Genomic DNA, 72,089 nt, shown 5'->3' with positions numbered 1-72,089 from the left:
CTCTTATAGAGTTTTATATTGATGAAGAAGGAGTATGGACTGTAAGCAAACGCCAAAAAGAGTATAATCATGATCTATGTCCACCCAGTAAAATTCACCTTATCCGTTCTCATAGACAAATTACAAAAGACCAGCTTGATTATCCTAATGATTTAAAAAGAAGTGGAGTTGGAGTAGCTGATGGGATTAGATTGTTGAAAAACCAATAAGAGGATCACTATTAGTTGGATTTATAGCAGGGGATGCTTATAATCATTTGGCGTTGCAAAATATGAATAAATTGGATGATAATGATTCAAATACTTTGATTGAAATTTTCAGGAAAAAACAATCCAATGAAAAGGATTTTTTTTCTTTAATTTTGAAGTTGATAGTGAAACAAGATTATGCAACTTTGGAGGGATGAGCAAATGAAACAAGATTATGAGTTGTTTGAAGATCTGTTAGCGCATGATACTATATATCATACTAAACATATATGATATGATTTGTGGTCATTTTATAGGTATTAACCAACATTACTTGATTAATTTTACTTCATATTATGTTCATTCTAGTCTCTTATAATGTTCATGACTAATATCTCTAATGTTTATATGTTTAATATATACTTTATAGATATTCAATGTTCATTTTGATTGTTGTAATTATTATGAACATTTGATATTATTATAATAAAATATGTGATATTATTTTTTTGTAGGTATGAATCATCATTGTATAAATATTATGTTTAGATCTGGTTTTTTATTGAATGAGAGAATTGAGTCTTTCATTTGGCTTTTCAACGTTTTTTTAAGATCTATGGAAGAGAAGCATCCAGAAACGATAATGACAGACCAATTTTCTACTATAGCTGCTGTAATTGCTCAAGTATTTCCTAACTAATGCCATGGGCTTTGTATATGGCATATAGGAGAGAACTTAAAGAAAAATATTAAATCTTTAAGAAGTCAAAAAGGGTTTGTAGATTTGTTTAACTTTTTGTTGAAATGTACTGATACGGAGGTTGAGTTTGAGTTCTATTGGACCAAGTATATAATTTTTCATTATGTTCTTTCACATGAACTAAAATATTCATTTTAAAGATATATAATGTTCATTTAATTAAATATCATATATTAAATTCTCTTTTGCCTTAAATATTCATTATCTGTAAAATTAATATTCATTTCGATTAATGATTATGTTAATTTTATTTGTTTTATTTTTCATCAATGTTCATTCGATATTTTTCAATACTAGACAATGAACATTAAGATAAACATTAATGAAAAATAAAAGAAATAATATTAGCATGAACATCAATCGAAATGAATGTTAATTTTACAGATAATAAATATTTAAGATAAAAAGAGATTTAATATACGATATTTAATTAAATGAACATTATATATCTTTAAAATGAACATTTTAGTGCATATGAATAAACATAAAGAAAAATTATGTACTTGGTACAATAAAACTCAAACTCAACTTCTGTATCAGTATATTTCAATAAAAAGTTAAACAAATCTACAAACCCTTTCTGACTTCTTAACGATTTAATTTTTTCTTTGAATTCTCTCCTATATGCCATATTCAATGCCATAGTATATGCCATATTCAAAGCCTATGGCATGAGTTAGGAAATACTTGAGCAATTGCAGCAGCCATGGCAGGTGATTGGTCTGTCATTATTGTTTGTGGATGCTTCCCTTCTATAGATCTTAAAAAAACATTGAAAAGCCAAATGAAAGACTCGATTCTCTCATTCAATAAAAAACCACATCTAAACATAATATTCATACAATAATGATTCATCCCTGTAAAAAAATAATATCATATATTTTACTATAATAATATCAAGATATTCATAATGACTACAATAATCAAAATGAATATTAAATATCTATAAAATATATATTAAACATATGAATATTAGAGATATTAGTCATAAACATTATAAGAGACTAGAATGAACATAATATGAAGTAAAATTAATTAAGTAATGGTGGTTAATACCTATAAAAGGACCACAACTCATATCATATATGTTAGTACGATATGTAGTATTATGCACTAACAGATTTCCAAACAACTCATAATCTTGTTTCATTTGCCCGTCTCGCCAAAGCTACATAATCTTACTTCACTATCAATCTCAAAATCAAAGAAAAGATCTATTTCATTGGGTTTTTTTTTTTTTTGAAAATTTCAATCAAAGCATTTAAATCACTACCAACCAATTTGTTGAAATATACTGATACGGAGGCTATATGTAGAGCCAATTGGCTTTAAAGAGCAAAAAGTTCAAAAAATTTACATTTTATTCTCTAAACTTGCGGAAACTGCCATTTCATCTTTCAAATTTATTTTTTTTGACAATTGGATCCCAATTCTAAAAAAGTAATTTTAGTTCATTTATTTTCAAACTTAACTGATTTGTTCATCTTCGACCTTCCGAGACTCGAGAAAAATAGGAACTCTTAAATTATATCATTAGGTTTTCTGTAATTCTCTCGATATTTGAATTTGAAAAATATTATATCAGTAAATTAATAAAATAAATATTATTTTTAATTTTTTAATTCATTAAAATCTAAAAATTTAATATTATTTTATTTTAAAAAAAAAATAGATGTATTTGATCTTTGGATACAAATTTTAAAAATTATTTATTGAAAAAATTTAAATTAAATATATTTAACCTTTAATATAAATTTTATAAATTTATTTACTAAGAAATTTAAATTAAACATATTTATGTTTTACGCGTTAAATTACAAATTGACCATCTGATCATAAATTAAGTGGTTGACTACCTACCTAAGAATTTATTAAAATAATATAAATTTCCTTATTATCTTTTTCCTGCTCATTGATGTTCAATTACTAGAGCAGTGTTAGAGCTCGGATCTCGTGCAGGCACAGGTCAAAACATGAGCACAGCAGCGTAGCGTGTTATTCATCATTCCATTTTTAGTTTTAAATGATCAAATCATTAAATTCTTTTTTTCCTGTGGCCTACGTTACATCTGACAATCCACACAGCCGGACAAGTGGGCCCACCATATGCTTACCATGATAGTATCCAAGACGTGGCTCATTGGACTCTGGCACCAACTCTCGGTTCGGCCGGATGCCAAATCGTGAGGGAATGTGTAAAATGAGAGAAGAAAAATCATTCGTATCAGGGATGGCAAAACTCAGTACCCCTCGGAGGTATTATTTATCTAAAAGGTCTTACGGAGTATTTAATTTTATTATTTTTTAAATATTAGTTAATGATATTTAGAACTTAACAAAAAATATGTACAATATTTGTTAAAATATATAAACTAGTATTTATATTTTATATTCTTAAATTTATAAAAAAGATAACTCTTTCTCACTCTATTCAACTTTTACATCCACTCTAATAATTATTTATTTCAACTAAATCCTTTATGGGCATAGATGAGAATCTCAAAACCTCAAAATCCACTTTGCTCCGCTTGACATTCCTATTTCGAAATATAACAAAATGGAAGGAGAAAATTAAAGAGTTATAAATATTTAAATATTAAGTCTAATTAGAAATTATATTTTATATTTTATATTTTCTATAAATTTTATTTAATTATTTTAAAATTTTAAAATAAATATTTATTTTTGATTTATTTTTAAAAATAGTTTTCGATAATAATTTTAAAATTTTAAAATAAAAAAATTGATATAAAAAAATCGATTGTACTCCCTAAAAGAATAATAATTATAAATAAGTAAAAATAATTTATTTTAGACTTAATAGTATGACTATTAAAAATCTCATATATGTGTATTCTTTTATATATTTTACATTTAAATGTAACAAATTTTTTTTATTGGTTCACTAATTTTTATATTAGTAAGTAGAATTGACTTGTAACATCATTTTTTTATTATAAAATTTAAAAAATTATTATTAAAAATTATTTTTAAAAAATTAATTAAAGACATAGATATTTATTTTAAAATTAAAATAATTAAATAATACTACTAAAAAATAAAATTTATAATTTAATTAATAATTTCGTCTATTTTTTACCTTTCACAAATCTGATTCTTAAGATATGTGTTTGTAAAAATCCATTCACCGTAGATTATAAAAGAATTAATATTATTTTGAGAGTCCTCTAAATTTTAGCTTATAGGCTCATTCTAGTAATTTATGATTATTAGCTTCATTTAAATAAGACTGACATTATCTTAACACTTATATCTTTTTTATTTTATCATAAAAATTATACTAACTGAACTAAAAAGAAAATAGTTAGTCATACTTATAAATTTAGTTACAGTTTTGAAATTTAAAAATTGATGATTAACTTAATAGGAAAGGTAACCACTATTCTTAAATTAAAATTTGTATATACATTACCATATACTTTATATATAAAAAATTTCTAAACAAAATATTATTCTTATTTAGTTTCTTTTTATTTTCTTATATATCACAATATATTAAAATTAAAATATTTAATATGTCAGAAAATTAATATAAAAATAATGATATATAATTATATAACAAAGATAATAATAATAATAAATATAAATTGTAAAGATAAATTAAAAATTAAACTAATTAATAAATTATTTTCATCAAAATATTTAACCGTTTGATTGATTAACTGATATAAATATTTAGATTTACAACTACTTGATATAAATATTTAGATTCATAAATAACAAAAGATGGTAGATCTATAAAATTTGATTCTCTATTTAATTTTTAGTTGAGAAATATTAATAATTTTATATTTTTTTCCACTCTTTACTTTACCTGTTGTTGCATTTAATATTTCAATAAAATTATTTCTAATTATATAATATTAAAAGACAGTTTGACAAAATTATTAAATATCAAATTAAATAAATAAGAATTAAAAGAATATAAGAAAATGAACTGTGCAGCGTTACTATCTTCCTATCATCCCCTTCCACTCCCCCACGCTTTCCCAATTCCATCCATAGAATAAGCTTAACCCGGCAAACCACCGACACTAACAATTTTAGAATAAGAAAAAACAGTCAAGATCTCGCCACGTGTCACTCTTGCTAATGATGTTGACAAAATGCAAAAAGATCAAAACGATGATCCGCTATGAAACCGCGTTTTCTTGTCCTGATCTTCTACGTCCCGTTTCCATTGTACTCCTTTAATTCGGCTACCACTAGTTGTACCTTTCCACTCAAATTATTCTTTTCTCCTCATTAAAGTCAAACGTACAACTATAGTTTTTCAAACAAATGTGTTCATTTTTCCACTTCTTAGAAAGCTATGATCTTATAACAAAAATTCTAATCTCAATGTTGGTTAGGCCCCGTTTGACGTTGTGGCAGGCAAAAGCATTGTTTATCTTTTTGTCGGTATCCAAAATTATTTTCTTAAACAATATATATAAAAAAAAAATTTCCTAAAGGTAAAGTTTAACAGAATTAGTTTATAAAAATTAAAAATATTAATCTATTAACTAAAAAAATTTAAATTATTTTTAAACACTTAACTATAATCTTAAATCCACCCTTAATCAGTATCTATGAATAACTTACCTTCAATTTACATTTTTTAGTATATTTAATTTATAGACTCTAGATAATTTAGAGTATATTTTGGATTGCCGCTAAATGTTATAAAAGTTATAAAATTTTTGAATTTAATAATATTAATTGTTAAAATATTTTATAAACTGAATGTTATCGAAGTAGGTTTAATTTTTTTAATTTAATATATTAATTTAAAATATTTTATAAATTGTTTTTTAAATCTGATTTTGGAAGAAACGTCAATTTATATATTTTTTCAAAAAATAATTATAACTTAAAAATTAAGATAAAATAAAAAATTGAGGTTGAAAAATAATTTTCTAATTTTAATGTTGAACAATCCCTTAATGTGAAAGTGATCTTTTTTTTGTTATTGATCAAAATTAAATTTAAATCCTTGATTTTAGAGTAAACATATTTTATTTTCTGTGGTATATAACAATAAAGATTAGTTTGCAATATCATTGATTTTAAATTGGCTGAGAATTTTCACATTGAAAACAAAAGAGTTTAGCTTTTGATATTAATTGAAATCAGAAGAAAAATATATTGATAAAAGATTATTATAGAATTTAATCAAAACACCCATTGTTTAACTAATATTCTGATTTCCAAAGCTTATTAGTTTTTACACTATGAATTTGTGTATACCTGAATTTATTTTTAGTTAGGACTAATTTACAAAGTAATAAATAAAATTTTTCTCATCCTTTATTATATTGGGAAATTTTAATTTTAACAAAATCATTCATAGTTTTTACCATTAGTCATAATTTTAACAGAATTATTATTCAATCGTATGAAGCTTATTTGATTATTAAGCTATTCATTTAAATTAAAACTATGTATTTATCATCAAAATTAAATCTATGAGCGCCTAATTAATTCTACTTTAAAATAAAAAAGTAATTAAAGTAGCAAACACAAATAGTCACAAACGATTTATAAACTGTTTTTTTTTTTCTTTTATTCTATCAACTTCTAACTTAATAAAGTAATTTTAATATTTTACATAAGTGTTTGGCCTATAATTATTTTTGAGTCCAAATCTATTACAAATAGTAATAAAGGCCTAAAATGTAAGCTCATAAATAATTAATTAGTTAGTTAGATAATTATAGTTAAGTCAAACGGTTGATGAATTTAGCATATGAAAAAAATAGTGGAAGAAGTTATACATAATTATCTCCACTTTATATTTTAACTGAATAAATAAAGGAGATAATGGGGCTCTACAGTCTCTAAAAGCAAATCCTGGAAAAAAAGTTGAATTTGGAGATCCCTATAAAAAAGTAAAAGCAAATTAAAATCCAAGATCAACATTCAACAACAACAACAATGCAATATTCAAGACTACTCAAATACAAACTCACTACAAATACTTTTAGTTTCCAACAAACTATTTCTTCCAATCATTTATTTGTATTATTTCATACACCAGTTTGTTTAATGAAATTTCTAGCAAATTAAATACAAGTTTTTTAGCTTATTTGTTTCCAATTACCTACTATTATTTTATAACTAATTCTTGTGGTATTTTTGAGGAATCAAGCAAACTGTCAATGGAGCTTAGGTATTTACAAAATCTAATTAGGAAGTCAATTTAAGGTGTATTAATTACAATTGATTCGTGTACCTACGCATGTGACACTCTCAATATTATTTTTCTCCAAACATATTTTTTGTATGCCTGATGGGACCAAATCTCATGGCACCAAAAACTAGAATATTACTGAAAAAGACATTATAGGGTCTCAAGATGCCAAAGTCACTATTGATAAAGCAGGACAATAAGGTTTTTCATTCCTAGAGGAATAAACTGAAAGAAGCATGGTGTCTCAAGATGTTCGGCTACATGAGGTGTTAGTACCTCCAATGGGAAAGCTGTTTTGGGGGACTGTAGAATGATGTTTTACCTTTAGTTCAAATTTTTTATACTAATAATTCTATGATTAATACTTTTAAGGTGCAAGCTGCTCGCAAGCATATGGAAAAGGATCACAATAATCTTATGGAAAGCCAAAAGAAAGCAGTCAATGGCTTGATACAACAATTTAACACCACCATGGCTAACATTACTGAAAGAGTTACTTTAACTTTAGCTCAGTTAAATCCTAGGCCACGAGGTCAGATCGACAAACTATAGAGCAAGAAGGGCAATCTACCACTAGTTTTTAAGAGAAAAATGATGTTACAAGGTCCTAAGCTCCACTAATTCCAGATTAGAGATATGTTCCCCTCATAGGAAAGATGAAGGCTTACCAACAGGAGTTGTGCCTGCTAGCCACCCTCATAGTGGTAGGCCCATGCTACAAACACATAAGGTATATCAATGGGAGATACTTGAAGAAATATTTTTCCACCATGTGAGAATTGATGTAAAAAAGTGAAGTTAGAGTTTGAGGTCGACCTACGACCGTAAAAGTAATCTTAAGATAATATTTTCACTACTTTCATGATCTATGTATGACTAAAATGGCCATTTTCTTAAGATGTTTTATTTTTTATTTTATGTTTACTTTAATTTTCTTGTAAATTAGCTTTAGCGCCGCTGGTTGAAATATAATAAAAGCATGCCTTATGATTACTTTTTTCTATCCTTATGTGTTCTTATTTGTGATACAGCTAGCTAGCAGAAAAAATGCAAGATGAAGCAAGACACATGGTTGCATGATGCAAGTGGCTGTAAGTGTAAGGGTGCAGAGGTATAGTGGTGTTCTGCATGAATGAATGGTTGCATGATGCAAGTGATATGGATACGTGAAATGAAAAAATACTTAAAAGTCAATCTCTTAGTAAGAGCAGAGAACATATAACACATAAGAGAGGATGAAAAGTTCAATTCATTATGAAGAAAAATAAAAAAGAAATTCAAAAAGCAGTAAAAGTTCAACTCATCATCATGAAAGAGTCATAAAGTATATACTGATAAAAGAAAATTATAATTCTAGGTGACTTGGTAGGATAGAACTAAGCTCACTCTATCTCCGATAGAAGGAATGGGTAACCACAAGCTACATGTTGCAAGCTTGGATAGAAGGATAATATGCTTTCAACTTCAAGACCTCAAAGTCTGATGATCATCAAAGAAGCCCTTATAGGAAAAAGAAATATTGAGCAAGCAAATCAAAAGACCAAAAGAAGAAGAAAATCACATCTAAAGTAGTGGTCATATCAAAAGGAACTCCGTCCTCAAAATTAAGAACACTAGCAGTCTTGAAATAAGCATGGTGCATTATCCTGATCCACAGTTATAAAATAAACATACAGGTGCACACGTTTTAATTATTTGAATTGTTAGAAACTTTAAAAATAAAAGCCTGATTGTGTAGGTATATGAGAACTAAGCATGTTAGGATCTAAATATTTTATTGGTCCTAGAAATATATGGTTCTTCAAGAGATAAATCTATAGAAGATTAATAAAATATTTAAGGTGGAGCTCCAAGTAGTTCCCCAAGTTAGGAATATTCTTCGGGATCTAATAATACTTTAAAATTTGAGTCGAGAGCTTTAAGTAGTTCTCCAAGTTAAATGTCCTTGAGGAACTTATAGTATCTTAATATGAGATCTCCCAAGTAAAACTAGTTTTTAGCGCTTTAATTTTGTCTATCAAGTTTTTCAAGTTAAGATAATAATTTAATATAGGAGCTCCAAGTAAAACTAGTTCTCGATGCTCTAATTTTGTCTATCAGGTTCCAAGTTAATCAATAAAAAATATTTTTGGAGATCTATATAACATTTTAAAATATTTTAATTTGAGTGCCCTAGGTAAATTAGGTACTTGGAGATCTAGAGCCTCAAGTTGGAAATATTCTTGGGAATCCAGGTAATATTTTAAAATATCTCAGTTCGAGAGATCCAAGTAAATTGCATATTTGGGGATCCAGAGCCCCGAGTTAGAAATATTTTTGGAGATTCAGATAATATTTTAAAATATTTCAATTCGAGAGCCCCAAGTAAATTGTGTACTTGGGATCTAGAGTCCCAAGTTGAAAATATTCTTAGAGATCCAAGTAATATTTTAAAATATTTCCATTCAAGAGCCTCATATAAATTTGGTACTTGGGGATCCAAAACCCCAAGTTGAAAAAATTCTTGGGGATCCAGGTAATATTTTAAAATATTTCAGTTTGAGAGCCTTAAGTAAATTGGTACTTGAAGATCCAGAGCACCAAGTTGGAAATCTTCTTGGGGATCTAGATAATATTTTAAAATATTTCTGTTTGAGAGCTCCAAGTAAATTGGGTACTTGGGGATCCAGGGCCTCAAGTTGAAAATGTTCTTAGGGATCCAGGTAATTTTTTAAAAATATTTTAGTTGGAAAGCCCAAATAAATTGGATACTTAGAGATTCAGATTTCAAAGTTAGAAATGTTCTTAAGGATTTAGGTAATATTTTAAAATATTTTAGTTCGAGAGCCCCAAATAAATCGAGTATTTGGGGATCCATAGCCCCAAGTTAGAAATATTTTTGAGATTTAAAACAAATTGTTAGATCCTAAAACTAATTTTTCCTAAGGGCTCTTTAAGTTTTAAGTTCCTAAAGATGGTTTCTACTTTAGACTCCAAAATAAAATTTTATAGCTCCCAAAGTAAAAAATCAATCTTTTATACACAATTTCTTAATGCCTCAAAAGCAAATAATTTCTATATATATTAGGCTACAGTCCATAAATTTTCTAGTAATTTAGATCTAATTACCTAGCAAATAAACACACAAAATCAAATATTTTGGGTATTTTTGAATCTTTTTCTTTGTTAAATTTGGAATGACTATTTTTTACAAGAGGATATACTTCTCAGTACTAAGATTTAGTCATTATGGAAGATAATACTAGGAAAATGAGTTGAATGTTTAGTTTGAATAGAACCAAGCCAATATTGGTTCGATCTAAAAAGAAAAGCTGAGAGAGAGCGAAAATTTAGGAAAATCAATGATGTGGCTTGGGTAGCTGGCGCTGAGGCTCAAAGAGGAGACAAGCGGCAAAGTGTTGTTAGCAGAAGACGAGGATGATGACGCAGCAAAATTTTTCGGTAGAATTTCCGAGTCGAGATTAGTCAAAATTTCTTTAGTCAGTCTAATCTAGAAGTCTAAGCCTAGAAAAAATTATAAATATTTTATTAATTTAATTATTTTTATTAATAGATAATATGTTAGTCCAGCCAGCTCCTCCCAAGGCATAGCAGCAGACAAATGAACCCGATAGAACTGTGAATTAATGTCATATATTCTATCGCATATGCTAAACTTGAATCTAAATGCAATTATTAAATGAGTAATTAGTATGGTTATTGTTAATAGTATACGTAATATTAAATTTATTTTCTTTACTATCTGTAATAGTATACGTAATAATAAATTTATTATTGTTATCATTATTATTATTATTATTATTATTGTTCAACTATTATTATTATTATTATTGCATTATTAAATTATAACATTACATCTTTTGTGAATTAATCTTAGTACCACGTTATATATTATTATTAAGGCTAATGTAGATTGTGGCTCAGGATGAGACAATGGTGGAACGTGTCACCTGATGGGCTGTATCAGGATCCTGTGCACATCGGAGAAAATCTGAGTCGGGTAATAGAGAAATATATGATGATGTGCCATGGTCGAGCATAACTCTCTGGGTTTATAGGATTTTCATTTGCTAGAGGAAGATCTCTAATCGAGTGTTGCTCTCTAAGCGTCGGCTATATTAGAGATTAAGTGACTAAACTGTATTTAAGGACTCTGGTTGAGCTTCGTTCTTTGGGCGCCAGTCTTATTGGAATAAGAGAGCCGAAAGACTACTAAAATTGGGGGTTTAGAGTTCTGCTCAGGTACTCGTCCAGTACGTGCTAAAAATTGTAATTCTCAAAAATTATGATATGACATGTATTTATTATTTTATGATATTCTATACTATTAAATAATTTTTTTTTATATTTTTGGCTTTAATTTAGGATATATGATTTTAATCCATTTTCGAGACTAAAAGTCTCAATTTTAATTTTTCAGTTGATAACTAGGTTTTCCGCTAGCTTTCTCTTGGCAGTTCGACTTCCTTTTTCTTCGGGTTATTGTAATTAAATACTTTCTTTTATATTTTGAATTATTTGAAATTCTAGACTCTCCATAGCAGTGGACCTAAAGCTTTACATTTTATCTTGGTCTGTTAAAAAGTATAGAAAAATTATTAAGTGATCATACTGATAGATTAAATTAATTATGTTACGTTTACATGAATGAATTGTTAGTCTAACTGGGGTGTACATATATATGTGTGTGTCGTCTGAGTTATTGAATAGTTAGCCTTGCTATGGGTTTCGGTGGCCTTCAACCTACACATTTCCTAGCGCCGGTCACGGGCCTATAAAACAGGTCATGACATAGAAACACCTATGTAAATATATTTATTAAGATGATTTAAACTCATTTAGCTAAATAAGACATGAAAGTTTAGTAGACTTGATTTGAACTCGGCTCTATAAATAGATAAAGCAATCCTAAATGGAAAAAGGGTCAAAATCATCTCTGAATTTGTGTTGTTCAATTAGATAGGTCCAATTTTGTTTCTTCAAACATTTAAATTCATAACTTATATTTAAAGATAAAATCATTTCAAATTTTATCTCACTTTCCATTGATATATTAAAATAATATTAGAATATTTATTTTTTATTTTATTTTCTTTTTAAACAATAAATATTTTATTAAAAAATATAACAAAATAATTTTATATTTTTTGTTTAATTTCTCTTTAATCAATTACTTTTTTCCGCATAACATCGCCACTACCACCGCTCTACCTTCACCACCGTTGCATCTCTATATCCACCACCACGGCTCCACCATCTTTATCCTTTTTTTTAATAACATCTGCTCCACCATCTTTGTCTAACACATCAATAATTCAATGCTATCAATCATTAACATTCACTCTTCATAACCTTCGAATCCATCTGCTATCGAACTACCCACAATAAGCCATTGCACCTACAACAGATTACCATACTCACGATAAGCCAACACACAAAACCAGACCTATAAGAAAGCCACCACATCAAAATACCCATAATATTTCACATACACACATAAATATCAAACCCAATGATTTAAAATTAAAAAATAAAACTAATCTTTTAAAGCCTAGCACATAAATATCCCCCTTATCATTGTTGCTATTGTCAATGGCAAGTTCAGCTTCCTGATCGCAGTGCTGAGAGAACTACTAGTGGTGCTAGTCGATAACAGTAAAAAGCAGTCTCAATTGAACTAAAAGGAAGATAAACCAATAGTAGTATTGGCGATACAAGATGACTAGAAAAGATTTAAAAATAAATATTATACATTAACTTTTATTTGAATTTTTTTTGGTTTAATGGATTGGTGTAATGGTTGTGGTTATAGGAAAGAATGGAAGAAGAAAAAAAAAGAAATATGATTTAACCTTTTAATTAATTTCATTAACAAATACTTAATTTATACTCTTTGATTAATGCATGTAATAAAATTTGGATTTATTTAGCCCTGGAAAAAATAAAATTAGGTCTATTTGACCCCTTAACACAAATTCAAAGGAATAAATTAGCCCTTTGTCCAATCCCAAACTAGTCAAAACTAAAGTCAGGTTAGTTTGATCATGCCCTAGTTATAAGGATATCAATCAAAATGCTGCATTTTAGTTTAGTCTTCATATTGTTTTTAAATTAAGGTGGGTTTTGGTTCGTTTTATTCTTTATTAGGATAAGTAAAAAAAAAATTCAAATAAAAAAATATGTACTTAAAAATCATAATAAAAGAAGTATTTCACTATTAAGAGTATTGATTGGTAATGCTTTATTAATCTTCACTCCGACCAGCCATCATTATCATATTTTTTATATTTGATAATATAGGTTTAGACTTAACAACTCAAAATGTCATTATTTGACCGTTCATTTGATCTCATGGGATCAATAACTTTTTAAATCGCGATTTAACGATCAAATAATGGAATTAGAAATTGTTAAATTCCAAATTCATTTTAGCGAACACGTGTAATATGATAATGATGACTGATTGGAATTAAGGTGGCTGAATCCTTATAAATCAAACTTTGTAACAATGAAATACCTTTTCTTTTTTCACAATTTGTAACTATATAACTATTTTTGTTTAGAAAAAATCATATACTAAAATTTATAAACAGTAGAACTACATGGTATTTTTTTGTATTTATCATTTTCTTTAAATCTAAATTATTTTTATTAGAATTGAAGTACTTTCGTTGTTTTGTTACTAATGTAATAGATTGTGGCCAAATTTATGATAAATTAAAAGACATAAAATTTATGAATTATTTTATAATTAAATTTTATAATTTATATTAAATTGGAATTTTGATAAAATTAAAAATTCCAAATAAAATTGAGAAAAAGAGGTAAAGGGTATGAATCTTTTTATAATTAATTCTTTTAGTTAATTTACTTGCTTAAAAGTACTTTTACGCCTCTCATTTTTCTTTTTTCTTTTTCCATTCTTTATAAAAGTCTCATCTTTAGCCCACCAGTGATTTTTTTACATCGACGGTGGTTTTATTTGTCATTAGTTAGTTTTAATAAATAAATATTAGTGTTTCTCAAAGAGTTTTATGGTCCTTTATTATGAGAACGTTGAGTTCTCCCTCTATGAGAGTGGTGAAAAAAACAAAGAGATTTAATCTAGTATTCAAACTATCAGATTCATCAAGGCACCTATAAAGTCGATATTTGGCTTAGTACCACCGAATGGAGCGCTCTTCCTACAGAATTACAACTACTGTTTCGTCAACACGATTGATGATAATCATGAGTAAATTCTTTTATATGTATTTTTGGATGCTTGATATTTATTTTTATCTTTTATATCAAGATATACTTGTTAATTCTTATTAGTGAAATATCTATATTTTTTCTAAAAACAAGAAAGTAAAATCTAATACCCGACAATATTGACATGTGCTTTTTGGCAAATATTAATATATGAATTTGATTTAATTTGGATTTTTTTTTCTAAATTTAGCAAATTATATTTATTTTATTTGTTTTAGTTATGTACATATATATTAAATGTAGTTTTTAGTTTCCAATATCTTACTTTAGGTTTTACTAGAGTACCATTGTAGTACTCTACCATTATAAATATATATTTTTAATTATAAATAATTAATATTGCTATTATTTTAAATAATTTATCAGTTATATATATATCTTTTTATTAATTTAGATTGTCACTGAATTTATATATAATTTTTAATTATTTTTATAAGTCAGAAGAGGGTGCTTGATTCAGAGGTTTGATGTAGCTGATAGATGTTTCTCACTGACGTTTAGTAAAAACTTAAGAAATGACAGCTGATAGCTGATTTGATTGATTGATTTATTTATTTAGATACTATTATCCTTATTAAAATTTATTAATAATAACTTATTTTAAATTGATTTCATATAATTAAATTTTTATATTTTATAATAAATAATAATTATTAATAGTTAAATAATTATAAATACTATAATTATGGTATTTGAAATTAAAAAATTTTATTTGTAGAATTTAAATTTAAACTTTTACTTTTAAAATAACTTTTATAAATATTTATAATAATAAATATAATTGAGCTAAAAAAATTAATTATAATATTTTTAATTATTATAAGTCATTTTTATTAATTTGTATCATTGAATATAATATAATATATTTAATGATAAATTATACCCTCAACAATCTTTTGACATACTAATAATAACCGCTAATAAAATATTAAAAATAGTTTAATTTATTAGCTATCAGCCAACTGCTATCAGCTGCATTGATCAGTTGAATTAAATATGCATGAAATTATATCATAATTATAAAGTACCACTGATTAAATTCTAAAAATATGTAAAAATGTTTAATAAATAAAAATAACTTATTTAGTAATGATTACAATATATAAGTAATTAATATAGTATTTAATTATATTGATAAATTAAAAAAATTAAAATAAAATTAATTTTTAATAGATTTATATGGTACCATACATCTATAATACATTAAAATGACTTTTTAATTTAACACCATAAAATATTAAATTAGTAGTGAAGGCAAATAACAAATTAAAATATAATAAAAATTTGTTATCTATGCAATTTAAATACAAAATACCAATTTATATCATCCTCAACCTATTCATATGTTTGTGTCCCATTATTCATTACTTTTTTTTTACAATCTGAGAATACATTTTTAGTTTAAACTGAAAAAGAAAAAGATGAGGCTGTATAAGAAAAGAATTATGGATAGAATTATAGAAAACAGTATGTTCTATTTAAATTTCTTAATAAATAGTTTTGTTATAATTTCTCAGTTTATTATTTATACTCGTTGCTAATTAAACACTTTATCGTCTAAAAAGAAACTTGTATTTTCTGGTTTTATCAGATTTAGCTTATAGTATAAGCCACAAACTGAAATATTTATATGAGTTTTAATATTTCAGTGAATTTAGCACCTATACATGCAGACGTGGCATTTATAAAATTCAGATTTGGCTTGATTAAATTTCACCTTTGGACTTTCTTTTTAAATCTAACATTTCCTTTATGTTATCTATTTTAATTGTCTAATTACTAATTAAATAAAAAAGATTAATATTTTTTAATAATTTTATTTGACTATTATAAAATTTGAAAATAAATATTTATATTTTTAATTTATTTTTAAAAAATTTCAGATAATAATTTTTATAACTTTACGGTGAACAAGATGATGTGATAAGTCTATTGTATTTATTAAAAAAATAATTTATGAATCAATGTTTTAAATGCTCCATTTAAATGCAAGATGTGAAAAAAATCAATATATAAATTTTTTAATATTTAAAATATAAAATTTATAATAAAATATTTTATTGATTTATAAATTATTTTTCAACATATATAATTGACTTACCATGTTGTCATCGTAAATTTATAAAAACTGTCATTGAAGTATATTTTTAAAAATAAATTAAAAAATATGAATATCTATTTTTAAAATTTTAAATTAACTAGATAAAATTATTAAAAATATAAATTTAAAATTTTGATTAATAATTAGACTATTTTAATAATAAACTAGAGCATTTATTTTAAGTCAAATTTCTAGTTATTAGTATTTTAATTTATGGATAGTATAGTAAACGTAAAGGAGCTTTTAGTAATTCAGCTACAAAAATTTTGAAGACCCCATTCCAGTAACAACAATACTGAATCGGAAAGTAGGGGATAAAAACCCAGTGGCCTTGAAGCTGTGTATATATTTGTGTTCCTCTCTCTCTATATTACATGTAATGGAGAAGTGATAGAATCTTACTTTGGGGATGATACATTTTCTATAACTGATTTGTTCATCTCTGATCATTAATTGTATCTCAAAATCAAAATCTGAATAGCAAAAAGAGAGAGTGGTAAAAACAAGACCCAGTTAGAAAGGACAAAAATGGAGGTGTTTTTCTATATGGTGTTTGGAGGATTAGGAGCAGTGGTTGCAGCATTGGAATTGAGCAAAACGAACAAAGATCGAATCAACACTTCTCCTGCTTTTAATTCTTTCAAGAACAATTACCTCCTCGTTTATTCTCTTATGATGGGTAGATCTCTTTTACTTTTAACCTGGATCTGATCTTATTGTTGTTCGGTTCCTTTTGATTTTGGGTTGCTTTTCTGCAAGTGCAATTTTTGAGCTGGTTTTTCTATGCAATGTTGTTATATGTGTTAGATTTTTTATGCATCGGATCTTGATTAGTGATGTTATATGTAGATCTCTGCTTTAGTTCAAGTGGTTTTCAATTTACCTTTCTCATGTTTGCTTAATTATAAAAAAATGCATATTCTACAACTTATTGATCAGAGCTGTTACAATTCCCTGTCTGGCTAATAATGTTATTGTGGATTTGTCATTGCAATAGCTGGGGACTGGTTGCAGGGTCCATATGTGTACTTCCTCTACAGCACATATGGGTTTGGGAAAGGAGAGATTGGGCAGCTTTTTATTGCTGGTTTTGGGTCCTCCATGTTGTTTGGTACAATTGTTGGATCTTTAGCTGACAAACAGTGAGTTTATTTTTCTCCTAGTTGTTGCAGTGTTTCTTTTTTTATTTTTTTGTTTTTATTATGGGATAATAGGTAACTGATATGTTGCCTGAGTGTTTTATATGATGGTATTTGATGATTGTTACATGCCTCATTCGTTACAATCTGCTTTGAATTCAGGGGTCGAAAAAGGGCATGCATTACTTATTGCATAACCTATATACTGAGCTGTATTACCAAGCATTCTCCTCAATACAAAGTTTTGATGATAGGCCGTGTTTTGGGAGGCATTGCCACTTCTCTTCTATTTTCAGCATTTGAGTCGTGGCTGGTTGCGGAGCACAATAAGGTATAGGGGTCTAATTGTTCTGTAACTCATATTTGTTATGCAATTCTTGTTTCCACTCTCTCTATTTACCTATATGTAGCTACTATTTTGACCAGGATCTGAGCCTACATTTATGTGTGCACCAAATTTACATGATCAGAAAATTGTACGAAATTACCTCTAATGCTTCCTCATAATTATTATTTTTTCTAACTTGATCTATGTAGAGAGGCTTTGATCAACAATGGCTGTCTTTAACTTTCTCAAAGGCGATATTTCTGGGCAATGGCCTTATTGCTATTTTGTCTGGATTGTTTGGGAACCTTCTTGTGGATACATTTGCTCTTGGACCTGTGGCCCCCTTTGATGCTGCTGCATGCTTTCTTGCAATTGGAATGGCCATTATTTTTTCATCATGGACAGAAAATTTTGGGGACCATTCAGAGAGCAAGGACTTGCTTACCCAATTCAGGGGTGCTGCTATGGCCATTGCTTCTGGTAACTCATGTTCTTGATGTGGCACTTGGCTAGCTGATTTTACTTTCAATTATACTGTGGCTTGCTGTTTGTGTATCTAGCTAATTTCTTTTCTAATTATTTTTCTTTTGAAACTTTTCCCCCTAAAAGTGGTAATCCATGTTCATCAGATGAAAAAATTGCTTTGCTGGGTGCCATTCAGTCACTATTTGAAGGTTCTATGTATACCTTTGTGTTCCTGTGGACACCTGCTTTGAGCCCAAATGATGAGGAGATTCCCCATGGTTTTATTTTTGCAACATTCATGTTGGCTTCAATGTTGGGAAGCTCCCTTGCATCTCGGTTGATGGCCCACTCTTCACCAAGGGTGGAAAGCTACATGCAGATTGTTTTTGTTGTCTCCTCTATTTCTCTTATGCTTCCCATTGCAACCAATGTATATTTGATTCCATCTCTGCCTTGTGCCTTTACTATTCTTTTTTACCATCTCTTATTGATCTCTAACTTCTGTGTTATGGAACAGTTCTTAGTGGCACCTTCTAAAGCGAGAGGTGGAGGCATCTCGTTTTCAGGTTGTCTACAGCTTCTTGGTTTCTGCACCTTTGAGGCTTGCGTCGGAATTTTCTGGCCATCAATTATGAAAATGAGATCCCAATACATTCCTGAGGAGGCCAGAAGCACAATAATGAACTTCTTCCGCATTCCTCTCAATATCTTTGTCTGCATTGTGCTGTACAATGTAAGTCACAAGATTTACTTTGCATATCTACAAGCATCAGGACTAACATTGATGGAATTGTTAACAGTGCTCGGAAAGCTCTGGTTAATCACCAAGTTTCATATGTACTCTATTTTATTTATTCATACTACAAACTGCATCCACCCGAAATTCATTCTGCTGTTACTTTGGCCTCATTTGGATGACATATTCTGCCTGACTGATGAGGTTAAAATATTTCTCTGGCTCCACGCCATAAGGATATCTTCATAAAGCCAACCACCACCCATCCTACACTCAATCAGAAAGATAGCTTATTTGCAATGATTCTCTCACTCTTACTTACTGGTTCATTGGTTTCTCTTTGAAGGTTAATGCATTCCCTATAACTGTTATGTTCGGTATGTGCTCGATTTTCCTCTTCATGGCTTCTATCTTGCAGAGGCGGCTCATGGTGATATCGGACAAGCCAAGTACGATCCTTGAATTGCAATAATACCTGCTTTACTGTGTCATTAATCATTCAAAGATGCATCACTTGGCTATTTCAGGCATCTATTGTTTATATATTATGCAAGAAGTTCCCAATGTTTGACTCGCTTGTATATTGCAGAGGCAGAAGATTGGACAGCTCTGAAGGACAGAGACACGGAGGCAGAACCGCTGAACATTTGATGGATGTGAGCTGACTAAACATGGATTTTGGAAACGACCATATTCATTCTATACATCTGTTAGCTTATATTTGATTTTTTAATCCATTCAGAGAAGTTACAACAGAAAGTAGTGTGGTCTTCCTGCAAAGCAAAAAAATATGGGGACGATCACTTGGAGCTACTATGATATTCTTTTTTGTTTTCTTTTTGGCTGTCTCTAGGTTGACTCATTAGTGTATCGACGAGTCTTTCTCTTCTTGTTTTTTTTGTTTTTTCTTATTAGCTTTGCCCTACTATTGTTGTAGGAAATATCTACAGAGTAATTCATGTTATTCTTTTCTGAGGTGCGTCAATTGTTTGTACTGAAGATGAGCAATCTCAAGTTCAATTTCAATTTGTCTACTACAACTTTTGTCCATTAGCTTATTTGTTTAACTGATTCAGATGGTTTAGTAAAGGATTAAGTCAGTATATCATTAGTAAAGGATATAAGATTAATAAAATTTTAAAGTTAAAAAATAAAAAAATTAATTTTATATGATTAAATAATAATGGTTCAATAATTAAATGAGTTTAGCTCACCTCTTTTCTATCAGTGTTGGAATTCATGCAAGGGCAGTAAATTAAGCTGGCAATTTTACTGAAAACTAAAATTAAAATATTTAGCTAATAAATTTATTTGACATTTAAATCTGAAATTAATATTAAAATATAATGCTAAAAATTTAAAAATTACATACTAAATTTTTAATGATAAATATAAAATATATTATTTTTATTAGCAATTAAGCCTTTAAGAATAAAAATTTAGTTTTTAATTGTTTTTTTCTAATTTTCAAAAACTATTTTTGATTACATTTTTAATACTCAATTACAATATTAAATATACTCTAAGTATCAAGTAAATTCTTTGTTGAGACTTGTAATATAATAAGTGATCTATATTATGCGAGCTAACGGCTAAAAGAAATGAGAGAAAGAAAATAAATGAGAGGTAAAATTTAAGATTTTGATTCTTCTTTGTGCAAACAAGATAGATCGTGAACAAGAAACCAGTAACCAAAACCTCATTATCTTCCATCTCTAACCCTAGCTACCATATCCTTTCGCATGCAAAATTTGAAATGGGTTTTAAGTTTTCTGACAGTATCACTAAATCAAGCCTATAAAATAGGAATGTGAATTAGAACCAGGTGGGTACAAGAGTTGCTGAATTAATGGTGATAACCAAATACCATAAAGCCAGCTTGTCCCACCTGAGAAAGGCAAGATTGATCAGAGATTGATTTTCACTATAACTGGAACTCTAAGAGATCGTGTTTTAAGAGAACTCTAGTCATAAAGTCCGACCCGGCCTAGAACTCTGCTAATAAACAAGAGTACAAATCCTAATATGATTAGAATGACCTACAACAATTGAGTTTCTCTCCTAAATGGACTAGAATACCTTTAACATCTATATAAGGAATGGGGGCACCATATTTACAGGTACATGCAATCTTATACACTTGTGCAATTTAGCCACCCTTATATAAATTACTAACTTTATCATCGGAGTGAGTGGCCGGACAACCCTGTTCGACACTTTTTAACTTTTCCTTGTAGATACTCTGAAGATTAAGGTCAGCCTTGTAGATCTTTGTTGATAGCTCGCCCCAGTCGATCGAGTTATCAATTCGCCCTAGTCGATCGAGTTATTAATTGGCGTGGTTTGTAGGAAATTTCGAGCAAAAAGCTTTGTTTTCCTATCTAACCAAGTTAAATGGCAACCGATCAAAGTCAGAGTGGAGATGTTCGTCCACTAGGAACTGCGGATGGAGCCAGCGATTCCCCGATTGGACCTATCATCCCGTCCTCCCAACCTTGGAGGAGAAATCTTTTCAACAACTTCATGCCGGAACAAATCTTCAGTGGAAATTACACTTTCTTTTACCTGCTTGGCAGAGGTAGATGGAACAAAGACCGACAACACCTTCGTCTCAGGCTTCGACCTTTACTTCATCTGTCATGCCTCGTAGTCGACTTCCGGCCCTAGGTCTTCCTCAAAGTCCTCGGCAGCCATCGCCAGAGGACGTCGTCACTATGTATAATCGGTAGGTGGAAAAGATGAAAAGGTATTATAAAAGTGTTATGGCTCAAACACTTGCAAGGTAGCCTACGACAGTAAGCACCAGCTGAACTCCTGTAACAACCGAGCATACCATAGGCATTGGTCCACCGTCGACCATACAGATTCTAAGAATGAAAAATACCCAGACGGAGGATAACATATCTACTCAAAAGCGGAACAACTAAGCTAGGGATACGTAAGAGGAGAGTTATGGTTCTCAAACCCATGATTCTGCATGGATTGAGGATACTATCAATAAGAGAATCAATAATGCTCTGAAAAAGTATCGTGCGGGAAGTATAATGAGAGAAGAGGTCATCTCTAAGAGCAATTGTCACGTTCCCATTTAATTTAGTATTTGAATAAGTCTTAGTTAGTAAAGATTTATTTGTTATTTGCTTTGCTGTCATTATCTTCTAGTTGAATAAGCCACTTGTATTTCTCCTAAATTCTTGTTTGACAGTTGTAATATAGCTATATAAGCCATATCGAGATAGTAAGGAAAAACAGGTCTTATTTTCAAAACACTTATCCAATTCTTAAGGGAGGTTGGTTCCCTCGAAGAAACCATTTCTTGATCTTTTTCTTGTACTATCAGTTCAAAATAGGCAAAGGAAAAGAATCCGTTACTCAGTCCATACCAAAGTGGTATCAGAGCTTGGCTATGGACCAGTGAGTTGAGGCAACAGAGAAAATAATTGAGTCCCTTTCTCTTTTTCAAAAAGAGAAGGTGACTAACGTAACTGAAAAGTTGAATCAAATGGAAACTCGAATGGATCAATTGCAAGCACCACACCAAGCAGAAGCATGAGAAAATTCTTTCTCCCATAATAAATCCCTTAGTGGAGGTAATAGTGGATCACAGCGAGGCACCACTATTAGTAATTTTGCTCCCAAAACAGTGAAACTAGACTTTCCACGATTTGATGGAGAAGGGGATCCTACTAGCTAGCTTTGTAGAGCACAGCAATTCTTTGAGATCCATGATATTCCAATAGCTGAAAGAGTTCAATTAGCATCTTACCATCTTGAAGGTGATGCCCAATTGTGGTATCAGTTAAAGAAACAAGAGATGACGATCATGTCTTGGGAAGACTTCAAAGACGGACTATATGTCAGGTTTGGTCCTAACCAATTTTTAGATTTTTTTGGGGAACTCACTAAATTACAGCAAAAAGGAGATGTGCAAGAATATCAAGCTAAGTTTGAGAAGCTTCTTGCCCAAGCTAGTCCACTCCCGCAAGCGCAACAAATGAGCTGTTTCATTAGCAGATTACGAGATCCAATTCGTACAGATGTACAAGCCAATCGGCCAACCACTTTAACAACGGCCATTGGCCTTGCTCGTTTGTTCGAAGCAAAAGATAACTCCCACAAGAAACCTGTTCATACTAACCATAAGGTAGAGAGTTTAACACGCACCTCTAACATACCAATATCTACGCTAATAAAAAGGCTATCAACGGAGGAGCTGAATGACAGGAGAAGGAAAGGCCTATGTTTTTTATGCAATGAGAAATTTGGGCCTGGGCATCGCTGTAAGAAACTTTTCATCATTCAAGCTTGTTTATGAGATAGTGATGATGATGTAGAGATGGAAGTTGATGCAGGAAGTGAAGCTGTTTCTAGTAATACACCAGAAATTTCTTTACATGCTATGGCAGGGACATTAGCACCTGATACAATGCGAGTCAATGGCAGCATTAAACAAAGAGAGGTCTCAGTTTTAGTTGACTCGGGGAGTACCCATAATTTTATTAACATAAATATGGCCAAATCTATGGGTCTTCAACCTATTTCTACGGGTCAATTTTCAGTGATGGTGGCTTCAGGTGAAAGGGTCATTAGCCCAGGTAAATATGATCATGTCAAATTCAAGTTGCAAGAAACTCTTATATTTTGTGATCTATATTTACTACCACTTGAAGGCTATGATGTTGTTCTTGGGATCCAATGGTTGAGAACACTAGGACCCATTATATAGGATTTTTCTAGAATGCAGATGAAGTTCGTTGTTGAGGGGAAAGAAAGAATTTTACAAGGTTTATCCACTCCAAAAAATAAAATGGTTAATAACCATCAAATGACACATATTGCAAGGAAAAGAAAAGAAGGGTTTATGCTGTAACTTTACTCCTTGACAACTCCAGAAAGACATCAAAACCAGACACAAACACATCCCACAACCCAACACCTCTTCAACCAATATTCCAATATATTATCTAAGCCAAAAGGCCTTCCTCCGAGACGTACTCATGATCATAAAATTCCCTTACAACCTGGCCAAGGACCTATCTCTGTCAAACCTTATTGGTATCCCCATTTTCAAAAAGCTGAAATTGAGAAGTTAGTCACTGAAATGCTATCAACTTGAATAATAAGACCAAGTAACAGTCCTTATTCCTCTCCTGTTCTACTGGTGAAAAAGCAAGATGGCTCTTGGAGGATGTGTGTCGACTATCGAACATTAAATAAGGCCACTATTAAGGATGAATTCCCAATACCAGTCATTGACGAGCTATTAGACGAGTTACATGGGGCTCAGTATTTCACCAAATTGGATCTACGCTCAAGCTATTATCAAATTCGGGTGTACCCAAAGGACATTGAGAAGACTGCTTTTTGAACTCACTAAGGGCACTACGAATTCTTAGTGATGCCATTTAGGCTCACTAATGCACCATCATCTTTTCAAGCACTCATGAATGAGGTATTCTAAAAGCATCTACGAAAATTTGATTTAGTTTTCTTCGATGACATTTTAATTTATAGTAAAATGTGGGAAGAGCATATGCAACACTTAAAGTTGGTTTTTTCCATTCTTCAATCTAACCAGCTTTATGTGAAGTTAGAAAAGTGTCAATTTGGCTAAAGGGAAGTGAAGTACCTTGGACACGTAATCTCAAGAGCAGGAGTGGAAGTGGATCAAGAAAAAATTAATGCAATGTTGTCATGGCCAAAACCTCAGTCTCTTAAGGCTTTACGTGGATTTTTGGGCTTGACGAGATATTACCGTAAATTTATACAAAATTATAGTAAGATTGCCCGGCCTCTCACCCAAATGATGAAGAAGGACTCTTTCAATTGGGATCCAACATCAGAAGAGGCTTTTGACAAACTTAAAGCAGCAATGGTGTAAGCACCAGTCTTGGCTTTACTTGACTTTTCAAAACAATTTATTGTGGAATGTGATGTATCAGGGACAGGGGTCGGCGCAGTCTTAATGCAGGAACAACCCATCACATATTATAGTCATGCTCTACATAGGAAGCATCTCTTTCTTTCCACTTATGAAAAGGAGATATTAGCTCTTGTTTTGGCTGTCAAAAAATGGAGAACATATTTGCTTGGCAGAAAATTTGTTGTTCGCACAGATCACCATAGCTTAAAGCATTTTTGGAGCCAAAAGATTACTACTGATGCACAACAACAATGGCTCTATAAGTTGATGAGGTATGACTTTGTTATTGAGTATAAAAAGGGAAAAGAAAATATAGTGGCTGACGCTCTTTCTCAGAGGCAAGATGGAGAAGACGTAAAACATGTGCATGCCATTTCACAACCTCTTCCAAGCTGGGTGGACTCTATTAAAAAGGAGAATTTATCAAAACCGAGTGCCCAAAAGCTAGTCAAGTTGATTACTGAAGATGAGGCGGTAGGACCTTGGAGCTTGCAAGATGGAATCATATTTTCCAAAGGTAAAATTTACCTTGTGGGAGATTCTTGTCTTATTCCTGATATAATTGAACAATTTCATGGCAGCACACATGAAGGATTTCTAAAAACTCCCCATCGTATAAAAGCAAACTTTTATTAGAAAGGCATGAAAAGGAGTATCAAGGAATTCATCCGGAGTTGTGATGTGTGTCAGAGACACAACATCGAGCAACTTGCACCAGCTGGCTTACTTCATCCACTTCGTATACCAAACCAAATTTGGGAAGACATAATAATGGACTTCATTGATGGTCTTCCAAATTCAAATGGCAAATCAACCATACTGGTAGTGGTTGATCGATTATCAAAATATGCTCATTTTATTGCGGTTTCTCACCCTTATACTGCTGTTGGAGTAGCTCAAATATTTTTTGACCAAATTTTTCACCTCCATGGTATGCCTCGCTCTATCATTTAAGATAGAGACCCAATTTTCACAAGTGTATTTTAAAGGGAGTTATTCAAACTAAATGGCACATCATTCAACTTCAGTTCTTCTTTTCATCTCTAGACCGATGGGCAAAGTGAGGTGGTCAACCGCATGCTCGAGATGTATCTTAGATGTTTCACCAGTTCAAAACCAAAAAAGTGGACAAAATGGCTAACTTGGGTAGAATATTGCTACAATACAAGTTGGCACTCGACAATTCATCTAACGCCATTTGAGGCAGTATATGGGCATCCACCTCCTACTCTTATAAATTATGTGTCTGGTACAACAAAGGTTGCAACAGTTGATAAAGAATTACAAGAAAGAGATGCTATTGTTAGTGAGCTTAAAAAGAAAATTAAAGAAGCTCAATTGAGGATGAAACAAGTTTATGATTCCAAGCATATGGAAAAAGAGTTTGTTGTTGGGGACTGGGTATATGTGAAATTGCAACCATACAGACAAATATCGGTTTCGAAGAGAAGGAACTTCAAGTTGTCAGCTAGGTATTATGGGCCATTTCAAATCTTGCAACGTATTGGTGCTGTATCCTATAAACTGGAATTGCCAGTTGAATCTAAAATCCATTCAGTCTTTCATGTGTCATTTTTTAAGAAGAAAGTAGGTGACCATATTGCCAGCCTCCGAAAATTGCCACTGGATAGCTTAATGACCGAAGAAGGCCATCTCCGACCTCAAGTAGTTATTGGTCATAAGATTATAAAGGGACAACAAGAAGTTTTGATATTGTGGAAAGGGTTATCTCCAGCGGAGGCCACTTGGGAGAATTTGAGCTACATTAGAAAGCAATTTCCAGATATCACTCTTGAGGACAAGAGTGCAGCTTAAGGGGGGATAAGTTGTCACGTTCCCATTTAATTTAGTATTTGAATAAGTCTTAGTTAGTAAAGATTTCTTTGTTATTTGCTTTGCTGTCATTATCTTCTAGTTGAATAAGCCACTTATATTTCTCCTAAATTCTTGTTTGATAGTTGTAATATGGCTATATAAGCCATACCAAGATAGTAAGGAAAAATAGGTTTTATTTTCAAAACACTTATCCAATTCTTAAGGGAGGTTGGTTCCCTCGAAGAAACCATTTCTTGATCTTTTTCTTATACTATCAGTTCAAAATAGGCAAAGGAAAAGAATCTGTTACTCAGCCCATACCAGCAACCCCCTATGCCCGAGCATCTGGCAAAACACTTTTCTGAGCAATTTAGGCTGCCGCCTTTGGATTCTTATGATGGTTTGGGAATCCACTTGGCCATGTTAACAATTTTAACATTAAAATGGGATTATATAATGTATCGGATCCTATCAGGTGCAAAATTTTTCCCACAACCCTAAAGGAAAGTGCTCAAAAGTGGTATGAGAGCTTGCTAGATGGCTCTATATATGATTTTGCTATGCTTACTGAACTATTCAAAGCTCAATTCATCACTAGCATTCCTCCAAAGAAGAGATTGAGTGATTTGAAGAAGTGTATTCAGAGGCCTGATGAGAGTTTAAAGGACTTCGTGGAGAGGTTCAATAGGAAAGCTGTCCAAGTAGAAAAGCTTAACCAGGACACAACTATTGATGTAATGATCGACAATACCTGTATGAACAAGTTCAAAGATTTGCTAACTATCGACCTAACAGAGTCATATGCCAAGCTCATGGACCGAGCTTATAATTTTATCAAAATGGATGAAGATTACCGACTGGGAAGGAGAACCGATTATGATAATCGATCAAGAGGCAAATCTGACCAACCTAAGCAGGGTCCAGGGATGACAAAAGAGAGGGTGACTCAAGGAGCAACAGTGAGAAAGACTTTATTTATTTAAACATGTCAAGGACCAATATTTTAATGTGGGTTTAGAAGAATAAGGGTGACACTCGATATCTAAACCCCTATGAGGGAACAAACTGCAGACTTTAGGAACAAGAATAAGCTCTATAAGTTCCATTATGGTTATGGTCACGACACCAAGGACTGATTCATCTCAAAATAGAGATTGAAAGGTTAATTGAGAGAGGTCATCTTAAGAGGTTTATTGCTAGGAGTGAAAGTCGTTTGATAAAGATAGAGGTCCTGGGGGATCCAAAGGATCAATGGATAGAGATCAGGAGAGGTCCCTACAAAAAAGAAACGAGAAAAGAGGAGATGTGAATATGATCTTTGGTAGAGCTATGTTTGTTGCTAAAAGCTCCAAAAGAAAAAGGGGCCAAGTTATGATGGCCGAGCATGAGAAGCTCCCGGATATAATCTTCTTAGAAAAGGATGGAAAAGGGATTGAGATGCCTCACCAAGACGCCTTAGTGATATCAAGATTCATTGAGAATTACTAGGTAAGAAGGCTATTTATTGATCACGGAAGTGCAGTTAACATCATGACTCTGGAATGTTACAAGGCCATTGGTGAGGGAGTAATGAATCTAAAACCTTGCACGACACCACTTCTAGGCCTAGGTAGCCAACCAGTGTAACCTTTGGAAATTACAAAGTTGACTATGGAGCTCGGGCAAGAAACTAGGAATCAAACAGGATAAAAGGGCTGACTAAGAAGTGACGAACTTCATTCATGTTAATCGACATGCCATTCGCGTACAATATAGTCTTCGGATGACCTATGCTGATGGAAACTAAAGCAGCCATAAGCATTCATTATTTGAAGTTAAACATACCGACTTCTAGAGGGGTTATAATCGTGCTTGGTAATCAGAAGATGGCGAGAGAATATTACCTTACCAGGCTAAAGAGATCATGTCAAGCACTCCTTGTAGAAGCTTCATTACATTCGACTGAGGAAGGCCTAATAAAGGTAGAGCTAATGGGAGAATTAAGAAAATTCGGCTTGGATAGGAAGCCAAAGAAGTCGGTCCAGGTTGGTACTGAATTGTCAGAACAAATAACTCGGGTATAGAGCAAGTGCTTACAAAAAAAAGCACTTGTTGGCCAGCTTGCCCTTTGAGATAATTGGTGTAGATCCGAGCATCATCTCCTATAAGTTGAATGTGAACCCGAGCTCCAAGCCTGTTAAGCAGAAGAAGAGAAGTTCTGCTTTTGAAAGGCAGATCTCCATAGCGCAGGAAGTTAATAAACTGCTAAAGGCTGAATTCATCAAGCTAGTAATGTATCCAGACTAGGTAGCAAATGTGGTATTAGTAAAAAAGTCGAATGGAAAATGGCAATGGGTATAGTTGAAAGCCAACTTTCTTGATATAGTCGGCTATCTTGAATGGTTAGCGTACATCGTTCTAGTCTTGAAGAATGACATAAAGGTTAGAATGCGTGTGGATTATAGGTAATTGAACTAGGCCAATCCCAAGGATAATTTTTAGCTACCTTACATTGATGTGATAATGACAGTGTGGCTTCAAGTCCAATATACCCTTTTATGGATTGGTTTTTCAGATACAACCAGATCATGATAGCATTTGTGGACAAGCTGAAGAAGGCGTTCATCATAAAATAAGGGACATATTGCTATAATTTGGGTTAAAAAATGCAAGAGCGGCCTATCATAGGGCAATTTGGGTTAAAGAATGCAAGAGCGGCCTATCATAGGGCAGCCACCACCTTGTTTCATGATATAATACATAAGGAAGTTAAGGTGTACATAGATGACATGATGGTTAAGTATGAGACAAGGAAAGGGCATTTCCAAGCTTTAGATAGGTTTCTCAAATGATTTGAATGATATAATCTAAGGCTGAACGCTAAAAAGAGTGTGTTCGGAGTAATATTAGGGAAGTTTTTGTTGGGAATTAATATTAAAATATAAGGAAAGACACAACGGAAGAAATTTAAACTTTTTCTCACTTCCCACCAAGGATCTCATTGTCATAACATATAAAATAAATAAAAGATGGAGAAGGCTTACAAAGGGAGTTTTCAGCCAATCTAAGGAGTGCTTCTTGCTTTGTTGATTCTTGATTCTTCAAGGATGATTGATGCACTTTAAAGCTACTCAAGTGACCAACCTCTTTTAGTGATCCACACAAGCTTCTAAGCAAATATATTACTAAACAACTTTTAGGAGATTGAGAAAAGATATTGGAGATTGAAGCTAGTTCCAAGCAAGGGGATGAATTAATTAATCTTATTGATTGATTCACTTAGGGTATACTTCACAAGAAAATGTTTTTCTCTCTTAGATGTGCTACACCTTTCAACCTTGCTGCCCCATATTCATCTTTTTCTATATGTATAGCCTTTAATTAAAATCCTTAAAGGTTTAGTATTTCTACAAAATCCTAACTTACTTTAAGTTGGATTTTGTTATCCTAAAATGGACTTTAGTTAATATAAGAACTAATCCATGGATAATAAACTCATCATAGGCCCATTAGCTCTTAATTAATTAACCTTTAATTAGACCCAATATATATGAGCTTAAGTCTAATGCTTAAAGCCTCATTTTAATCCTCATTTAAAGCCTATTTGTGTGTGATTTAGAAGGTTCTTAACATGTTGGCAATGAATATGGATATGAATTAAACTCTTTTAATTCAATGTTAATTCTCTAATTTTTAACTTAATCCATATTTATAGATCAAGATTGACATCTAGCAATGCATCATGACTACCCAAATGTGTAGGAATAATTAAAGTGTTTTAATCAACTTTTGCAATGAACAATATTACAATGTAATTCAATCATTTCATTATACTTTTATCCTAATTGATTCATAGAGTATGGATGCAAGTGTCAACTCTATAATTGAATCAATCATATTTGTTCTTGATAATTGCATATAACATCTTGAATAAGATTTATGAAACACTTTTCATAATCTTCATTTATACAACTTTGGCCAAGGATTTTTGTGTTAAATCATATCAAGAATCAACAGGATAAGGTTCCATGACATATTACCTTGGGCAATGAATTCTTTATTGATAACTTATTATCTTCATATGACTCTTTCTATACCCAATGACTATCCCTTGAGCGCTCCATGGATACAAGAACAAAATATAGTATCAAAGTATAGTAATCCTCATATAAGATAATACACTATTATCTCAAGTCTAAGGATCACATCTTACATGATTGTCACAAGAGTATTTGTCCATAGACACTTGCGGTAAATTCCATATGGACTACTTAGGGGGTCATGTTTAATGAACTTGTTCTTGTAACAAGCACCTATATGCTTATCTCAAAATCACTATTCCTCAACCTTATAAGATAAATTGCTTAATTCATAAGTAAGTGATAATGCATTATGCTAGTCTCGAGCTTTGATCAATATCTAACGATCAATATCTAATTCTTGATGAAACATTGACTATGAATAAAGTTTAGGAATATAAGTAATGTGAGCCTCATCACTATAAACTCACTTTATAATTTCTCTTATATTTGTGTTTACATTCCATGGTCTTCATCTCTAACGGTTTACATTATTCTTTGAGAATAATCGACTACTTGTGCCATTAGAGTCGAACAATGCCTTTAGTATAATTGTATGCCATCAATATGATGTATAAATTAGCACAGATCATCTCACAACTCTTTGTCTTTAAGACATACTCTAATAATCTTCCACTTGCATTAAAACACTATCAAAGCCAATAATCATGATATCTAATACTGAACTCTTTGTTATGATGATCATGTTCTTGCTAGGTCAAACGACTTTATTGGAGTATCAACTTTGTTATCCTCAATGGATATTTATTTTATCTTTATATTTTACTAATAAGTTATTTATTGGTAATGCTATAATATAATATTTTGAATCGCATATGAGACCTTGGTTTTTTAAAAATGGCTCTATTGTATATCTAACTCTTTAGATCAATAATACTTAAGAACCACACTTTATTCTTAAAAAGAATATTAAAGATCCAAATATCTCTTATATATTGCCTCAAATATAATGATATGTATTGAGAATAAGTTATAAGAATGACCTTTTTGGAACTCTTTCTAAAAGTTATGCTTTTCTTTTAAAAATGAAATGAATCTACCTTCTGAATTTATTCTATGTGATTCACAATCAATATCTAGAATAACTATAAAGTCTAGTACATAATATAATATTTTGCTTTCGTATAAATCATTCTATTAATCATCTCTTTCTCAATGAGTGTTTATGACACATATCTTTGGAAAAAAAATATGTCACAAGACAACGCCAAGAATATTTCTTCGATTCTTCCATGTACATGAAGTTTGAACATTCATGCAGTTTGAAGCATCTATCTCTTTATGTCTATGTAAACTACATATTCTCTTTATGGATTTATAAGTCTTGGTAGAATAATGATAAAGAATTTGTCACTTTCCCTTTATCTATATGTCCACAACATACAATAGTAGGAAATATTATTAGACTCTCATTTACCCCTTCATATACACTTGTTTATTCTATTTAGATTGATACTTATAATTACATCATTAATCAACCATTTGATTAAGTACGTAGCTTATTGAGTTTTCTTTGCTCAACCTTTGTGCAAAGATTTCTATATTAGTTTTTTTTTTCAAAAAACTCATTGGCACCTTAATGGATCTTATCCATTTAGATGGCTCCACCACAGTCTTTACTTGGTTAAACAACTATTTGAAATAAAAAATAAATCCTTTTATTTTATTTGATATTAATCTAATAAAGAGAGGGATATTTACAGTCTATTTATTTTAATAAGTCAATAATTATCAACACCTCCTAGGGTTTCCTAAACCTACTCTCATAAATAGAAGAGTATGGCCTAAGTCTAGGGCTAACTATACTGATTGAGTAGCAACACATATTAAGCTACATTCAAAACCCTAGGCAACCCACTAAGAAAAAAATCCAAATTAGAAAATCCATAAAAAGATTTGACAGAAACTTTTTGAAAATCCAAAAAAGGCAGAACTGGATTCTCATCCTCTTTTTGATTCAACAGCTTCCTCATGTCTTGAGACTCATAGAACGACGACTAACGGTAACATCATCAACATCTTTTCTCTAATTAATTCAATTTCTTTTTCTTCTTTTATGAAAACATGTTAGGAATATCTTTTTTTATGATTATCCTATTTAATCCACGTGATTAGATTAAGATTTCCTTTTTACTAAACATGCTGATTTTATTAGATTTTGAATCTAATAATAAGAACACTTAGAATCTTGAACCGAATTTGATTAAATTTTAAATCTGATTAGATTATTAGGCTATATATTTTTTATATATATTATACATGTTCTAACTTAATTTTTTTTTATGCATGTAAAAATCAGTTTTGGGCATGGAAATCAAGAAAAGACCGCAGAAACCCCTCCAAACCTCCAGATTTTCCTATCCATGGAATTCTTAATTGTAAATAAGCTAACATCTAGTCCCAACAGTTGAACCAAACATCTTCATAGGTAGCATCAATTACAGATGGTATTTGGTTTAGAAGTTTTGTCCAGCTGATAGTTGGATTCCACTCAACAACTATATTAAATCTTTTTATTAAAACTTAAAAATTAACAGCTGATAGTTGGTTTCCACTCAACAAATATATTAAACCTTTTTATTAAGATTTAAAAATCAACAGCCGATCGCTGATTTAGTATTAATCAACCGTTAATTTAAAGTAAAAGATTATTATAAATTTTAATGACAATAATGTTATTTAAATAAAAAAAAAATCAAACCTGCCTTTTCTCTCGGTGTACCATCCATTGACAATTATTTTTCTTCTTCTTTCTTTTCCCTCCCCTTCAAAAATTGCAGAAACAAAATGCAAGATTACCATAATCCCAACCCAAATAAACAAGTTCTTTAACCATTTAAATCAACAAAGTTGATAAATTTTAATTACAATTTACAAACCCATATCTATAAAGTCAAATTTCTTTCCATTCAAAAACAATAACCCAATTTCTTATCACTAAATACAAAAGAGCCGGCGTGGTGATCTAGAGTAATGAGAGCAGATGTAAAAGCTCAATTTCTTATCACTAAATGCAATCGTACATGTATAGAATGTGCAGATCTTGTTGGGTTCTTGATTGATCATTATATTGCTTAGGTACCATTAGGGCCTTTCCTCCTCCTCTTTTAGTTACCCCAACCTTCTCTTTTTCTCTCTCTCAATTTTTTCTTTCAAACTGCATATTTATCTATTGCTCTATATTTTTTTTCCACTGGTTAGTGAAGTAACCCTGTTTCTCTTTCTATTTCTTTTTCTCAGAATCATCCCACTCAAGTTGGTATGGAGGAAGAGATTGGGGTAGAAGTGTTTTACGAGACTCGTACCCACGCCTCAAGGCCATACATTTCCAATTACCCTCCTCAATCTCCGAAGGTGCATTCTTAGATCTCTTTGCTTCACTTTCATCTATTAAAATTACCTATTCTATTTGTTTCATTTTTTTATCTATTTCCAGAGCAACGAAGGCGGTAAAGGGATTTTATCATCCCTCTTTTCTGCTCCAGGTACCTTCAGTTTTCTTTTTGTTTTTCTTAGATGCTAATTTATAATATGTGAGGGAGTAGTTTACAATGTGCATGGCATGCCAATTTCGATATATAATCGTTTACTAAGTGAAAAACTTAGTGATCTCCTCAATTTGTGTTTATTTTCAATAATAGTATGTTATACAATTCGTTTACTTGATTATATTATTTCACGTTGGCCGTTAAACAGTCATTTCTTGATGGCTATATGGGTGTATAAGCTTGTATGTGCAATTGTTCTTTTGATTAATTGTTCCCCCTCTTTTCTGTCTTCTTCTTAATACCGTTAATAGGTATATGTCAAATTAAGAAGTGGAGAGAGTACAGGAGTCCAGTAAAAATCAAGAAGCCTATATCTTTGATTATCTCTCCAAGCGGTGAGAGAGTGGCTGTTGCTACTGGGAGTCAGATTACTATTTTGCGGAAGGAGGATGACTACCAAGAGCCATGCGGCACTTTTATGAGTAAGAGATTTTGGCCTATTTAATGACATTAAGAATAACAAATGTTGGTACCATAAAATTTTGATTACAAGATTCTTTCTTTTTATTTTTCTTTTTCTTTTTCTTTTTTTCTTTTTGTAAACTACTGCATTATGCTTTGATTCATGTCTTGTATTGTTTAGTCTTTGTATTATGTCCTATTGGGATTTTGTAATGGCAGCAGTGAAACAGATGCTTTTGGATAAAGAATTCATATGCAACCTAAGTAAAGAAACTTAGGAATCCTTTGAGACCTGCCTAGAATTGAATATGCAAGACTACTAAATTACTAAATGAGAAAATTTTCAATAGGGATGATACAGGAAACATGAGTCTTATCAGATACCAATTTACCTGTTATACAGCTGGTTTGTGCATGCATACTGAATAAAATTTAATAATTTTATATCAGATTCCCATTTTCTATTATGCAACCAGTTTTGTGAACACGTATGAATGTTAATTATTTGATGTGAATGGTTTTGGTAAAAATAGGATAAACTAATAAACATGCTTAGGAAAATCTAGAGAATTCCTTTGCTGGTTTTGTTGGTTAGTTGTAATGCATTCTATCCCGTTAGCCTATAGTTATTTATAACTTCTGTTCCATGAACCAGGCTTGCTTGGTATGCTTTCTTTTGGAGTTTGGTCAGAATCTCATGATATTCTTGGAATTGCCGACAACAATGATACACTCTATTTTATCAAAGTAAATGGTGAAGAGATCACAAGAGTAACAAAGAGACAATTAAGAGTGGCTTTTCCAATCATATGTATGATTCCGCAGGACAATACTGATGCACATGAATCTTGTCTGTTAGTACTTTTATCTCTCTATCTCTCTCTCTATTTACATACACACATATATACTCTTTATATCTGCACCTTCAGAAGTTGTAGAGTTTTATCAGTTAATTAAATTTGGAAAGTTTTTCAGGTGTAGCTTCATCATTCTTACAGCAGATGGATTCCTTCATCATATTGAGATTAGCCAACAGCCAACTCCCTCTATTTCTATCAGGCAGACATTAAATAATGTGTTAACAATTAGGAGACAGTTCCCCAAGGATGTTTACTGCTTTGACTATGATCCTGCACATTCTTTGCTTCTTGTTGTTGGAAGTGCTGTTAGCACCTCAATAGCCTCTAGTGGAAATTCTGGTATGGTTTGGTACTGTTTATTTTCTTATAGAAGTTTGAATTTAAGTAATGCTGGAAGTAGATGATCATATGCTTCTGTGCCAAAATTTTGACTTGCAATTTGTGGATAGACACCAAAAATCAACAACTTGTGACTACTAAAATCATGGATAGTTGTTAAATCCCTTTTTGCTTTTCTTTTGAGCTTCATTCTTAAGTGGATCTTCTTCTTCTTATCGGTGCTTGCGCGTGATTAGAAGTAGTGAAAATTCATTGCGAATTATCAGGGAACATGGCAAAATAAAACAGAAAAAGTTATTCTTCTTTGGTATCATTTGAGAGAGTAGTTTTTTTTTTTTTTTTGACTTTCATATTTCATTTTTCTTTTTATACTTCCAGGATCTTGTCAACTTTCTCTTTGGCGTAGATGTCCAAATGTAGATCTAGAGCTATTGTCCTCTGTTCAATTTGAAGGCTTATATCACAAATCAAAAGACTTTTTAGGTCAGATAGCATATCCAAAGGTGCTAATGTCACCAGAAGGCAATTTCGTTGCTACTTTAGATATATCAGGATGCTTGTACATCTTTAAGCTGGATAAAGAACAGAGTTCACTTTCTAGCATTGCTGTTGGAGGGAGATTTGGCTCACAGGTGATCGATAACTTGACGAACAGGCATAAAGAATTCTTAAATGATAATATTGATTTTACATGGTGGTCTGATCATATTGTGACTCTTGCAAGGAGGGGTGGTGTATTTACTATGCTTAATATCCTTGCTGGCTTACAGCTTCAAAAGAGTGATCATATATATTCGATGCCTGTTTTAGATAGAGTACAAAAGCTTCAGGGACACTTGTTTCTTGTGGAGAGCAAATCATTTGAAGAGGGAAAAAGTTTGTATAATCATAATGGAGAATCCACAGGTGTGCATCTTTTAGAGCAAGTCAAGGAAGGTACAAGTAATCAACATGATTTTTCCAAGTTGCGTTGGAGATTGGTGTCAATTTCACAAAGATCTGTTTCTGAAATGTATGATGTTCTTATTAGCAACCATAAATATCAGGCAGCCTTGGACTTTGCCAATCAGCATGGATTGGACAGAGATGAAGTTTTAAAATCACAGTGGTCGCATTCTTGCCAAGGAGTAAATGATATAAATTTGTTTTTATCAAACATTAAAGATCATGGTTATGTACTTTCTGAATGCGTACACAAAGTAGGACCAACAGAAGATGCTATGAAAGCATTACTTGCTTATGGACTACACGCAACTGATCAGCACCGTTTTTCGGTAGCAGAAGATCATCAAAGGAGCGAAATTTGGGATCTCCGTTTGGCTAGGCTTCAGTTATTGCAATATAGAGATCGGCTAGAGACGTACCTGGGAATAAACATGGGAAGGTATTATGCTTTGTAGATGTGCACATAAAATTGTCTTGAAACCTAGAATTTGTAAATTAATCTGTTGGATGCGGATGCAAGATTTTATTTTCTTATCTTTCTAGCTTCTTGTTGCTATGTTAAGATGTACAAAATTGAACTGGAAAACCCAGTGCAGAAAGGACAGAGAAGCTTAGCTGGAAAAAGAAAAGCAAAAAAAAAAAAAAAAGAGAATCAAAAAGGAAAAAGCTGAGTCTGATGATATTCATACCTGTCCTGCATTATGTGGTATGCCAGCTTGGTTTGAATGGATGGATAAAAGAGGGTCTCCTTGTACAGATTCTTTGAGACAGTTCTTCCATTGGGAATTTTGCTTTCCAAGAATATGTGAATATTCTCTTGCATGGCTAAAAAAATATTGAGTTTGTAAAATAAATGTATTAAGCTCATATTATTGGCTAATAAATGCTATCTACTATGGGATCTGACTCATAATCTTACTTGTATATGGTTCCATACCGTTGACTATTTCTACTGACTGACAGCTTAATGACATAGTCTTGTGCAGGTTTTCTATGCAGGAGTATAGTAAATTTCGTGTTATGGCTCTAAGTGAAGCTGCTGTAACACTTGCTGAAAGTGGCAAAATTGGTGCCCTAAACCTCCTTTTTAAACGCCATCCTTATTCTCTTTCTCCTTCTATGCTGCAAATATTAGCTGCTGTCCCTGAAACTGTTCCTGTTCAAACATATGGGCAGCTTCTTCCTGGAAGGTCCCCTCCTACTGCTGTTTCTCTAAGGGAAGAAGATTGGGTCGAATGCAAAGAGATGTTAAGCTTTATCAACAGGTTACCTGAGAACCATGAATTAGGTAGTCAGATTAGAACTGAGCCCATTGTCAAAATGTGCACAGGATACATTTGGCCATCACCTAATGAACTTTCTTTATGGTATATGAATAGAGCTAGAGATATTGATTGCTACAGTGGTCAGCTAGACAATTGCCTCTGCCTGGTTGACTTGGCTTGTCAGAAAGGTATCTTTGAGTTACAGCAGTTTCACAAGGATATTTCTTACTTGCATCAGCTTATTTATTCTGATGAGAGTGATAGAGAAGTAGGCGTTAATATTTGTCTTTCGGAGTGGGAACAATTATCTGATTATGAGAAGTTCAGAGTGATGCTCAAGGAAGTGAAAGAGGAAAATGTGGTAAAAAAGTTGTGTAACAAGGCAATTCCTTTTATGCATGATAGGTTTCACCCCTCGGCTTCTGTTAGTCAAAATCAGGCTAAGGATGGTCGTCTTTCCTTACACTACAAGGATGAGGCATTTCTAGTGAGATGGCTTAAGGAAATTGCTTTGGAGAATAAATTAGACATATGCTTGATGGTTATTGAAGAAGGGTGCACAAACTTGGCTAGTAACGGTTTCTTCAAGGATGAGATTGAAGCTGTGGACTGTGGTCTGCAATGTGTATATTTATGCACAATCACAGATAGATGGAGCACATTGGCTGCCATATTGTCAAAGCTTCCACGAAAGCAAGGTGAGTTTTTGTTGTACTGACTTGATTAGAAGGAGACAATATGAGATTTATTGCTTGTCATATATCATAATTTCTAAAAGGAGGTCAACTCAGAGCCTATTCCACAATCCACCCTTGCAAAAGGTGGGGGGAAAGGGAGGGATTTTCCTAGAGGAAAATTAACTTTGTAATTTATATACGATGCAGGGTAAAGCAGTACACATTTGTCTATACCTGCTATCTTTTGTGAGTTTCATCTTGAACGTGATTTGGCTTAGAATATAGTTATTAAAGGCACGCAAGGTGCACCAGGCGCATGCCCTTGCGCCTTAGGCAGCCAAAGGCAGGTGATGTCACAAAGGTGTCTGCCTTGGTGCAAGTCAAGGCGCACCTTTATAACTTTTTGATATACATCTAGTTCTTTGTTTTTTTTATAAAGTAGTGGGCCTTTTATTTTAGTTTTAAAAAGAGCTTATAATGGGCCCTACCACGCAAATTCTTTCAATTAAAAAAACAAAGATTAAAAGAAAAGAAAACAGAAAAGAAGATAAAAAAAGACTTAAGGCAGCTGTTCAAAACAATTTTACTTCTACCAACTGCTCAAGACAAGCCGTGTTTGGCATCTTCTCATACGAGAAATAACCCTCCTTTAGTACTTAGAGATGAGGAAAAAATTGATTTTGAAGAAGATGATGGAGAATATGAAGAAGACAAGTGGAACTGATCAACTTGAGTTTGATGATGATGATGATGAAGACCCTATTAATGTCGATGAGAATTAGTTGTGATTTTATAAGTGTTTTAAGAACTTTTGCTTTAGTATTACTAGGATTAGGAAGCTTATGTGTTTTTTATCTAGAAACCTTTATTATTAAGTCTTGTGTGCTTTTTTTGTCAACACTATGTGTTTTTAGGTATTAGTACTTTTTTTAATATATTTTGTTAATTTTTGCCCTTGTATGTGTCAGGCGTGTGCCTGTGCCTTGTGCATAGGCTCTAGGACCCCTTTGTGCCTTGCACCTTTAATAACTATGGCTTAGAAGAAGCATGCATTCTTGATGAAGCTTGCATTTCTCAAATTTATGATTATTTCCAATTTAAGAAGTTGTAGTAATATGACAAGCTGGCGTTTGAATTTTAATTCTCTTAAAAACATTGAAGCTGCAGCTGTAATTGCTGGTATTGTTTCAATAAACATGTGTCTGTTCGGGTTATTTGAGATGTGTTTTCAATAAACTTGTTTCAACAGTTGACCTTACAGATGCTGAAATGTATACAAATGGTCTTGAGGAACGTCTTAAAGTTGCTGAAGGTCATATTGAAGCTGGGAGGCTCTTGGCATTTTACCAGGTTTGTGTTCTCTCCTATATGATGATTTTAATTTTTTAGTCTGTTAACAGAATGGATTCTTTGGATTCGCTTTTACTTTTTGGGTATTGCCCCATGGGTGATATTGGTTCAAGGTGCTAATGGTACATTCTTCTCATCTTAAGTTTCTTTTAGGCCTTAAAACTTAACGATAGCGCTTAGCTATCTTTCTAAAAATTGTCTGGGGATTCTCTGTTAATTTGTATCTAGTGTGTGGGTCTACTCATATGATTTAGGGCTATCATTGTAGTAAAGCTTCCTCTTGGAGTCACTTTACGGATGATGCATGAGATTTTTGGTTATGTAAATATTAAATTAGTGGAAAATGCATTACCTACTACCTTGTATGGTTGTAGGGCATCGGACATAATTCATGTAATCGGAACTACTTCATTTTGTTTCATTTAGTTTGATGATAACAGTTCTTGTTTGTATTCAGGTCCCAAAACCAATGAACTTCTTCCTGGAGGCTCATGCAGATGAAAAAGGTATAAAACAGATTCTCCGCCTTATGCTTTCGAAATTTGTTCGGCGACAACCAGGTCGATCAGATAATGACTGGGCAAGCATGTGGCGGGATATGCAAAACTTGCGAGACAAGGCTTTTCCTTTTCTTGATCCGGAGTACATGTTAACAGAATTCTGCAGAGGACTTTTGAAAGCTGGGAGATTTTCTCTTGCAAGAAATTATCTTAAAGGTACAAGTTCAGTAGCACTGGCATCAGAGAAAGCAGAAAATCTTGTTATTCAAGCTGCACGTGAATTTTTCTTTTCAGCTTCTAGTCTCTCTTGCTCAGAAGTAAGTGCTCAATTGTCTTTATTCTGTCAATATATAAAAACATCTGCTTAGGACTTCATGTCCTCATTTATATCTATATCTGCTGTAGCCTGTATCTCTCAAAATTCAGTTTCTAATTTGAATTGTGATTTCTGTTATGTGACCATATCATTTTCGTACATTTGTTCTCAAAAGCACTATGTTAACTTTTATCATGAGATGAAATGTTTCTCCACTATAGGAATTTTGTAAGTGATCTAGTACAATATACATGCATGCATTCATACATATATATAAGGCAAAACTCATTGTTAAACCCTTTAAATTTTTAGTCCTATTTTATTGAGCCCTTGTATTTTTATTTTTGCTTTCATTAATGATTATTGGATTCTTAATCAGCATAAAATTAAAAATGCAAGGGCTCAAGGAAACAAAAAATTAAAGGGCTCAATAAAATAAAAATGAAAAATTCAAGGGCTTAAACATGCATTTTTACCTACATGTAAATGCACACAGGCATGTGTACATACATGCATGCATGCGTGGAAGGCATGTACACATGCAAATACATACATATGTATTCTATGATATACCAAATGGTACATTTTAAGGTTGAAGTAATCGTTTTAAGTTTTAACATGTTTGGATGGAGTTTCTGTGAATTATTCGAAGGGCATGGTTGCTTTTTAATATATCATGACTTAATTATTGAACAGTTAATTGAGTTTGTTAGTCTCTCTATCATATGCTGAAATAATGGCTTCTCAAGTTTCTAATATTACTTATTAACATTTATTAACTTGACTTGTTTTGAATGCTCTCTCTTATTTTCAGTAACATGCAATGGTAATGTCTCTACTGTAAGAGAAAATGCTTTTGAAGTTTGAAGTATTATTGATAACTTATTGTGTTGTCTTTCTAAATTTTTTGAGTATTATTAGCATTATCGTAACATTTCAATTCTATATTCTTTTTTGGTATATATGTCGATTTAGATTTATAGCTAGTTGTGGTTATTATTAGGATCTTGTTTTGTTTTTATGATCTTTGGGATATTATTTTCTGTGTTTTCTGTCAAGTGTCAACTTCCTTACTTTGTAAAGGGTCTTTATATGCATATGAATTACCTTGCCTGTAGTTTTGCTTTCAGTCGTTGTCAATTAAAATTGAAGTTCTGTTTTAATGCAAAGCACATTTCTTCAGTTTTCATTATTTAGCTTCCTTTATTATTGTACCTTGTTTTAATTTGGCATCTAACGGGCTACTTTTTGAATTTAAACACCATCAAAAGTGCAACCAAAGGATCTTCCAGTATGTTATTTTAGTTAATTTCTTTTTCTGAAAAGAAGAATATTTTTAAAGAATTCAAGCTAATATTGTCAACTGATAGTCATTCGTCAATATTCTTTATAGATTTACTAGTGATGATTCTGCAACTTTTTCCAGATATGGAAGGCTAAGGAATGCCTAAATTTATTTCCAAGTAGCAGACTTGTTAAAGCAGAGGCTGATACAATTGAGGTACTCACTGTTAAACTTCCAAGCCTTGGAGTTACTCTTCTGCCTTTGCAATTCAGGCAGATAAAGGATCCTATGGAGATTGTGAAAATGGCAATCATCAGTCAAACTGGAGCTTATCTACATGTTGACAAACTCATTGAGGTTGCTAAACTCCTGGGTTTGAACTCTCCAGAGGATATAGCAGCTGTTGAGGAAGCTGTTGCTAGAGAAGCTGCCGTAGCTGGTGATCTGCAATTGGCATTTGATCTCTGCCTTGTTTTGGCTAAAAAGGGACACGGTCTCATTTGGGATTTGTGTGCTGCAATAGCCAGGGGTCCTGCCCTTGAAAATATGGATGTAAGCGCTCGAAAGCAGCTATTAGGTTTTGCTTTGAGTCACTGTGATGCAGAATCAATTGGTGAGCTTCTGCATGCATGGAAGGATCTGGACATGCAAGGCCAATGTGACACTTTGTTGATGTCAACAGGGATGAGTTCCCCTAAGGTTCCAGCTCAAGACTCCTCAATTATGTCTCTGTCAGTTCATGGTATTCAGGATATTGTTGACCTCAAAGATTGCTCCAAACTGGTTGATGGAGAAAGTGTTCATGATCATGAAGCTTACATAAGTAAAGTAAAAAGTATACTTTCTTTTGTTGCTAAAAACTTGCCCATGCAGAATGGAACTGATTTGGAATCTTTCTTGAGGGAGAATGGAAAGATTTTTTCTTTTGCTGTTTTCCAACTTCCATGGTTGCTTGACTTGAGTGGGAAATCAGGAAATGATAAGAGACTTGTTTCTGACTTTGTTTCTGGAAGACAATTTTGGAGCATACGCACACAAGCCCTGGTAACTATTCTCTCCTGGTTGGCAAGAAATGGTTTTGCTCCCAAAGATGATGTTATTGCCTCTCTGGCAAAGTCAATTATAGAACCACCTGTTACAGAAGAGGAGGACATCATGGGGTGCTGCTTCTTGTTAAATCTTGTGGACGCCTTTAGTGGAGTAGAAGTAATAGAAGAGCAGCTGAGAATAAGGAAGAATTACCAAGAGATTTGCAGTATCATGACTGTGGGGATGATTTACAGTTTATTGCATAATTTTGAAGTTGAGTGCAATGATCCGTCTCAGAGGAGGGAGCTGCTGTTCGGGAAATTTAAAGAGAAGCACACGCCATTTAGTTCGGGTCACTTATTTTATTCCTTTATTACAAAATATTCATGTGATAATTTTTGCATGTTTGCCATGTTATAATGTTATTCTGTTGTTATGTTGCCTTTTGAACACAGATGAGATCAACAAAATTGATGAAGTACAGTTGACATTCTGGAGGCAATGGAAGCTCAAATTAGAAGAAAAAAGGCGTGTAGCTGAACATTCTAGATTATTGGAGCAAATCATTCCTGCGGTTGAAACCGGGCGTTTTCTGTCTGGTGACCGCAAATATATTGAGAGTGTTGTTTTTTCCCTGATAGATTCAATAAAGATGGAAAAGAAGCGCATTGTGAAGGATGTCTTGAAATTAGCGGACACATATGGCTTAAATCATACTGAGGTATGCGGAGCTACCTGCATTCATCCTTGAATACGTGAACAAGTCAATAGCATGCCTGTTTTAGTCTTTGGATCAATCTTTGCTTTTTTTCTGCTTTGCAGGTGCTCCAGAGATACCTAAGTTCAATTCTTGTCTCTGAGTTTTGGACTGATGATGATATTATGATGGAAATCGCAGAAGTCAAAGCAGATATAATTGATTGTGCTTTGGAAACTATCGAAACCATTTCTGTGGTTGTGTACCCTGCGATTGATGGGCACAATAAACAGCGTCTTGCTTATATATATGGCCTACTCTCTGACTGCTACTTGCAGCTAGAGGAAACGAAACAATCATTAATTCACCCTTGTTCCTCAAATTTATCCACTCTTGATTTGGCTCGCTTATACAAGGTCTTTGAGCAAGAATGTCAAAGGGTATCTTTTATTAAGGACCTAAACTTCAAGAACGTTGCTGCATTAGATGGTTTAAATTTGCAATCTTTACGAAGTGAAGTGTATGCACACATAAATGAACTTAACTTGGAAGCATTGGCAAAAATGTTACAGACATTGGCAGGTATCTACACTGATTCATTGCCTGAAAATCTTGTGTTATGGCAAGATGTGTATAAACATTATGTGCTAAGTTTGTTGAAGACATTGGAAAATAGAACGACAATGGAATTCAATTTTGTGAACCCTGAAACATTTCAGGAGTTTATTATTCAACTTGAGCACACATATGATTTTTCTCATATGTATATCAGACTATTGGCGCCATCTGATGCCTTGGAAATTATAAAGCGGTACATAACTATGATAGTACCCCTGCATGGTTCTTATGGGAGTATTCCAGATAACTCAACATGGCAGGATTGCCTCATAATCCTTTTGAACTTTTGGCTTCGATTGACTGAAGAAATGCAAGAAATTGCATCCGGTGAGTGTTTGGACAAAGTTGGGTTTGATCCAGAATGTTTATCAAGTTGCTTGAAGGTCTTAATGAGGCTGGTGCTGGAGGACAGTGTAACACCAAGCCAAAGCTGGGGCAGCATTGTTGGCTATGCCATTTGTGGCTTAAATGGTAATTTTTCTGTTGAGATTCTGATTTTTTGCAAAGCAATGGCATTTTCTGGCTGTGGGTTTGGAGCAATTTCAGAATTATTCTTAGAAGCAATATCGCAGTGTGATATCAGTTCAACTCCATCAGCTGACTCTGAATCCCAAGATCTTCTTCATCTTTATATAAATATGTTGGAACCCATATTAAAAGACTTGGTCAGTGGAACCTGCGAACACCAGAATTTGTATCATTTACTATCTTCACTGAGCAAATTGGAAGGTCAACTAGATGATTTGCAAAGTGTCAGACAGGCAGTTTGGGAGAGGATGGCCCAGTTCTCTGATAATTCACAGCTACCAAGTCATGTTCGAGTTTATGTTCTTGAGCTTATGCAGTTGATCAGAGGTAGAAATATTAAGGGTTTCTCAACAGAGCTGCAGTCCAAAGTTTTACCATGGGAAGGGTGGGATGAGTTGCTTTCTACAAGTATAAAGAGCGAGATTAATGCCAATCATTTACTGCTACATCATACAGATGCTTCTAGTCAATTAACAAGTACTTTAGTTGCTCTTAAATCATCTCAGCTTGTGGCCGCCATATCCCCTAGCATAGAAATTACTCCTGACAATCTCTTGAATGTGGAGACAGCTGTCTCTTGCTTCTTGAAGTTATGTGATGTTTCCAATTCAGATACTCATGTTGAGGTGTTGCTAGCCATTGTGGAAGAGTGGGAAGGGTTCTTTGTAGTGGGAAGAGATGAAATCAAGCCTTCAGAAACAACTGAAGCAGTAAATGACTGGAACAATGATGACTGGGATGAAGGATGGGAAAGCTTTCAGGAAGTAGATTCTCTTGAAAAAGAGAAAATAGAAAACTCGCTTTCTATTGATCCTTTGCATGTGTGCTGGATGGAGATTTTCAAAAAACTTATTGCAATATCACGGTTCAATGATGTTTTAAGACTGATTGACCATTCCTTAACAAAATCTAACCGAATATTGCTGGATGAAGATGGTGCCAAGACATTGAGTGAGGTTTTACTGGAAATGGATTGTTTTGTGGCTTTGAAGCTGGTGCTTCTTCTGCCTTATGAAGCGTTACAGTTTCAGTGTTTGGCTGTGGTTGAAGACAAGTTTAAACAAGGAGGTATCTCTGAAACAGTTGGCAGGGACCATGAGTTCTTCATTCTTGTATTGTCCTCAAAGATTATATCAGTTATAATAACCAAGTCTTCATACGGCACTATTTTCTCCTTTCTCTGCTATCTGGCAGGCAATTTGTCTCGCCAGTGTCAGGAGTCCCAGTTATTTAGGATCATGGAGAAAGAAAAGACTGAATCTGTAGATACAGAAAAGGACTTCTTATTCCTTTTCCGAAGAATACTGTTCCCCTCTTTCATATCGGAGCTTGTGAAGGCTGACCAGCATATCCTTGCAGGATTCCTTGTTACAAAGTTTATGCACACAAATGCTTCTCTGAGTCTTGTTAATGTTGCTGAAGCTAGTCTAGCTAGATACTTAGAGAGGCAGCTCCATGCACTGCAGCACGATGAGTTTGCTGTGGATGACATAAGTTCATGCAAGTTGCTGAAGAATACCGTTTCCAAATTGAGAGGCAAGTTGGGAACTGGGATTCAGTCTGCATTGGCATTACTTCCTGCAAATGTTAGATAAGAAGGCTTATTACAGAAGATTTTCATGTTAAGAACAGGCACTTGTATGCATTATTTCATACATAAGCGTTGACATTTTAACTTAGAAGTTTTGTTCTTGAGCTAGTGCCAAAAGTAGGAGAATTACTCTTGTGCTTTAGATGATAGCTATGCAATGTGTTGGAAAAAAAAACGACAGAACTAAATTTTCTTTTTCCTATAACAATGTGTATTTTTGCAGATATTTAAGAAGTGAGCAGAAATTCGACCTCCTTTTGTCAAGTTGAGGGCAATAAAGACTTGCGAGGGATTGGGGGAATGAGATTCTCTTATATTTAATCTGGATATGATTTATGTTTGTAATCTTTATTTTTAATTCTAAATTATATAGTTGAAATTTTATTAAAAAAATTAAATTTAAAATTTTAAAAGTAGTAGTTATTTATTGAATAACAGATTTTAATTATTAATTTAAAATTTAATAATCAAGATTATAAAAATATGAATTGAACATATAAGAGTTTTAATTCAAGATTTTATTTTCTTAAAGATATTTTAAAAAAAATTAAAAATGGCACCTATTATTTCTTAAAAAATTTGAAGTTAATTATATTCAGATAACTAAGCAATGAAAGATAAACAAATACTAAATTTAGCAGTAGTATTTTAAAAATTCATGCTAATGATTGATCTAATGAAAGATATATTTGGTTAAGTATGTAGCTATTGTTGGTAGTTGATAGATAATTATTTTATTAAATATTTTATTTGTATAATATTAATAAGTAAAAATATTAAATATGATATTTATAAATTATTTTATTTTGTAAAGAAAAGAATTTAAAACTATTTATTCCAATTGCTATTTAAAGTTTAAATTAGTATAATAAATAAAAAATTCAAATTAAGTTCCTATGCATTAAACAAAAAGAATAATAAGTGTTCTTATGCATTAAACAAAGGGAGCCGAGAGCTGTTCATGGCATAATCCTCATGCTGTAAACTCAAAGCATGGACAGATCCTCAAGTTAAGACACAAGCGGCCTCTTGCCATGGGGGTCTTTCTACTCTTTTGGATCTTTAATTTAGCTGAGTTAGCTCTTTTGGATTACACCAGAAACAGATCGTAGCAACTATTAGAACATTGCCATTGGATCAAGAGAAGAGAAATGAGGAAGTTAGAAAGCCATAAGAGAGAGTTTTCTTAGAGAAACTTGCTTAGAGGAAAACTTGATTCTCTTATTCTCAAAGACCTCCCCTTATATAGAGTGGAGAGTCGGTAGAAAATATGCCAAGGTTAGTGGGTATCCCACTAAGACTGATAATACAGCACTATCAAACAAAGGTTAGTGGATATCCCACTAAGACTAATAATACAACACTATCAAACAAAAGTTAGTGGATATCCCACTAAGACTAATAATACAGCACTATCAAACAAAAGTTAGTGGAATAATATAAAAGAGTGGCCGACAGTTGTATGTGGTCAGAAGACGTCATCATATGAGTCATCATCCATTGGCTGGGAGTCTTGCATGAGGGCTTCTTGCTGTGCCCTGGTCAAGGTAGGGTCATCCAGAGGAGTTGGAAGATCAGAGAAACAGAAATGTTCAATGGATTGTTTAGTTGATTGATGTCCATTGAAGGTGCAGACTAATGGTGTAGACACATTAGCTGTCCTTAATTCATTCCTGTACTGCAGGGCCCGTTTTAGTTCTTCTGTGATTGGTGGAGGAGCAAGATGTAAAGGACTATCAAGTGTTCTCCAATAGTGACAGATATTTTGAGTTGCATAGGTGTCTTCTGATAGTCGGAGATAGGGCCTGTGTAATATGAAAATAGCATGGTATTCCGAAGCTCTGGAATTATTGTCTGAGAATAACTGGTGCCCATGAATAAGTTTAAGGAGATCTCCTGTCCATTGGTATGGAGTTTTGAACCAGGTAAGGAATCTCCATGGATAAGACCCCGAGTTAGTTTCATTATTGAAGAAGTGTAAGAGATTCATAATAGGCACCTCTATAGCATGATGACAGACTGTAGATAGGCACCATAGAAACCATAACTCACTTTCATGCTTTGGATGTTCAGGGGATAAGTGGTAAATCAAACACCAAGGGTAGTCTGGAAAGAAGAAGTTGGGTTGGATTGGGAGTGAGAAGATTTGTTGAAAAGTTGCCAAATAATGGAACATCATGTTTCGGGCAAAGTCTGTGACTTGTTTGGTTGTAAGGTTGTTGGGAAGGTCTGGTGGTGAAGGAGGTTGCAGGTTGGATCTGGAGGATGAGGAGGCCATAAAGATTATGGGAAGATTTATTGTAGAGGTGAGAAGAACTATAGGCTGATTCTGAGGCTTAGAAAGTCTGGATAAGAAATCCGGGATTAGGTTTCTTATCCCTTTTATATGCTCAACCTTAAAGTCATACCTGCTGAACCATGATTTTAATCGCAATAGTTGGGGCTCAGGCAAGGTCTTCTGGTTGGATTCAAGAATCTTGGGAAGGAAGAGTTGTCCATCCGAACCGGAAGTCTTTGTCAATCGGGAAGAATTCAAACTTTTTATCCCGTACTTGACCGCGAATTTCCTTGTAGGTGGTGTGATAATGTTTTTCTGAAGAGGAAAACTGACCCGATGCATATCCACACAGTTGTTCTTTGTCGTGGAGCTTTTCTAGGAGGATGGCCCCCCATGCATAGTCAGATGCATCTGTTTGAAGAATAAGTTCTCCTAGCGGCGGGATTGTAAGAGGTGGCGGATTGTGGGCCGACTCTTTTAATTTTGACAAATTTGTTGTTTGTTCAGCTCCCCATGGAGGAGGGTTCTTCTTGAGCATCTTTGAGAGGTGGCACGTGTAACTAGACAGGTGTGGAATGGCCTCTCGAACATAATTCAGGATTCCAAGGAACTGTTGAATTTGTTTTGCTGATAAATTTTCTTCCGAAAAATTATCAAGTTCCTTTGTCAGGTGGGGACCATATGTGTCCTGGCCATCCTTGAAATGCATTCAGAAATTCAATTTCTCGTTGGCCAATAAAGCTCTTCTTTTCAGATAGCATAATGCCATATTTTTGGATGATGGCAAGGAACTGTTGTAACAGTTGGTGATGGTCCTCAGCTGTTTCTGAAAATAGAAGGATGTCGTCGATATAGATCAAAGAAGAGTAAAGGATAGGCCCAAAAATCTCAATCATTGTCTTCCCGGAATTGAGATGGGGCCGTCTTGAGCCCAAAAGGCATAACCCGGTATTGGGCATTAGGGATACAAAATGCAGTTTTGTATCTCTCGTAAATTTGGATACCGAGTTGCCAAAAGCCTGCCTTTAGGTCAAATTTGGAATAGTACTGGGCCTTTTGGATGTGGACCTTGAGATTTGAGATTCGAGGGAGAGGGAATTTGTTGTCTTGAAGGAAATGGTTTAAGGGTTTGTAGTCTATGACAAGCCTCTTCTTTCCTCGGATTCTTTCAGACCTTTTCTCCACATAAAAGGCTTGGCAAGCCCATTGTGAAGTAGTGGGCTCAATTAAACCTTCTTTATGTGATGTCGGGCATTCTGATCGGGCAAGGGCTAGGTCTGTGGGAGACATTCCCATGTGTGTGGCTTTAGTAGGGTTAATGTCTTCATTAAGTTTGAAGGGGAGGCTGATATAGAATTGTGGATTTTTCCACAGAGGAAGAGGATGTTGGAAATGTGAATGGGATTCTCAGATGAATCAAGGAATTTTTCCCGTATGTAAGGAATGGAGGAATAGTATTCGCAAATGATTTGAAGTTTCAGTGTATGACCGAAACTGTCTCTTGAACTTTATACCAGTTGGAAGGATTTGGAGCTTTTGAGCTTGGTGATAAACATCAAATCCTATCAGAATATCCTTGCTTGGAAGATCTGAACCAATGATGTGCGTCCATACAACGCAATCAGGGAAGAACTGAATTCCGATCTTCTGTCTTGTGATCAGAGTGGTTTTGAAGGTTTGACCGTTGGCTGCCCTGAAGAACTGATCATGGGGCTTCCAATACTCTGATGGGAGAACCATTGGGTTCATCATGCTTCTTTGAGCTCCAGTGTCAAAGAAAGCTATTACTGGAACAGGCTTGGAGTATTTTGAGGACAGTATCTGTATGGGAATATATGGGACTGGAGGAGGTTTTGTAGTAAATTGAAAAGTTTCAGGAGGTGGAGGAGAAACAAAGAAGGAAGATAATAGGGTTGGAGAGAGAGGATATTGTATTGCATCTTCCAGAATATTCTTCTGACTTTCTTCATGCAGACCAATCATCAAGATTGGTATTTCACCATCGTCTGAATCTGAAGAAGATTCTTGTGAAGACTCTGTGGAGTCTGAGAACTCCATTTCTAACCCAAATAAGCTTTCTGGGGTAAGATCTTCTTGCTCTGAAAGTAGGGACTCTATTTCCTCTTCAAAAGAGTCTGCAAGAGATAAGGACATGCTAACTTGTTGTATCATCTTTGCTGACTTTTCTGGATTCCTGGGACAATTTTTTGCATAATGTCCCTTCTTTTTGCAGATGAAACATCTGTCAGACTTGTACCCCTGGTTCCGTTTTTTACGGAAGTATTTGAATCTCTTTGGGTTCTTTTCCCTGAACTTCTTGTTGCTGCGCGTGTATTTCTGGAAATGATGTCCAGATTTCTTCTTGTGATTTGTACAGACGCAGTTGGCGGCTTTGCACTTGATCTTTAGGTGGTTTTTGTTGCAAGCCTTTTGGACAATCAAGTCCCTTTGAGACAACCTTTTGAATAATTCCTGTTGATCACACAGTCTCTTAATGGAAGAGAGTGTGAATTGCCAGATTTCTCCAAGTGTAATAGAGGTGGTGGTCTTTTGTAGCATGATCATATTGTTAACCTCAGGTTGTATCTCATCTGGCAGAGAGGTGATGAAGGTATACTTTAGTGTATCATCACCATCATGTCCTCCAATGACATAGTAGAGCTTGGACATAGCCGAATAGTGTTTTTCCAGATCCTTCATCTTGAATGAACAGCATTTTCGATCAAAGAACTCTTGTTTCTGCTGTCTTATGACAAGGTCATAGCTTCCAAGAAACTGGTTATGGAGGATCGTTACTGCCGCTGATGGAGTCGGCAGAGTGACAAATTGAAGCCTAGTGTATTCAGGCTGAGACTGAAACCAATCTCTTAAGCTTCCGGTAAACCTTGTGACAAATTCGGCAAGGACTTTTTTGAGTGTGGCCCCTTCAAGGGTCATCTGAAGATCAATCCATGCCAGGAATTCGGAAAGCTTATCCTTCCATTTTGATGGTGGCAAGTCATCAAAAGTGAACCAAGGTCCTGTGCTAGCTGGTTTTGACCTTGGGTTGGAAGCTCCAATGGGAGTAAGAATGACTGAGCATCTTCATCTTCAGGTTCTACTACTTCTGGACTGGGATCAGTAGCAGAAGTGTTCATGAGTATTTCAGTGATGTCCGCCATTTCTGAATTGTCCGAAGAAGATTCTGAATCATACGGACTGATGAGAGATTGCTCTGGAAATTTGTCTTTAGGGGCTAGAGGAGGAGAGGTTTTCTTTTGCTGGATTTCTGAGTTTTTTGGGTAAAGGTGAGAGAATGTGCCAAAGGGCTGATAAAGGGTTTCTTGTGGTTGATCTGGTTGTGAGAGAAAAGGGAAAGAGGAAAAGTATGAAGGAGTAATAGCCGATGAGGTTGAAGCTGCTGATATGAATGTTGGAATTGCAGCAGACTGGTCTTTCCGGAGATCATTTTCAATTTGATCTATTTGCTTCTTCAAATGGGAAATCTCCTTTGCTTTTGCATGAAAGAGGGGGTAATCGGTACGAGGTATCCGGAGTTCTTTGTCCAGGAGCTTGATACTTTCTTTGTCAAGGATGAGTACAGTTGCAAGACTTCTTGTGAAAAAGTATCCGACTTGTGATCCATGTTTTGAACCAAGTGCGATTGCTTGATCCAGTTTGCCATCTATCTTCTTCAAGTAAGTGTTTTGGACAATAGAATTAGATGTCCGCTGATTGAGAACTTCTTCAGGGGGGTGTCAGCGGTTCTAAGTTTCCAGAAGGTGAAATCCGTGTAGGAAGGATTTCAGATCTTTTGTTCTCTGTTTTTCCCAAGGGAGGGAAATCCTCTGGTTGTAACATGAAACATTCTTGAACCAAGGGTTGTACCGCTGATAGAGATGAAGTAGGTCCAAAAGTTCGTGGCGTTGTTATTCCTGGCCCAACGTTTTGTACCTCCTGTACAAAACTGGACGGGTACCGGGTTTCCAGCCTATAAACCTTTGGATCTGACTCAATCTCCATTCTGCAAGTTGCAGAAGGGGGTTTGCCATATTCAATGTTGAGTTGTGCCATAATTTCTTTGAACTCATCATAAAAAACGTCAATGACCGTTTTTCCTTCTTTGGCAAGAAACTCAATTGCCTCGTCGAACATTGGCAGTGGCTTTTTATTCTTTTTCTGGGAACCATCTGGATCCCGATCATCTGGCTTAGGATGAATCTCCGAACAAGAAGTATCCAGAGACATCTTTTCGGATTCTTCATTGATGCGAAACAGGTTCAAAGTATAATCCATGTCATCATGACATAGGTATTCTGGCTTGCACATTTCTGGGGCTACATCCCAGACAAAGTGTCCTCTGACTTGTGCAGCATAAATCTGGTTTCCAGATGCTTGAAAGGAGTGAATAGGGACCTTCTCCCTAGGCCGTGATACTGGTTGTATCATTGATGCTTGGAAAATTGATGGTGCCGAGGAAGATTCCTCGATCCTTGTAAAGATCGTCTCCCATCCTTTTCTTTGTATAAAGAGGGGATCTGTGGCTTGAACTGGTTTTGATTGAGATGCCTGGAGCTTCTCATAATTTGTTACCCACTCAATAGGAATTAGTTTCCGTAGATCTTCCTTTTCAAGCTGTCGAGGAGCTTGAACTATTGTAGGGGTTTGACCAGAATCAGCCATGATGTACAAAGCATCTGATGAGGCTTGGAAGCCTGGGATCTGCAGGTTAAGTGCATGATCCTGCAATCGATAAACGATCTGATGGTGAAGAGTCGCTGAGAGAGCATTTTCAACTTGACTGGCTCCCGTGATTTGGACTTGTACTTTCAAGGCAGTGGATAGATAAGGATCACTTAGAGAGAGGTTAAAGTTTGGGAAGAAAGTCAAAACAACACTACCAGTGTTGAGTGTTGTGACTATTGTCCCAATCACTGCATGCTCGTACTTAAGGTAACGAGTGTCCAAAAGCGACATCCGTCATGGCAATCCCATCCTTCCATGATAGGAAAGGACAAGTCTCATGACTCCGAGGATGGAGATGAGAATAGCCTTACTTCCGCCATTGTTCTATGAAAGAGTTGGGGATTTCTAAAGTAACATACCGCTCTTGAGAAGTAGCGGTAAGTGAACAACGAGAAAGTGAGGAGGATTGAACATATTCTTTTATGGTGAGGGGTTTTTTGTGGATGATTTGGTTAAAGGTTTTTCTGACAAAATTTTGTTTCTTGAATATGTTGTAAGGGTTGATGATAGGTACTAGAGTATCTTCTATCTGTACGTTATCAGGAATATGGGAGATCTCAACAAGATGATCTATCTTGTTAGATATGGTTTTCTTACAAGAGGGAGATAATTGAAGGGTAGAAGTATGAGAGGTAATCTCGGTTGACATGGTGTTTAGGGTTTTCTCTTCTTCTATCACCAAGGCTCTGATACCAAAGGGAGCCGAGAGCTGTTCATGGCATAATCCTCATGCTGTAAACTCAAAGCATGGACAAATCCTCAAGTTAAGACACAAGCGGCCTCTTGCCATGGGGGTCTTTCTACTCTTTTGGATCTTTAATTTAGCTGAGTTAGCTCTTTTGGATTACACCAGAAACAGATCGTAGCAACTATTAGTTTAAAAATTAATAAAAAGTTTAGTTTAATTTGTTGATTTTAAAAATAAAACCCACTGATAAAAAGTTTTAAAATAGAACAGTTATGAATTCGAACTATTCAATGTCCTAATAATTGTTGTTTAAAAAATTAATTAAATATCTTAATATAGTTGTTGAAAATTAAAAAACTATCAGCTACTTTTTAACAGCTATGTAAACACCTTGTACGAGTCTAATCAATTTAATTAGTCAAACTAGTTTGATTGTATATCCGATTAGCTTGATAAAATTTATTAATGATTTCTTAGAATAAACTAATCCAATTGACTAGTTCAACCAATTAAATCTAGTGAACCTACCAATTCTAACATCCCTAATTGTTCAAATTAATCATTGATTTCTAATTTAACAATTGGACTGATAGAATAGAAAAGTAAATATTACACTTATAATTTGTATGATGCCTTCGTATGCTTAAATTATCCAACTTAATTATTACTAATATTTTTAAGTAATTAAATTTAAGTATAAATATGTCTTAAATCTTACTTGACTTGTTATGTTCAAAGGTTAAATTATATCAAAATTTTATTTTTTATCTTTAAAGAAATTATGTTAAGAAATTAGAATTATAAATATCTTACTAAAAATACAATTACATTATTTTTGATGAGATACTTACATTATTCTAAAAAAATAGTTTTAAATGTTAATTTAATAACAACTTAATTTTAGATGAATTTGAAACATAATAATAAGTTCAACGATTAAATTAAATTTTATATTATCAATTAAATCCTTTGACCAGTCTGACTAACAAAAAAAATAGACGAATAAGAGTTAATGGAAATAAAAGTTCACTATAGAAAATGCAAGGTTGGATTTGTAGATTTTGACAAATCTCAAGGGGATAATAGTAATTCTTCAAAAAAAAATGTTTTCAATTATTTACTCGTTTTGTATTCCGATGTTAGATTTGAAATTCCTAATATATATATTATATATATATATACACATATATAGTTTTCAACTTTTTCCCGGTAAAAACTTTACATTTTCAACTTTCGTCGTGAGGCTTAGAAGAAGTGTTACAGAGAGAGCCACGCGTCCTTTCTTTGGGATAAAAAAGAAAAGGGATCTTTAATCATCTTTATTACTGAAATCTGTGTTTTCTACCATCATAATCATCCTTAAGTATCATTATTAGGTTCTTGAAAACTTGTATTGATTTTATGTATGGAAAAATTGCCAGTAGATCTCTGTCTCAAGATTTTCAGTTGGCTAGATCATCAGAACCTTGCAACTGCCCAACAAGGTCAACTAACTTTTTCTTTTTCTAATCTTTTTGTAATACTCTTTTTCTTTTTGTTTAATTTTGATGTGTTGCTAATCGAACCAGAACTGTTTTATATGATTCCTTGAGTTCCCAGTTCATGTTTGCCTTGAATTTCTCCTTTCTTTTTCGCTCTTTTTCTCGTTGATGTGGAGAATGTATATCAAAAGACAACTTCTTGTTTTCCGGAAATTCTGATGAGATCTCAGTAGGGTAACTTGAATTGGATTTAGTTTTGCGTCTCTCTTTTGAATTTTATGAATTTCATGTATGCTGTTATCAATTACCTGTTTAGGCTATAGCTACAAAAGGGTTAATTTTCAATTCATTATGTCTTAAAATCATGGCAGAATACATTATGAAGGATCTAAACATGGTTAACAGTTGGGGAAAAAAGAATTATATGATAAATCTGTTATCCGAGAGTTATATTAATAACCAAGAATGCAGTAGACCCATAGGAAACATATAGACTTTTTGGACCTATAACTTTATGATATGGGTGATAACATTCTTTGCTATTTGAATACAGGCAATTCAGATGTAATATATGTTGAAATTTGTTGCCGTTTTTCTTGTTATTCTCCATTTTTTCTTTTTCCTTTGTCTAGATTAATTGTTATTAGCATAATGTTATTGACATGGCATTTGTTATGTAAAGTTTGCAAGAAGTGGAAGGCGTTGGCGTCACAGGATGCACTGTGGTCTAATCTCTTCAAGGAGAGATGGAGAGGAAATAATGCTGCATTCTTTGCCCCTGTCGACTCAAAATCATGGAAAGATGTCTATGAAGTTCAGGATCGTTGTGATCGAGTTGGACTGTAAGTTTTCATGAAGTGATGCTTACCAAAGTTAGTTCCACTTGCACTACTTGCATATCTCTATTGGTCAACTATCTCATACCAACAAACTTGCATGAATTAGACAGAGTCGTAATTTCAGTGTAGATGTATTGACATTGGCGTGGTATCAAGAAACATCTATTATGAAATGATTGTATTATTGGGAAATTTAGTAGAAAACAAACTTCTACCTTTGAAACATTGGGTTTTTTATCAAAATTTTACTTGTTTTAACTCTGAGATTCTGTCCACTTATATCATATTGTTCTTTACATAAAGCATAGCCAAGGTTATTATGTGTGAATCGCTCTATGATGGATGCTCCAACGAGATAGCAAGCATTTAGTTTTGAAAATTAACTAGAGCTCAAGCCCATACTAGTTAGTCTTTTGATTTAACCAAATACATTTTGTTATGTAACAAGACTTCAGAAGCAAAAAAAAGTATTATATTTGCTCATTGAACGCCTTTATTTTTAACACATAAGTTCGTGGATCATGTTAGTTAAATTTACGCTAATAAGGCCAGTATTGTGCCAATGTGTTGACTGAATGATGATGAATACTCCTTTGCATGAGTAGGGGCCTGAAGATAATCAGAGAAGGTGGTGACTACTATCTTGTTCACCAAGGAGAAATCCAACGCTATTTGGGTTCGAGGAGACAGAATAAAAGGGCATTTAGTTCTTCTTTAAGTTCAAAAGGAATGCTCATTGGAGACAAATCCATGAAAGAAGAGGAACCCTCCAACCAAGGTATGTTGGATAAAATACTCTTCTTCATTGGGGACTTAGAAGTTGCATCAACAGATACCAAGCGTAGTAGAACTAAATGAGCAATCTGCAGAATGTCACCAAAAATATTTCCTAAGTGTAAATTTTTTCTCTACTTACCTGTATTAAGAATAATCTCTATTAGTGTTTGTATTTTTATTCAAATAGACCTTCACCCTACCTCCTTTCTATATACAAATTCTACAGGCAGATTGAAGGTTGATGTATCATCTATATGAATGTAGTTCTTTCCAAAGAACAAAGAAGCTGATGTAAAAAAATGATGGACAATCTGATTGACTTTGTTCATATGAATAAGAGAATGTACGAAATCAAAGTAGTTTCAGAGTATGATGATTAACAAGAAGGTTCAGGGCAGTGTTTTGATGTTCTATACGTCCATTGCTCATGGGGCTTGAGAATACCGTTTGATAACTCAGTTGACTGGGGCAAATTGATAACTCGGTCGACTAGGGCGAGCTATCAACAAAGATCTTTAAAGGCTGACCTTAATCTCCAAAGTATCTATAAGGAAAGGTTAGAAAGCGCCTGACGGGGTTGTCCGGCTACTCACTCTGATGATAAAATTAATAATTTGTATAAGGGCAGTTAAAGTGCATAAATGTGTAAGATTGCATGAACCTATAAGTGTGGTGCCCCCATTCCTCATATAGACGTTGAAGGTTTTCTAGTCCATTTAGGGGAAAGATTCCACATTTGTAAATCATTCTAATTATAGTAGGATTTGTACTCTTATTTATTAGCAGAGTTCTAGGTCGGGTCGGACTCTATAACTAGAGTGCTCTTAAGATACGATATCTTAGAGTCCCAGTTATAGTGGAAAGCAATCTTTGGTCAACCCGGCCTTTCTCGAGTGGAACAAGCTAGCTTTATGGTATTTGGTTATCATTAGTCTCTCTCCTCTCTGTCTGAGAGTATTTATGCTCAGCATTCCTCATTTTCTAGTGCTCGGTAATTCATACGTGGTAGCGAGCTCGACGCTTTTAAAGCATTAAACCGACGTACTGTGCTAAATCAGGAGGTAAGCTCAGCTATACTATTTGAATTTCAAACGTTCGTGACGTTTGACATACCCCTAATGTTTCACTTGTCACGCCTTTCATAATGACAATCGTTTATCATTTTGCTTTTGCTGAAGGATAGTTATATCTCCGATTTCTGGAATGTTCCTTCATGATTTCGAGGGGTATTTCCGCCATATAGCATCACTATAAGTTTGGCATTTTTCCTTTCTGAAACACTTTCTACCATTTTCGAGTTTCCTTTTGTTTTTCTTTCGTTCTCTTCCTCAACGTGTTTTCGAACAAGTTTTTTGCCTCGCAAGTCTCAATTGTCGCCAGTAAATGCCTTTAATCCTTCTTGGTTCTTCTTCCTTCTTTTTTGCTATAGATTTTTGTGCATTTTCATTGTTATGGATTCATCCCAACTTTCTTCTCTCTACCCAGAATCTATGCCTGTTGATAGAGACGAGTCTATATAAACTTGTTCTCAAGATATTTCTGACCATCGGCCTACCTCTCAAGAAAAGGTGAAGGGTCTTGAATCCTCCTCAGAGAATGGTGAAAACAATTACCATCTTTACCCTTCCAAAATGGACTTGACCCGTCTTAAATATATCCAAAGTCACTACAAAATCCTGGCCTCTTGTATTTTGAAAGAGGTCCCAAAAGACTTTCTAGGAAACAACGTTCCTGAGGCCGGTCATATAGTTTTATATGAAGAGCATCTAAGGCCGGTTTGAGGCTTTCTTTAGATCCCTTCATTAAGTCAGTTATTCTTGATATGAACGTATCCATAGCCTAGTTACACCCGAATTCTATCAACCTTCTTGCTGCTTTTGAGCAACTTTGTAAAAATTCCAACATAGTCCTGACTTTTTATTTTTTCTTTAGTTTTTATCTAGTTGCTCGGGCTTCTGAGTATTCTTTCATATACTTGAGAGCCCGAGCTAGATCCAAGCTTTTAGATGGTCTTGTTTCCTCAATTCATAATTGGCGTGTGCCTCCTTTTAAAAAACTAACTAAAGTTATCATGCAGTTAAACCTTGTAAATAGGCGAACTTTAATAAATATTCGGAAAAAGCGGACTGCATTACCTGTTACTCCCCTAATCGAACAGTACCTTTATGAGCTCGACACCACCGAACAAGGATCTGAGCTAGGTGTTAGCACTTCAGGTATACCTACTCGGTATTTCTTATTCGGTATTTTTACTTTATCTTTCTCGTGTTATAGGCTTCTGACATGTTTTGCTTATATGTTATTTTTGCAGTGATCAATTTGAAACAGTTAAAGAAGATAAAGCTGAATAAAGGCAAGAGACATGCTAGCTTCTCTTCCGCTCCTCCAGCTCCTGCTCTGACTTTGATTTCCAATGATATGCCCGAGGTCAATATGGCTTCTGCTGATCCGATCTTGGAACTTAATTTCGAGGACTAGTCCCTAGTGTTACGCTCTCCTTCTCCTGTTTAGAATCTAGGGAAGCGTCCTCGGTTAGTAGACGAAGATGATTGTGTGGAAATCGGTACTCCCCTAGGTCGTTGTCCCGATCCTCGGCCTTATCTGGAAAAGAAGTATAGGGCAAGTCCAACGGTTCATACCCTTTCCTTGGCGGAGGAGCTCGCTAAACTCCTTTCTTTCAATGCTGATATTCGAGAGCTTGATAATATGCATCCTTCTGAGTTTTATGCTCAAGAGATGTCCCTTATCCTTCAGGTAACATAGTTTCTTATAGATCTTACATTTTCTTCTTTTATATGGTGGGGAATACTGATTCTTTTCTCGTAGGCTGTAACTTTAGAAAATGCTCGGAAGCATTATGAGAGGCAGTTGAGTGAGCTCCCATGATTGGATGAAGGCTGAGAATGCTAAGCATATCCTTCAGAAGCAAGCTGAAGAGTTCGCTACTAAGGAGCACAAATGGGAAGACGAGCTGCATACGACAAATGCTCAATCAGAAAATGCTACTACTCAACTTAGCTCTATCATAGCTGAGAAAAGGGATGCAGATTTTCGTATTGCCGAGCTACAACTGGAATGTGCCACTATTCAGAGATGGCGTTTCTTCTATCTAGCTATGAGGAGGTTGTTAAAGAGGTTATGAAGGCTAAGTTTTATGATGCTGGCTTGACCTTTGATGAGCATAGTTTTACACATATTTGCTTGCATATTATTGCGTATGTTCTTAGCAATTATTGTGCTTTTATTCCCAGATCACCCGTGTTTTATGTTCTTTTGCATTTCAGGAACATTTATAGGACCATCATCGGTGTTTAAGCAATTATAGATCAATACGTGCGAAACGGACGAGAATTCATCAAGATCGGACAAGAGCCCGTTGCACACATTGAGCGCGGCTGAGTCAAGGTCAGTCGACCATCACGGCCTAGACTGCGGCCGTGACCAACCATCAAAACTTGGTCTTCAAAATAATAGTTTGAGTCGGTTTCCGTATCCACCACGGCCTCCGGCCACGGCCGTGGTGGCGACGGGAGCAACACGGTCATGGTGAAACCCTAGTTGGTGAGATCCACGGTTTCAAGCGGCATGGACTCTTGACCGGCAGACCTTGACCACGGCCGTCTTGGCCGAGTTAAATATATAAGAAAAATTCATTTTCTTAGAGGAAAAGGGGAAAAGAGTGACATTGAGCCCTAGTGGTACGGTTCGGTTTACGCACAATCTGAGTGCGAGAGAGAGTTGCAGTGAGTAAGAATCCCGGAATCGTAAGATTCCGAGTGCAAAACAGTAGTGGAGCAATTCAAGAGGCAGTTTGGGAGATTAATCAAAGTGTAGATCTAGATTTGGAGTTGTTCATCCAATTCGAGAGAAAAGGGTGTACATGTTTTATTTTCATTATTCTTTCATTGTAATTGATTTCCTAGATTGTTTTAAACATGAACATGTTTAGCTAAATTGATTAAATCCATTGGGATTTCTTTGTTATGTTGGTTTGATATTATATTGTTGGATTGTTTGAGTTGGTTTTGTATTCTTCTTGTTTTCAGTATTAATAAGATTATGCATTATTCATGAGACGTTGTGAATTGTGATGTTTAGATTGCTTTATGAGATTGAGAAATCCGTTTGGCAATTGGAATATTGAATAACAAGAACTGGTTAATAATCGCTTAGAGATAAGGATAATTAACTAGCCGGATTAAGAATTAACAAAGCTTAATAGAGGCGGATTAAAGCTTAATGCTAATCTAAGAATCAATCGTTAGGAAGAGATTCCAACTTTAGGTTATTAGGTTTAGGATTTCGGTTATCTCGAGAGAGAAACCGAATTCGGTTAAGAATTTGTCCACGGGTAGCATAATTAGACTCATCGATCCTTTATCTTTTGTTTGATTGCCAACTAGTTTAGATTCCCTTTGGGTTTGTCTTCTTGTCTTGATTATTTCACTTATCAATTACTCCTGCATCTCCCTTAGAACTTAGCTCGTAGTTAATAGTTAGTTTAGAATTTATTCATCATCCATTTTAGGTTAATATAACAAAGAACAAAGGAGTAACTCTGGGCTTTCGCTTTCCCGGGGAATACGACCTTGATACTCGCCATTAGTGCTAGGATCGCATCGATAGGTACACCGCCTTAGATTGTAGCTAACACGAGTAGCACACATCAAGTTTTGGCGCGTTCGTCGGGAATTATTTGAAAACTAGAGTGAAATTTGCTATTTGTTAATTTAGCCATTTTTTTTCTTATTATTTTATGATTTTTATTTTTATTTGTTTATTTATTTTATTTTATTTGTACATATTTATTTAGCTTAAGTTTATGATTCAGATAGTGAATGATAAGGAGGTTCAATGCTAAACTCAAAATCTTTGTATGACGCATTGGAAAATGAGAATAGGAACCAAGAGAGTGCTAAAAATTGGGATACCCGTGCATCTTTAGAAGCTCGGGTGGAATCGTTTTGCAGGGCTACCGATCAACTCTCTTCTCCTATCCTTTCATCTCAAGTCTTTTGTGAATTTTGTTGTGGTTTACATGTGTGTAATGATTGTCCATTGTATAGTGATGTTGCTCATTGTTCTTATAACTCTGAACAGGTGAATTATATGGGAAGTTGGCCAAATGACTCGTATGGAAGCACCTACAATCAAGAGTGGAGCACTCATTCACCCTTTGGATGGAGCTTAGATGGCCAAGAACCACTAGGAATTCAGCAACTACATCAAGAAATTTAATGTTGCACCTTCAACTCAAGATGAAGAGTTAGTGTCAGAGGAGCTGATGATGAGGTTCATAACAAGTCTTGAGGAAAGATTCCAACAAACAGAGAGGATACTTGAAGATCAACAAGCCTCGATTAACAATATAGAGCATCAAGTAGGCTTAATCTTCAAGATACTAGCTGAAGAGCAATCGAGAACTCTATCAAACGCTACTGAATCCGAGGAACATTTGGAGCGCCGTCACTTTGCGTTCAGTGAGAATTTTTCGATTTATCTACTATGTTTGATGATGATGCTTCCCATGCGGGACGATTTCTTGAACATGGAGATGGAACCGGAAAGGAAGAGGCGAACATAATTCCTCCGAAAGACTATGAACAGGAATGTCGATTGATGATCTTTGAGTTGCAGTTAGAGGAATTGTTGGTAGATTTTCCACAAGTCCCTTCCGATGATGGAAGATGAGCACGAGTTATCCAATGAAGAAGTCTTGGAGGAGCTCGAGTTTCTTCTAGCAAGTGAACCAAGCCAAGGACTCAAGAAAACCATCAACACTCTCAAGAAATTGCCTAGCAATCACGATCCTTCCAATTGTTGAAACTCTAGCTTTCAAATTGGAAGAGCCCTAGCGCATCATGACTACGTGCAAATATATGAGAGCGAGTTTTGCCCATCATCTTGGCGACTTGCTTGTCGGAAGAGGAAGTTGACGATTATCCCTCTAAGCGGATATTTGAAGCCATTTGCTTGGAAGAAGGATGGATGGTCGCCAATCCCCAACGTTTGCTTTTCACCATGAGTCCAAGAAGACTCATCATATAAAAAGAAGCGCTTTTGGGAGGCACCCCAAACTTTATCTTTAATCTTTAATATTTTAACCTTTTGTTTTGAAACATTTTATTAGTTTTAGTTTTCATATTTTCAGTTTTAATTTTATTTTTTTATTTTATTATTTTGATTCTCAGGAGGCACTGAATTTCCACAACATCGGCCTCGATGGATGATCAGGCGATCCCCTAGATCTTTTTATTTTTCCGCATTTATTTACTTTATTTTTCATACATGTCATGCACTTGGATTGTATTGCCTTTGTTCTCCGAGTTGAGCATTCCATGCGGGTATCCATAACATTTTACACCGAGGACAGTGTGTTCTTCAAGTGTGGGGTGCTTATGGATAAACCTTAATCTCTCATATGGATTTTTAATATATCCGAAATTGCTATGGCTAGGTGTTGTGTATTTTTAGGGGATGTTAGGACACTGTGTTTTTATGCACTTGAGTATGCTATTTTTGAGCCGATTGATGACTTGATTTATAGAATTGTAGTTACTTTTCTTTCTTTGTTCATTGTCCTTAGAAAACAATTTATGGTGTTTTACACATCAACCTACTTAGGGTTAAACCGGTGTTATTTAATTATTTTTCGAATTGTCGAATTTTAACTTAGAACGTTGATAATATCATATGCATGTGTTTCTTAAGTAATGATTCAATGAATGATGTTGCGAACCAATCGCACCTAATACCACACCCCGAAAGTGAGATTTTGAGCCAGTTGAGCATTCATTATACTTATGCTCTTTATATTTCTTGTTTGAGTGTGCATTGTACTTAACTTTGCTTCTAGAACTTGCTTTGTAATGCGTGTTGAAGTTACATGAATATTGTGAATACCATGAGATGATTTGGGCGATTTAGGATTCCTCACATTTGACCAAAAGCCTATCACCTTATGTTTCCATTAGTTAGCCAGTTTTGAGCCTTAACCTTTTCTTCATAATCTACAACTATACACTTCAAATATACCATTCTTTACATTTATCTTTCCTTTACCCTTATACGGAATTTCTTTATGTGATATGTTCAACTTTATGTGGGATTAAAATGCTAGTTGCTATGTTGGTAAATTCACTAAATCTTCTTGATATTTTAAATGCTCCCTTTGATCCAATTTGTATTTGATATTCTTTATGTTTATTCGAGTGGTATCGCTAATAAGTCGCTAGTTCATTTCTTTTGAAAAAAAAAAGGAAGAAGAAGAAAAAAAAATATAATAAACAAATCTCTTTAATTATTTATCTTTTATTGGATTTAGAGCATTTGCGAGCGTTATTCTATGAGTAGGATTTTAATGAATGATTCTTTTTGTGATCTTAGGCATTTAATCCTTTGAGCATATACTATTGTTTATCGCGAATTCCGGCATTTTCATACTTCTATCCAAATCTCCGTACCTTTGCCCTAGCCCCATTACAAACTTGGTAAAGACCCTTTGATTCCGGTATTTACTTATTCACAGTAGCGAAGATATGATTTATGAGCAAGCTTATGGTGAGCGGGTCTTGTGCATTTGCTTTAAGGGATTTGTTATTCACCTAATATACACTTTGAGCGACTTGAGTGATCCCTGTGAGGCATTGGTTCATGATGTTTGTGTTGAGTTATCATTTAAGTTACTCATGCATTAATATTATTTCCATTCTTTGTTAATGATTTGTAATTTGATTTATGATTGAGTAACCTTTGAGATGTGTTGAATACTCTCTGTTGTGGACTAGGGGCATAAACTGAAAGGAATTGCTAACTGTAGTTTTATGGGTTGAGTTGTTAATTGCTTGAGGACAAGCAATAGCTTAAGTGTGGGGTAATTTGATGAGCATAGTTTTACACATATTTGCTTGCATATTATTGCGTATGTTCTTAGCAATTATTGTGCTTTTATTCCCAGATCACCAGTGTTTTATGTTCTTTTGCATTTCAGGAACATTTATAGGACCATCATCGGTGTTTAAGCAATTATAGATCAATACGTGCGGAAACGGACGAGAATTCATCAAGATCGGACAAGAGCCCGCGTTGCACACATTGAGCACGACTTGAGTCAAGGCCGTGCTGACCATCACGGCCTAGACTCTGGCCGTGACCAACCATCAAAACTTGGTCTTCAAAATAATAGTTTGAGTACGGTTTACGTATCCACCACGGCCTAAAGACGGCCGTGGTGGCCAAAGACGAGGAGCAACACGGTCATGGTGAAACCCTAGTTGGTGAGATCCACCGGCATGGACTCGGCCGTCTTGACGACTGACCTTGACCACGTCTTGAGTTAAATATATAAGAAAAATTCATTTTCTTAGAGGAAAAGGGGAAAAAGAGTGACATTGAGCCCTAGTGGGCTGGTTCGGTTTCGCACATCTTGAGTGCAGAGAGAGTTGCGGTGAGTAGAATCCCGGAATCGTAAGATTCCGAGTGCAAAACGATGGTGGAGCAATTCAAGAGGCAGTTTGGGAGATTAATCAAAGTGTAGATCTAGATTTGGAGTTGTTCATCCAATTCGAGAGAAAAGGGTGTACATGTTTTATTTTCATTATTCTTTCATTGTAATTGATTTCCTAGATTGTTTTAAACATGAACATGTTTAGCTAAATTGATTAAATCCATTGGGATTTCTTTGTTATGTTGGTTTGTTATTATATTGTTGGATTGTTTGAGTTGGTTTTGTATGCTTCTTGTTTTCAGTATTAATAAGATTATGCATTATTCATGAGACGTTGTGAATTGTGATGTTTAGATTGCTTTATGAGATTGAGAAATCCGTTTGGCAATTGGAATATTGAATAACGAAATCGGTTAATAATCGCTTAGAGATAAGGATAATTAACTAGCCGGATTAAGAATTAACAAAGCTTAATAGAGGCGGATTAAAGCTTAATGCTAATCTAAGAATCAATCGTTAGGAAGAGATTCCAACTTTAGGTTATTAGGTTTAGGATTTCGGTTATCTCGAGAGAGAAACCGAATTCGGTTAAGAATTTGTCCACGGGTAGCATAATTAGACTCACCGATCCTTTATCTTTTGTTTGATTGCCAACTAGTTTAGATTCCCTTTGGGTTTGTCTTCTTGTCTTGATTATTTCACTTATCAATTACTCCTGCATCTCCCTTAGAACTTAGCTCGTAGTTAATAGTTAGTTTAGAATTTATTCATCATCCATTTTAGGTTAATATAACAAAGAACAAAGGAGTAACTCTGGGCTTTCGCTTTCCCGGGGAATACGACCTTGATACTCGCCATTAGTGCTAGACTGCATCGATAGGTACACTGCCTTAGATTGTAGCTAACACGAGTAGCACACATCAAGTTTTTCCTAGAGGAACTGGACATCGAGGAGATCGGCAACAAAGCCCGAGAGAGGGCTGCTGAGGGAGCTGAGGATGGAGATCGTGAGGGAGCTGAGGTCGCTAATGTAGTTCCTCCTTCGGGAGATGATCTTGTTTTAAAGGGTGAACTCAACGAAGCTTAGGACATTGTAAATGAGTCTTGAGTTTCATGACTTTGTAACTATTTTATCATTTCAATGAAATTTACCTTTTTGTCCTCACTTAATTTTCTAACTTGCTCTGATTCTATTTGAACTTGATCTTTAATACTTTGCTAAGTATAGTAGCACAAACTTTCAACATATAAAGAATCCATGTTACTTTGAAATGAGATAAACTTTCATACCTGAACCCAGATACTTTACTAAGTATGATAGCTCGACTAATTTAATATATCTTCATTAGTTGCTCTGAGATAAACTCTTATGCTCAGGATGGTGTCTTTATGGTAATGTACTAACATTGTGCTAAGTACTTCTGAGCTTGATGCGCCTGGAATGGAGTCTTTAAGATAATGCACTGATTTGTGCGAAGTGCTCTAGAATGAGCTTGGTGCACCTGGGATGACATTTTTAAGATAGTGCACTGATTTGTACTAAGTGCTATGAGATGAGCTCGATGAGCCTAAAGTGGCGTTTTTAAGATAGTGCACTGATTTGTACTAAGTGCTCCAAAATGAGCTCGGTGCACCTCAGGTTGATCTTCATGCGAGTACAGAACCCCTTGAACTCTTTATTATCGAATTACTTTCCGTTGTCGGTCACCACCGTATGGGGAATGCCATATCTACACATGATCTCTCTCTAGAAGACATTAGTTATGTTTTTTCTGTGATAGTGGCTATAGCTTCAGCTTCTACCCACTTAGTGAAGTGGTCGATTGCTACAAGCAAGAATTTCTTCTGCCTCGCTGCAGGAGTGATGTGTGCTAAGTCAAGCAAGACTATGACCTAAGGCAGTGTACCTCTCAGTGGAGTATAGCTAACGGCGAGTACCAAGTGTCGTATTCCCCAAAGGACGTGTGAACCTAAATCTACTCAATCTTCTCTGTTATCTAATCACAGAAAGAAATGGTGTTAATGAATAATTCCTAAATTAACTAATAGCTACTCTAATTGTTGTCGAACTACGTATACTAGGGAATGATTAATTCAAGTAAAGGAATAACCCTTTGGGAATTCTTGTCTCTAAGGAATGGAAACTAAGGGTGGAATTGATTGATTGAATCCAATTTTCGTGGGAAAATCTCTACACAATTAATGCCTTTCTCAAGGAAACTAACATCTTAACTTAGAGTAATTAGGTTGAAATCTCTTCCTAACTCTAATTACCCAAATTAGCATTATGTACCATTTAACACTATTGAGAGTTGTTAATTCTCAATCCGGTAGAACGAACACCCTATCTCTAGGCGAATTCAATTCTAGGTTGCAAAGGACAATCCAAACTTAAATGTCTTTCTTAAGATCATTCAAATTTCAAAAATCATTCAACAAGATATGAAGAACAAATCAATAAATACTTCCATTACAAACCAATATTGATAATCAATACATTCAATTCAAAATTGAAGTACAAAAATCCCTAGATAAAGAACCCCAATGGGTTAATAAGTTTAGCTAATCATGTTCATAATCACAACCAACAAGAATTCAATTACAAAAAAATGAGTAAAGGTGGAGGAACCCGAATACACCCTTGGATGAGAGTAAATAGCTCCAATTCCTCGTGCCCAATCTTGGATCGATTCTTATTCCTCTTACTCGGATTGAAACCAATCGATAATTCTTGCCAATCTTTGATCTTCGAAGAGAATCCAAGTGAAACCTTGATCCAAGTCTCCTTTTCCCTTAGTTTCAACTCAAAAAACCCTTAGACAGAGAAAAAGATGAGTTTTGGACATTCTAACCCTAGCTGCCTCCCTTTTTCTCTTTTCTTTCCTTTTAAATGAATTTGGCCAGCTGTCATGAACATGGCCGTGTTGATGCCCGTGTTCCCAACACGTTCTGGTGTTGATGCCCGTGTTACTCTCTATGACCGTGCTCCCTAAAAACCTCTTTTTTTCTTTGATGTTTGATGTATCCAACACGGCCGTGTTAGTGGCCGTGTTGGTAACAGGGCCAGTGTTGAATCCAACATGGCCGTGTTAACCTTCCTCATGGGCATACTTAGCTTATTTCGGCAGCTTTGATGTCCAATGATGCTCCAATTCTTCCCTTTATCATACATTGACTTCTTTTGGACCTAATGCACACAAATAAACACATAGTGTGAGTGTTGGGACCGATTCACATCCAAATGTACATAAAATCAATCTTAAAAATCCCATTTAGATGTATGTACTTTGCGCACATCAAGGAGGAAAGGGTTGGAGGATATCCTTGGCCCATGCTGCAAAGAGCCAGGGACTAGTGATCGGACATTGCAGTGCAGCAGGTAGGTGAGATATTGTGATGCTCTTGGCATTTCTTACAAACTTTTACGAGCTTTTTTACGTCTTTATACATTGTCAGCCAAAAATACCCTTGAAGGATAGCTTTTGTAGCTACGCTGCTAGCTGCCTCATAAGCATCGCAGATCCCTTCATGAATTTCTCTGAGGACATAGTATGCTTTTTCTTTTATAATGCATCTAGACCAATGATGAGATATTGACTTTCTATTTAATATACCTTCTTGAAAAGAGTACATACCCGAGGTCTTTACTATATTTGTTGCAGCATTCTTATCCTCTGGTAGCTTTCCTTCTTCGAGGTACTGTATAATCTCCATCAACCATTAGTCATACTCCTCAATGACTAGTAATTCTTCCTTCGCTATGCTAGCTTCCTCAAGTATGTAGAATGGAACATTACTGCTAGGCTCTCATTGCGAGGCAAGCTTAGCTAGGAAGTCCGCTTCCTTATTTTCATCTCCGGAGACTTGGATGATACTTCATTGACCGCCGTTTTTCTCAATTCTCTTCAAGATAGCTTTTGTCTTGCTTACATACTTGGCTAAATCGGGATATTTAACTTCAACGATCCCCACTACTTGATTTACTACTAGTTGTGAATTGCTAATGATGCTCAGATGTTCAGTCCGTACAGTTAGGGTCATCTTTAAACCAACAAGCAATGCTTCATGTTCGACAACATTGTTAGAAGCTTTGAACTTTTTTTGTACCGAGCTCTTGAGCTGGATATTATTCGGACCCTCAAGGAGTATCCATGCTCCTGCCCCATCAATATTAGAGGCTCCATCGACATGTAGTGTCCATTTCATAAGAGCTTCACGCTTTCCGTGCTTCGGGCATGCTCATTTTGACCATGAAATCGACTAAAATTATGCTTACATAGCCTGCCTGGGCTCATACCGAACGTCAAAAGCCCCCACCTGGACCGACCAATGGACTAGTCGTCCAGACGTCTCTGGCATCTGTAATGCCTTAGTGGTTGATTTGTTTCGACTACTACTGTATGCACTTGAAAGTACTGCCTGAGCTTAATGATCGTTGTGATGATCGCTAGAGCCAGCTTCTCAATCATAGGATATCTAGTCTCTGCCCTTTTTAAAACCTTACTCGTATAATATATAGGCTTTTGCTTGCCATTTATCCTCTTTGACAAGGACGGAGGCTATCGTTTCCTTTGTTGCTACTAGATATAAATATAAAGTCTCCCCATTCTGTAGTCTACTAAGTAGGGGTGGTGAGCTTAATAACTTTTTCATTTCATCGAATGCCTTCTGGCATTCCTCTATCCATTCAAAATTCTTAACATTCTTTAAAGTTTTGAAGAACGACAAATATTTTCATGCTAAACAAGAGATGAACCAACCAAGAGCGATTATCCTGCCATTTAACTTTTGCACCTCATTAATGTTGCTCGGCATCCTCGTTTCCATGATTGTTTTTATTTTCTCGGGGTTAGCCTTTATACCCCTCTGCGAGATCATAAATCCTAAGAACTTTCCAGCTTTGACACCGAAAGCACACTTCTCAGGATTTAGTTTGAGCTGGTAACTCTTTAGGATGTTGAATGCTTCTTTTAGATATTTGGAATGATCCTCAGCACTTGCCGACTTAATGACCATGTCGTCTATATACACCTCCACAGTTTTACTGATTTGGTATTTGAACATTTTATTTACCAGCCTTTGGTATGTCGCTCCAGCATTCTTTAGACCGAAAGGCATGACTGTGTAGCAAACGGTGCCGATATTCGTTACAAAAGAAGTCTTCTCCTTATCCGACTTGAACATTTTGATCTGATGATACCTCTAAGCAGCATCAATGAAACTATAAACCTCATAGCCACTGGTGGAATCTTTTCTACCCATTCCGGCCTTAGACTTCTCATTTTCTGCTTAATAGGCTTGATGTACGAGTAGGTCGGAATGTGATGCTTTGCTTTTTTTCTATCTACCCTCGACATATCATCGTACTACCAAGAAAATAATGATTTTCTTATTTATGATATTTTTTCGAATTCTCTCATCTTTTTAGGAGTTATGTCATGAGCAATAAAGATGTTATTGGGATTTGCTTTTGTGCCTAAATTAAATAAATCGATTCGTATAGAGTTAATGTCAAATATGCACATGTCATGTTTACTAAAATGCACACTACCATCAGAATGAACATTACACATGTTGACCTAAGGGTTAATCGATTTCCATTTTGATCTTAACATCCAAATTGAGAGTTGCTAATGGAGTGTTTTGAGTGTTTATGTGATAGCATCAATTCAGGACAAAGTGTGGATCAAAGTGCTTTAAGCTTCTCAAGAGCATTATAGAAATATCCAAGGAGCACGAGGGCACTTTGAAAGTGGTCAAAGTTGACCATCTACGTGGCAAGTGATCTCAGAGGATGACTAACCAATCAAAGACACTTGGCAGTCAACAAGTCTTCTAAGAAATGAGGGTGGCTAAATTAAAGACAAAAATATTAAAATGGCAGAAGGTTACATGAGGAGAAGTGTGAATGCGCTTCTGAGCAT

At 34.2% G+C, this 72,089-nt stretch overlaps 4 protein-coding genes across 10 annotated transcripts; all 4 read left to right on the top strand.

The window, feature by feature from the left end:
- The first annotated feature begins 16,838 nt into the window (after positions 1-16,838).
- On the top strand, positions 16,839-20,201 carry LOC8276867 (molybdate-anion transporter). Of its 2 annotated transcripts, XM_015717187.2 has the most exons (9): positions 16,839-17,175; positions 17,494-17,638; positions 17,798-17,966; positions 18,173-18,443; positions 18,593-18,858; positions 18,946-19,161; positions 19,511-19,613; positions 19,754-19,820; positions 19,907-20,201. In XM_015717187.2, the coding sequence occupies exons 1-8, from the start codon at positions 17,025-17,027 to the stop codon at positions 19,813-19,815; spliced, it is 1,383 nt and encodes a 460-aa protein (XP_015572673.1). In that variant the 5' UTR covers positions 16,839-17,024; the 3' UTR covers positions 19,816-19,820; positions 19,907-20,201. The 2 variants fall into 2 exon arrangements, with proteins under 2 accessions (XP_015572673.1, XP_002515682.1); XM_002515636.4 differs by having other exon boundaries at positions 19,754-20,201.
- Positions 20,202-27,345: 7,144 nt separating this feature from the next.
- On the top strand, positions 27,346-27,885 carry LOC107260970. The gene has a single exon (XM_015717174.2). It carries the CDS (start codon positions 27,346-27,348, stop codon positions 27,883-27,885), a length of 540 nt encoding a protein of 179 aa, XP_015572660.2.
- Positions 27,886-33,690: 5,805 nt separating this feature from the next.
- LOC8276868 (MAG2-interacting protein 2) lies at positions 33,691-47,232 on the top strand. 3 transcript variants are annotated; one of them, XM_002515637.4, is made up of 13 exons: positions 33,691-34,059; positions 34,222-34,335; positions 34,418-34,466; positions 34,781-34,951; positions 35,587-35,785; positions 35,907-36,130; positions 36,509-37,514; positions 38,062-39,038; positions 40,279-40,367; positions 40,825-41,184; positions 42,610-43,849; positions 43,953-44,218; positions 44,320-47,232. In XM_002515637.4, the coding sequence occupies exons 2-13, from the start codon at positions 34,243-34,245 to the stop codon at positions 46,933-46,935; spliced, it is 7,290 nt and encodes a 2,429-aa protein (XP_002515683.2). In that variant the 5' UTR covers positions 33,691-34,059; positions 34,222-34,242; the 3' UTR covers positions 46,936-47,232. The 3 variants fall into 3 exon arrangements, with proteins under 3 accessions (XP_002515683.2, XP_015572662.2, XP_015572661.2); XM_015717176.3 differs by having other exon boundaries at positions 40,267-40,367; positions 42,610-43,843; XM_015717175.3 differs by having other exon boundaries at positions 40,267-40,367.
- Positions 47,233-55,844: 8,612 nt separating this feature from the next.
- On the top strand, positions 55,845-62,880 carry LOC8276869 (F-box/WD repeat-containing protein pof10). 4 transcript variants are annotated; one of them, XM_048370440.1, is made up of 6 exons: positions 55,850-56,106; positions 56,786-56,945; positions 57,548-57,720; positions 59,797-59,935; positions 60,031-60,473; positions 60,546-61,017. In XM_048370440.1, exons 1-4 carry the CDS (start codon positions 56,028-56,030, stop codon positions 59,811-59,813), a joined length of 429 nt encoding a protein of 142 aa, XP_048226397.1. In that variant the 5' UTR covers positions 55,850-56,027; the 3' UTR covers positions 59,814-59,935; positions 60,031-60,473; positions 60,546-61,017. The 4 variants fall into 4 exon arrangements, with proteins under 4 accessions (XP_048226395.1, XP_048226396.1, XP_015572654.2 ...); XM_048370438.1 differs by lacking the exon at positions 59,797-59,935 and having other exon boundaries at positions 55,845-56,106; XM_048370439.1 differs by lacking the exons at positions 59,797-59,935; positions 60,031-60,473; positions 60,546-61,017 and adding an exon at positions 62,820-62,880 and having other exon boundaries at positions 55,849-56,106.
- Positions 62,881-72,089: the final 9,209 nt, after the last annotated feature.

The sequence above is a fragment of the Ricinus communis genome, chromosome 1 (assembly GCF_019578655.1).
Source record: "Ricinus communis isolate WT05 ecotype wild-type chromosome 1, ASM1957865v1, whole genome shotgun sequence".
NCBI lineage: Eukaryota > Viridiplantae > Streptophyta > Magnoliopsida > Malpighiales > Euphorbiaceae > Ricinus > Ricinus communis.
Note: the sequence above shows the minus strand (reverse complement) of the source record. Positions and strands in the feature narration are given on the sequence as shown.

Bases quoted from the DNA above. Each gene is read 5' to 3' on its own strand.
- LOC8276867 (XM_015717187.2), top strand. From the start codon at position 17,025: ATGGAGGTGTTTTTCTATATGGTGTTTGGAGGATTAGGAGCAGTGGTT. The intron at 17,639-17,797 runs GTGAGTTTATTT...CTTTGAATTCAG, and splicing joins GGATCTTTAGCTGACAAACA to GGGTCGAAAAAGGGCATGCA. The intron at 18,859-18,945 runs GTATATTTGATT...GTTATGGAACAG, and splicing joins TGCTTCCCATTGCAACCAAT to TTCTTAGTGGCACCTTCTAA.
- LOC8276868 (XM_015717175.3), top strand. From the start codon at position 34,243: ATGGAGGAAGAGATTGGGGTAGAAGTGTTTTACGAGACTCGTACCCAC. The intron at 39,039-40,266 runs GTGAGTTTTTGT...TTGTTTCAACAG, and splicing joins AAAGCTTCCACGAAAGCAAG to TTGACCTTACAGATGCTGAA. The intron at 41,185-42,609 runs GTAAGTGCTCAA...AACTTTTTCCAG, and splicing joins CTAGTCTCTCTTGCTCAGAA to ATATGGAAGGCTAAGGAATG.
- LOC107260970 (XM_015717174.2), top strand. From the start codon at position 27,346: ATGGGATTATATAATGTATCGGATCCTATCAGGTGCAAAATTTTTCCC.
- LOC8276869 (XM_048370438.1), top strand. From the start codon at position 56,028: ATGGAAAAATTGCCAGTAGATCTCTGTCTCAAGATTTTCAGTTGGCTA. The intron at 56,107-56,785 runs GTCAACTAACTT...TGTTATGTAAAG, and splicing joins CCTTGCAACTGCCCAACAAG to TTTGCAAGAAGTGGAAGGCG. The intron at 56,946-57,547 runs GTAAGTTTTCAT...TTGCATGAGTAG, and splicing joins CGTTGTGATCGAGTTGGACT to GGGCCTGAAGATAATCAGAG.